The 72089-nt window shown below is 35.3% G+C and overlaps 4 protein-coding genes and 1 pseudogene across 7 annotated transcripts; 3 read left to right on the top strand and 2 right to left on the bottom strand.

Moving 5' to 3' along the window:
• Positions 1-2719: 2719 nt before the first annotated feature.
• LOC124887909 (probable disease resistance protein At1g61300) lies at positions 2720-3298 on the top strand. Its single transcript, XM_047397839.1, has one exon. It carries the CDS (start codon positions 2720-2722, stop codon positions 3296-3298), a length of 579 nt encoding a protein of 192 aa, XP_047253795.1.
• A 17390-nt stretch (positions 3299-20688) lies between these two features.
• LOC107843933 lies at positions 20689-25211 on the top strand (annotated as a pseudogene).
• A 10430-nt stretch (positions 25212-35641) lies between these two features.
• On the bottom strand, positions 35642-38422 carry LOC107845176 (ras-related protein RABA4d-like). The gene is made up of 2 exons (XM_016689426.2): positions 37936-38422; positions 35642-36411 (listed from the first exon to the last, which is right to left on the bottom strand). The coding sequence occupies exons 1-2, from the start codon at positions 38166-38168 to the stop codon at positions 35964-35966; spliced, it is 681 nt and encodes a 226-aa protein (XP_016544912.1). The 5' UTR covers positions 38169-38422; the 3' UTR covers positions 35642-35963.
• Positions 38423-50656: 12234 nt separating this feature from the next.
• Positions 50657-61122, top strand: LOC107843931 (squalene synthase 8). 4 transcript variants are annotated; one of them, XM_047397469.1, is made up of 14 exons: positions 50657-50762; positions 53002-54452; positions 54605-54647; positions 54839-54928; positions 56070-56145; positions 56501-56570; positions 57065-57208; positions 57282-57386; positions 57462-57608; positions 57783-57858; positions 57979-58067; positions 58408-58499; positions 58797-58859; positions 59069-59759. In XM_047397469.1, exons 2-14 carry the CDS (start codon positions 54249-54251, stop codon positions 59118-59120), a joined length of 1251 nt encoding a protein of 416 aa, XP_047253425.1. In that variant the 5' UTR covers positions 50657-50762; positions 53002-54248; the 3' UTR covers positions 59121-59759. The 4 variants fall into 4 exon arrangements, with proteins under 4 accessions (XP_047253425.1, XP_047253426.1, XP_016543853.1 ...); XM_016688367.2 differs by lacking the exons at positions 50657-50762; positions 59069-59759 and adding exons at positions 58578-58626; positions 60797-61122 and having other exon boundaries at positions 52809-54452; XM_016688368.2 differs by lacking the exon at positions 50657-50762 and adding an exon at positions 58578-58626 and having other exon boundaries at positions 52809-54452.
• Positions 61123-63418: 2296 nt separating this feature from the next.
• LOC107843932 (transcription factor bHLH130) lies at positions 63419-67304 on the bottom strand. The gene is made up of 6 exons (XM_016688372.2): positions 66506-67304; positions 64692-65038; positions 64433-64603; positions 64171-64236; positions 63843-63911; positions 63419-63753 (listed from the first exon to the last, which is right to left on the bottom strand). Exons 1-6 carry the CDS (start codon positions 66930-66932, stop codon positions 63697-63699), a joined length of 1137 nt encoding a protein of 378 aa, XP_016543858.1. The 5' UTR covers positions 66933-67304; the 3' UTR covers positions 63419-63696.
• Positions 67305-72089: the final 4785 nt, after the last annotated feature.

Genomic DNA, 72089 nt, shown 5'->3' with positions numbered 1-72089 from the left:
CGTTTGCAAAATCTCTACTACATGACTGAAACAAAGTACTGTCTGAAAATTGGGACAAGGCGCCCAGTAGACCCAAAAACTAATAAAGGATAAATAAAACTGCCAAACATCATCAGGCCTTCCTGAATATAGAAGGCTCACCAAGTGACTCTGCAAATCTGTCTAAAGAATCAATTGATTATCTGGACCCCTAAACTGTGCCTCTGAACCTAGGAGGGAAGAGGGTCACTACAAAAGTACAGGTACGCACAGAAATCCAAAACATCAATATAATATTCTTATAGAATATAAGTGAGAGCCATTATAAAGCAGTTTAGTATCAAATCATTTGAAAAGCACATGGGCATAATGTAATAATTTTCCAACAACAATGCAATGCATCTGAGCTAGGTGGAATACCCTACATATCACATTTACACCAACTGTCAAACTTCGGTTGCCATCGAGATTAGAGTATAAGTGAGGGGAAGACACACAAGATCACACAGCAGGGTATCTCGACCCAATAAAGTATGGTAGCGCACAAGATCACAAAGCAGGGCTCCTAACCATAGTCCCAATTTGGGATGACATAAAGTCAGGTACGCAAGATCACAAAACAGGGTACCAAATTCCCATGTCGGCAAATACTATTTCCAGCGATGAGCCCTTACACTCAAACGCCTTCTTCAGGCATCCACCTATCTCATGTAAAATCAATGCATTCAACTCCATTTAATACAATCACATATCATGTTCTGTAGGGTATCGTCATACCCGACTTGCAAGTCATCAGTATCACATCATTCTTTTCATTCAACCATTATATTCAAAATATTTCAACATAAACAACCCTCTCCTTGCAAGTCAAAATCATATCCAATCATAACAACTTTCAAACATTTCATGTCATGCTTTTCAAGATGATTTTCAAACAATTCACATCATGTGAAAATTTAAAACAAAAGCATATCAAGAGAGGGATTTTATATGATTCATGCTCTCAAGTTAACATCTTTTCGGAGTACATGCACATACATATATCATATATCAAATCACTTCAGGAATAGGCCTAAAGACCAAATCAATATCGCAAAAACGTTTAAAACGTGATTTATATTCATAATTTCAAAACCCCCATTATTAAAACATGAATTTTTAAGCCCATGAGATTTTTAGGATAACTCCACGTACCTCTATTTACGAAATTAGCAGGTGCTTCTTGAAGACTACGTTGCGGGGATTCCAATTCTTCAATCGCTTTTGAAAACCCACGGTTGAATCTTGAATTATTTGGGATTCTTGTTTGAAACCCTAGAGAGCGTTCTTGATGAATTTTGGTGGAAGTGTATGTATTTAGCTGTATTTGGGATTAAATCCCGTGTTTGGATGGGTTTGGGGCTATGGGAAATGTCTAATTTGGCCTTAGAATTTAAAATCCGAGACTGGAACGCCGTCTAAAGCTTCACCGCGACGCGCTGGAAATTGCAGTGAGCTACTGGAATTTACAATTGTCATTTTAAGGCTCCCCGCAACACGGTGGCCAGTCAAACGGGAATGCTGACACTAAAAATGCTCTAACTTCTTCACCGAGTGTCCGTTTTAGGCGAATTTGGTATCGATGGAAAGCTAATTCAAAGATATTTCATTTGATATATAGTAGGCCACTAAGTTATTCATATATATTGAGTTATGATCAATTGAAGTTGGCCCAAGCTTCAACATTCACTAAAACTTGAACGATAGGAAAGTTCTCAACCCGTCTTTGAGTTAAGGGACTTCTATGATCTCAATTCATGCTCAACTAGATTCAAACACTACATAATTGATTACACACTAAATTTGCATAGTATTCATGAATTTTTCAACCTCTATGTGAAAGAATAATGGTTTACGTTCTAGCCCGAAATGCGGGATGTTACACCGCTCTTTCACCTTTAATTTTCATATCAAATTCTACACTCCACCTCTTTCGTTTCATAGCAAATTTTCCATTGCATGTTTCATTTTTATATTAAATTCAACTTTGCCACTCTTTCACCAAATTCTCAAACACTGCTATTCTTTTGTTTCATACCAAATTCTCCATTCCCACTCTCCGATCTTTTATCTTCATACCAAATTCCTCATTGCCGCTCCTTCAGCTTTCATTTTCATACCAAATATTCCATTGCCGCTCTTTCAGCCTTCCTTTCACACCAAATTCTCTTACACTTCTTCTTTTTCACCATTCATTTCATATCACCTTTACTTCCCAATAACTAATTAAAGAAACACCTAAAAAGGCTTATTACTAAACCATAGCAGCTATGGAATTCTTAACTATTGTTGTAGAAAAATCCATCGATTGCTTGATCCATCCAGTTGCGTGAGGGTTTGGGTATTTTTTTTTACTACAAGAGAAACATCAAATCTCTAGAAAAAGAATCTCAGAGGCTAGAAAATGTCAGAAATGGGGTGCATCTACGAGCGGAGGCTGCCCAGAGAAACTTACATAAACTTGCACCAAACATCCAGGATTGGTTAACTAGTGTTGATACCACTACTGCAGATGTAAAAGGTGTAATGCAAGGCAGAGCTGAGCAGAAGAGCTACGAAAATTTCCTTGGATGTGATTGAACTTAGAACTGAAGGCAACAATTATGTTGATTTCTCCTATCCCGTACCACCTATAGAAGTTGAGGCTCTACCTAACAATGTTGAGAAGTTTGACTCCAGATAAGAGAAAGAGGAAGAGGTCATGGAAGCTTTGAGAGATGAAAGGGTCGCTATTGTTGGGATATGCGGGATGGGTGGTGTCGGTAAGACAACACTACCTGAGAAAATAAGAACAAGGGCTAAACAAGAAAAATTGTTTAATGACGTTGTCATGGTAACTGTCAGTCAACAACAAAATTTTAAGAAAATACAAGATGAGATCGCCGGAGGAGTCGGTCTGACATTAAAAGGGGACAATTTGTTGCAGCGTGGAGATCGGCTGGGTTCAAGGTTAATGTATAAGGACAGTCGCGTCCTTGTTATTTTGGATGATGTTTGGGAGGTTGTTGATCTAAAGAGTCTTGGAATTCCCACTGGTAGCGACCACAACTACCGGTGCAAAGTTACATTGACAATGCATCTCCAAGATGTTTGTCACGTTATGGAGGCTCAGAAGATCGTAGAATTTAGAGTTTTATCTGAAAAAAAAAAAGCATGGTTCCTTTTCAGGCAGAAAGCTGGTGATTCGGTTGATGATCCATCTCTTCTTCACATAGCAAAAGATGTTGCAGAAGAATGCAAGGGGTTGTTGTTACTTCCCACAATATATTCGGGTATGTAGAATCTGTATATTACAACAACAACTTCAACTCAAGTTCAAGTATAAACAAGAACACAGTGAAGTATCAAATACCCTCAACACAAAATCAAAATGACCTTTCCAAGAGGTGTATTTGTTTTTTCCAGAAAATAAAGATGAAACAGAAAATAGCCAAGTCATCCGAGTTCACGAATTTTCCTTAAGAAAATAATCCCCCTCACTGTACCCGAGGTTGTGGAATTTTTCTTCCCAGGATAAAATGGCTAACTAAACCAACAGTAGCGGTACCTCAAATGGTTGGAATATCTTCGAACTAACAGAATGTTTTAAGTGATCACACAGAATATTTTTGAGACAAGAAGAGAGTTTATTAATCTGAAAATTTTCGTACTAAATCTGTAGAAGAAACCAGGTTTATATAGCCACATCATGCCTCTTCTGGAAAAGAGGCAAAGGTTCATCTAAAAGGTGTGATGTTTCTGAAAATTCATGTCTGAAAAGAGGCAAAGGTTCATCTAAAAGGTGTGATGTTTCTGAAAATTCATGTCTGAAAAGAGGCAAAGGTTCATCTAAAAGGTGTCTGTTTCTGAAAAGGCAAACCCTTTGAACTTTCCATAGTAAACATGCATCGGATGCACTCAGTCAATTGGTAGATTTGATATCTTTGAACCGTCGAGCTTTAATATACACCTAGACAATAGACGTCACACAACCAGCCTTTTAACATTTATGGTTCTCATGGTTTTGTTCTTTTCACCCATGAACATGTCCCGGTTTTCATAAGAGCTTAGAGAATAGGCCTTTACTAACATTCTCCTTGAAGCGGTTTCCACTTCGCCCTCACATAGGTGATTTCTAAATGTTCAATCCTGTAGATTAAACTATTTGGTCAAATTTGTCAAATTTAGATAATCATTAAAAGATTTTTCACCTGAAGTCTTATCCTTGTTTATTAAACATTGTCTACATCATGAGAATGGGTTGTGTATTTGACAATGTCGAACCTATCAGACACAACTTTGTTTGATATCCTTAAACCTAGCTCTTGGGATCTCTAGTCTGCTAGGTAGAGTTACCGCCATGCTAACTTGTCCTAGGCCTTAAACCCATTCCCTTAGATGTCCTTTCTACTCCTTCTCTAGATAGGCCTTTTGTAAGTGGATCCGATATATTATCCTTTGACTTTACATAGTCTATAGTGATAATTCCACTGGATAGGAGTTCTCTAACGGTATTATGTCTTCATCTTATAAGACGAGATTTACCGTTATACATCATGCTCCCTGCCCTACCTATTGCCACTTGGCTATCACAGTGTAACATACTGGTTCCACTGGCTTGGGCCAATACGAAATATCTTCCAAGAAATTTTAGAGCCATTCTGCTTTTTCACCAGCTTTATCAAATGCGATAAATTTAAATTCCATTGTAGAGCGAGCGATACAAGTCTGTTTGGATGATTTCCAAAAAACTGCTCCTCCACTGATAGTAAATACATATCCACTTGTGGATTTTACTTCGTTCGATCCAGTGATCTAATTTGCATCACTACATCCTTCAAGTACCGCAGGATATTTATTGTAATACAAAGCATAGTTTTGAGTGTATTTAACATACCCCAAAACTCTTTTCATTGTCATCCAATGAGTTTTGTTGGGATTATGTGTATTGGCTCAATTTACTAATTGTACATGCTATGTCTGATCATGTACAGTTCATTATATACATTAAATATCCCAATACTCTTGCTACTCCAATTGTGAGTCACTTTCACCTTCATTCTTTCGAAGTGCAAAGTTCACATCCAATGGAGTCTTGGCAGTACCGAATTTCATATACTTGAACTTGTCAAGTACTTTTTTGATATAATGAGACTGTGACAATGCTAACCCTTGTGGAGTTTGATGGATTTTTATACCTAAGATCATATCTGCAACTCCAAGGTCTTTCATATCAAACTTCCTCTCGAGCAGGCAGTTGGCTTCATTTATGTCACAAATGTCTCTGCTGATGATCAACATATCATCCACATATAAATAAACAATGACTTAGTGATTTGGTGTGTCTTTAATATATATACATTTGTCACATTCATTTATCTTGAATCCGCTTGCCAACATGGTTTGGTCAAACTTTGCATGCCATTGCTTAGGTACTTATTTTAGTCCATAAAGTGACTTAACAAGTTTACACACCTTATTTTCTTTTCCTGGAATCATAAAATCCTCAGGTTGTTCCATGTATATTTCTTCCTCCAAATATCCATTTAGGAATGCGGTCTTCACATCCATTTGATGAATTTGAAGATCATACCGCCGCCAAGGCAATTGATATTCGAATTAAGGTTATCCTTGTTAATGGCGAGTATGTATCAAAGTAATCAAGGCCTTCCTTCTATTTGAAGCCTTTTACTACAAGTCTTGCCTTGTATTTGTCAATAGTACTATCCACCTTCATTTTCTTTTTGAAGATTCATTTAGAACCTAAAGGTTTATTTCCTGGAGGAAGGTCAACCAATTCTCATAAATGGTTGCTTAATATTGAATATATCTCACTATTGACTGCCTTATTCCAAAAAGATGAGTCTGACGACGACATCGCTTCTTTAAATGTTTTAGGCTCATTTCTAAGAGAAATGTTACAAAATTCAATCCAAACAAAGTTGACATTCTTTGACGTGTACTACGTCTTGGATTTTCTTCATTATGTATACTCTCACTTGGTTCATCTCGAGGTCGTTTAGATCCTCCACTAGACCGTTCATGTCTAATTTTATACGGATAAATATTTTCAAAGAATTCAGTATTGTCTGATTTAATTACCGTATTTTCATTAATATCCGGATGTTTGGATTTATGAACCAAAAATCGACATGCTTTACTACTTTTAGCATATCCTATGAACACACAGTCGACCGTTTTAGGTCCTATCTTAACCCTTTTAGGTATAGGAACTTGAACCTTCGCTAGACAACCCCACACTTTGAAATATTTCAAGTTGGGTTTCCTTCCTTTCCATTTTTCGTAAGAAATTGATTGTGTCTTACTATGGGGAACTCTGTTGAGTATACGATTGGCCGTAAGAATAGCCTCCCCCCATAAGTTTTGTGGTAAACAAGAACTTATAAGTAAGGCATTCATCATTTCCTTCAAAGTTTGGTTTTTCCTTTCTGTAATTCCATTAGATTGAGGTGAATATGGGGCCGTAGTTTGATGGATTATTCCATTCTCTACACATATTTGTGCAAAGGGAGATTCATATTCTCCGCCCCTATCACTTTTTATCATTTTGATTTTTTTGTCTAACTGATTTTCAACTTCAATTTTATATTGCCTAAACGCATCTATTGCTTCATCCTTACTATTTAGCAAGGAGACATAACAATATCTAGTGTAATCGTCAATAAAAGTTATGAAATACCTTTTTCCACCATGTGATGGTGTTGACTTCATATCACAAATGTCAATGTGTATTAAGTCTAAGGGATTGGAATTCCTTTCAACGGACTTATAAGGATGCTCTGCATACTTTGATTCCACACACGTTTGACACTTAGATTTATTGCACTCAAAGTTTAGCAAAACTTCTAAGTTAATTAATTTTCGTAACATTTTATAATTAACATGGCCTAAACGTTCATGCCATAAATCATAAGACTCAAGAAAATAAGAAGAATTTGAACTTTTATTTATTTCAATAGTCATTACATTCATCTTATAAAGGCCTTCAATCAGATAACCTTTTCCTACATACATTTCTCCTTTGCTAATTATAATTTTTCCAGAAACGGTTACACATTTGAATCCGTTCTTATCTAGGAGTGAAACAGAAATTAAGTTCCTACGTAACTCCGGAACATATAACACATTGTTCTATGTCAAGACCTTGCCGGAAGTCATCTTTAAATAAATTTTTCCTATTCCCTCCACCTTAGCAGTAGTGGAGTTAGCCATGTAGAGCATTTCTTCTGCTTGAGCTGGAGCAAATGATGAAAACAACTCCATGTTGGTACATACATGATGGGTGGCACCAGAATCCATCCACCATTAGCGAGGATTCCCCATCAAGTTGCATTCTGAGAAAATAGCACACAAATCATCGCATTCTTTGTTGGATTTAATCACATTTGCTTGATCCCTTTTCTTGCCTTTCTTCGGGGCTCGACAATCTATGGACTTGTGGCCTATTTTGCCACAATTGAAGCATTTTCCCTTGAACTTTTTCTTGGGTTGATTGCTTCCATGTTCAACTTTCTTTCTTTTCTTAGAATTATTTTGGTCATCTTCTACAATATGTGCTCCATTAATTGTAGAATTCCTCTTTGACCTTTTTTCGACAGCTTTATTGTCCTCTTCAATACGAAGTCAGACAATAAGATCTTTAATAGTCATCTCCTTGCGTTTATGCTTTAAGTAGTTTTTGAAGTCTTTCCTCAAAGGTAGTAGCTTCTTAACTATCGCTGCTACTTGGAAAGCATCATTCACAATTAGACCTACAAAATAGTTTATGTAAGTATTAAGAACATTTTTAATTTGTTCAACTAAGGTATTTTTCAAAGATATACCTTCTGCTAGGAGATCTGATGACTTGCCACATCTGTACTTGAGAGACAACATCTTTACTATCAATCATTTTGAAGTCCAGGAACCGTACAACAAGGACTTTCTTAATTCCCACATCCTACATCTTATATTTTCGTTCAAGTGCCCCCCACAGTTCCTTTGATGTCTTGGTTCCACTATAAACATTGTAGAGGTTGTCTTGGAGACCACTCAGAATATAATTCTAGCAAAGAAAGTTCAAATGTTTCCAAGCTTCTACAAAAACGAAGCGGTCTTGTCCGAGGTTCCCTCGGGCACCTCAGGAGCGTCTTCACTAATGAACCGTTGCAGACATAAAGTGGTAAGGTAAAAGAACATCTTTTGCTACCACCGCTTGAAGTCAATGCCCAAAAATTTTTTGGGCTTCTCCGCCGATGCCATTGTTGGCGGAGCATTTGTGCGACTTGATGTGGCAATATTATTTGGGCCCACAGACGTTGTCGCATCCATCATTTGACTTTCAGTTGTCATTTTCCCTATCACCACAAGACAAAAAACTTAGTATTTTTTCAGAATACTATTTATAAAGTTAAATAACTTGAAACTCTTCTTCATGTTTCTAGTTAACGATGAAGTTTTTATTACTTTGAATCATCAACCGAGTGAACCTTAACTTGTGATGAAGATTTTATGTCTTCTAATCACTAGTTAAATTCAAGCGGAGTAGAAAGCTTCAGCGTTAATCTCCAAAAACAAGTAATACAGATTCTGTAAAAGAGATTTTCCTTAAGATTATTACTTCCCACAATATATTCGGGTATGTAGAATCTGTATATTACAACAACAACTTCAACTCGAGTTCAAGTATAAACAAGAACACAATGAAGTATCAAATACCCTTAACACAAGATCAAAATGACCTTTCCAGGAGGTGTATTTGTTTTTTTCAAAAAATAAAGATGAAACAGAAAATAGCCAAGTCATCCGAATTCACGGATTTTCCTTAAGGAAATAATCCCCCTCACTGTACCCAAGGTTGTGGAATTTTTTCTCCCAGGATAAAATGGCTAAATAGACCAACAGTAGCGGTACCTCAAACGGTTGGAATATCTTTGAACTCACAGAACGTTTTGAGTGATCACATAGAATATTTTTAAGACAAGAAGAGAGTTTATAAATCTAAAAATTTTCGTACTAAACTTGTGGAAGAAACCAGGTTTATATAGCCACAACATGCCTCTTCGGAAAAGTGGCGAATTTACATGCATGCTTATAAATGGAGCGTTTTCCCTTTGATATTCGGATTAAATTTCAATCAAATAAATTTTGTCCAAAAAGATAAATCTCATCGATCATTTTCTGAAGCCAAAGCCGAGCGAGCAACGACGACGATGGCGCAAGGCATCTCTTATTTCTTGCCTCACTTACCTTGTGGAGTTAGTGTTCTCAATATAAACACCCTCAATTTCTCTTCTTCCACCAATGTGGGAGAAAGAGTAAACTTGCCAATTTGGGAGTACACTTTCCATTTTAGTGTCTCCTTCCCTCCACTCTTTTACTCTTCATTTTTCAATTCACACTTCTTTCATCTACTATGAACCCAGCAGTTGCCGCTTGCAATTATTATAGTTGCTAGAGCACTAAAGCATAAAACCAAGCCTTCATGGGAGGATACGCTTAAACAGTTACAATAATCCATACCAAGAAACATCCCAGGAGTGCTTACAAATGTGTATCAACCTCTGAAGGTAAACTATTACCACTTGGAAAGTGATGAAGCCAGGTACATCTTTTTGCTTTGTTCTTTGTTTGAGGAAGATAGTGATAGTAGGATTGAAGAATTACTCCGATACGGAATGGGGCTTGGTATCTTTTCTGAAATCAAAAATTTTGAACATGCAAGAAATAGGATGTGTCTTCTATTAGAAACACTGAAAGATGGCTTCTTGCTATCCCAAGGTTGAGATAAGCATTTGGTCAAAATGCATGATGTGGTTCATGACGTGGCTATATATATTGCATCTGAGGGTAATCATATTTTAATGGTAAGTGTTAGGGCATGAGGAGTTTTGATGATAGACATGTGAATGAAACACGTTGAAGAAGCTGGTCCATTCAAGGTGAAATAGTCTAGCTGGCACAGGAGTTTGGATGATATGATTATGTGTTCAAGACAAACTTAGATAACATTGATTACATCAGAAGCCGAGTTAGATCATACTAGAAGTCTTGACGAAGTCAAGTTGATCAAGGAGTTCCGTAAGAAGAGGATTTGAATTAAAAGAATCCTATCAAAACTAGGAGAGGTGAGGCGGCAGCAAAAAGGAAAAGAATTAACTAATAGAGTTCTACTGAAGAAAGAATTGAACATAAAAAAGGACTCTATCACAGGTTGGCTTAAATACAACAAACATGACTCAAAGCCAGCACTCACGCACGTACTAAAAAGTTAATCAACAATCAGCATACATACTTGAAGAAGAACCAAGCCTCTTACTTAGCAGGTCATAAACTGTGTAGTAGTTAGGTTCTGGTATTGTAATGAGTCATTGATTCTAGTCTCAGTAATCTATAAACTGAGTTAGGAGTTGTCGTCTTCAAGTTTGGGAACTCAAAGACTTGGGAACACTTATCTTGGGAAGATTAGTGTTTTTGTAGTAATAGGAGTTAGAAGTTTTAATTTCTAGGTTACAAGAAGTCTTGTAATTTTGTAGATTGTTGAGGCTCAAGTATTTTAGTGAAGTTGAGTTAAATCCTGTAGAGGTACAGGTCGTGATTTTTTACACCTTTCTTTAGCCGGGTGTTTTCCACGTAAAAACACTATGTTCAGTTTACTTTTGTGAACCACGTTTACTTACTTGTTCCACAGATAGGCAATTAGTAGGACGCGTACTCTAACAAGTGGTATCAGAGAGAGGTTGTCTTAAATAAGGATAGCACCCAAGAAAAGGATCAATATGATGAATTCCATACCTTTTACTGGTCACAGTAAGGGTCAGTCAACCACTAGATCTCCACTCTTTGATGGTTCTTATTTTATCTGGTAGAAAGCAAGGATGGAGATGTTCATTCAAGGTGAAGACTATGAATTATGGGACAAGATTACTGATGGTCCCACTATTCCAATGAAGACTGTTGATGGAGTACAAGTCAAGAAAGTAAGGAGTGAATTTACTCCTGATGACCTGTTGGCTTTAAAGTAAAATGTGAAGGCCAAAAACATCTTGGTGTGTGGTCTAGGACCAGCTGAATATAACAAGATATCCACCTGTACTACGGCTAAACAAATTTGGGATGCACTGGTAAATGCTCATGAAGGTACCTCCCAAGTAAAAAAATTCAGAATTTCTCTCCTGTTTACTGAATATGAGGCATTCAAAATGAAGGAAAATGAAACACTTCATGAGATGATGACAAGTCTTACCACTTTAACAAACGAGTTAACTTCGTTAGGAAAAGTCATTTCTGAGGAAGAACAAGTTGAAAAGGTACTGAGGGTGTTACCTAAATCAAAATGGAATGTTAAGGTGACTGCAATTAGGGAATAAAGAGCTTAAAGGGTTGACCCTGGATGAACTTGTAGGAAAATTAAGGACCTATGAAATGGAAATTGATGGAATCAAAGAACAAGCATCCCCTGATAATATCTTAGCTTTAAAAGCTTCTGATAGTGATGATGAATTTGAACTTGATAAGGAGCAAATTGCCTTCATAACCAAGAATTTCAGCAAGTTCTTTGGGAAGAAGAAGGGAAAAGGTACCAAGAAGAGTTCAAATAATAATCAAAATGGATGCTACAAGTGTGGAAAAACTGATCATCAGATCAGAGAATGTCCTCTATGGGAAATAGAATGGAGAAAGGAAAGGGTTGAAAAGGAACAAAAAAAAAGGGCCAAAAGAAAGGAAAAAGAAGAACATGCCATGATAGCTGCAAGGGGATCTGAATCTGATGATGATGAAGTAGATGAGATAGCATTTATGGCTTTTGGAGATTCAGACATTGAGGAAGAAAATGATCCTCTTGAGATAAGTTTACTTGAACTCAAAGAAAAATTGCATCTGTTTTCTAAAACTAGACTTATTTCCTTGATGAGTGATTCAATTGACAGTCTCCAAGAATTAACTTCTGATAGGGATGAACTGTTCAACAGCCTTGCAAGTATAAAATTTAATTTCATTGATCTGAAAGTTTGCAAATATTCTGTTGAAAAAGAAAATTGCACTCTCAAGAACCAAGTCACATTGCTAGAGTCTTCAAATAATGATCTTAAGTCTGAAGTTCTTAAATTAACACTCACTGAAAATGGTAAAAAGACCATGAGTAAAGAACAAGAAAAGGCTGAACTTGAGTTAACTACGTACAAACAAGAATGTCATAATTTGACTGAAAAAATAAATAATCTAAGTCAAGAAGTTGCCAAGTTAAAGTTGGATTTGGAAAGAGCTAGCAGATCGACAAATTCTTCAAGAATTGTTCATTTGTTGAGTGAAAGAAATCATAATAAAAAAGCAGGTTTAGTTTTTTTTTAAAAAAAAAAGCTGATAATCTACAAGATCTATGCTTTATTTGTGGCAATCTTAGACATCCTACTACTGAATATCCTATGGCTGCAACTAGCAGAATTAGAAGCCAGAATCTGGCAACAAACTTTTCTCAGACCAAAAATACAAGCACTAAAATTGGTCAGAGAAACAGGTCAAGTTAGGTGTTTCCTGCATGGACTAGAAGGAATTTAATTCATCCTTTTATCAACAAAACAGGGCCAAGCTAGTCTGGGTTCCTAAATCTAACCATTGATTTCTCTTGCAGGAATTGATGAAGGGAACCAAAAAGCACTGATACTTAGATAGTGCATGCTCAAGATATATGACTGACGATAAGAAAAAGTTCCTTTCACTCTCCAAAATAGATGGAGGAGGAGTTTCTTTTGGAAATGGAAAAAAGGGAATCATCATTGGAGTTGGGAAAATTGGCACATCAAATTCAAAAGTTGTGGAAGATGTGTATCTTGTGCAAGGATTAAAGCATAACCTGCTGAGCATCTCACAATTATGTGACAAAGGTAATAAAGTAATTTTTACTCCTGCAGGGGTTAAAGTCAAAAGGATGGATACCAAAGAAATTGTGCTTACTGTAAGGAGATACAGAAACGTGTACAAAGCAGACTTAATGGCAGTACCTGGAACTGATTTGATTTGTCTAAGTGTAATAGAAACTGATCCCCTCCTTTGGCACAGAAGACTTGGACATGCAAGTCTAAAATAACTGAACATACTTTATTCCAAAGGCATGGTATTAGGGTTACCTAAAACCAAGTTTAATGAAGAAAAGTTATGTAGTGCATCTGTAAGGGGGAAACAGGTAAGATCTTCATTTAAGTCAAAGAATCATGTTAGTACTACCAAGTGTCTTGAACTGGTCCATATGGACTTGTGTGGACCAATGAGACAACAAAACAGAGGTGGAAAAGGTATGTTTTTATAATGGTTGATGATTATTCCAGGTTCACCTGGACTTTGTTTCTAGCCTCTAAAGAAGATGCCTTTGATGTCTTTGAAATTTTCATCAAGAAAATAGAAAAGAAATTGGGCACTTCATTAGTTTTCATAAGGTCTGCCCATGGAACAGAATTTGAGAATGCAAAATTTTTGGATTTATGTTCATCACAAGGAATAGATCATAACTTCTCATCTCCTAGAACACCACAACAAAATGGAGTGGTGGAGAGGAAAAATAGAACCTTGGAAGATATGGCTAGAACAATGATGCTTGCAACAAATGTTGCCAAAAAACCTATGGGCTGAGGCAATGAGTACTACAACATATATTATGAATAGGTGCATGATCAGACCAATGTTAGACAAGACTTCCTATGAGTTACTAAAAGGCAGAAAGCCTAACATTTCTCACTTTAGAACTTTTGGCTGCAAATGTTTTATACACAATAATGGTAAGGATAATCTTGGAAAATTTGATGCCAAAAGTGATGAGGGGATCTTCTTAGGTTATTCACCACATAGTAAATCCTATAGGGTTTTGAATAACAGATTCAACTGTGTTGAAGAAAGCATGCATGTGATGTTTGATGAATTCTGTAATAGGACTAACCTGCAGGAAGGAAGCAATACTGAGGAATAGATTGCACAACATGTTCCAGTGACTCAAACAATCAAACCTGGAGGCATTTTCATAGGGGAACTGAAGCTGAAGGTACAGTAATAGGGCGAACTAAGCCATCAACTGAATCTCATCAGAACATCAGCAGTGATCCTAGCAGCTCACTTGGATTAATCCCAAAAGGATTCAAATATCAAGGCTCACACCCCATTGAAAATGTACTTACTGATCTCAATTCTGGTATCACCACAAGATCTGGACTAAGAAGTATGTGTGCATTCAAGGAATTTCTATCAGAGATAGAGCCAAAAAAGGTAACTGAGGCATTGCTTGATATTGATTGGATCATAGCTATGCAGGATGAATTGAACCAATTTGAGAGAAGCAAAGTATGGCACTTAGTTCCTCTTCCAAAAGAAAGATCAGTAATTGGGACTAAGTGGGTGTACATAAATAAAGTTGATGAGAATGGAACAGTCACAAGAAATAAGGCAAGACTGGTGGTTCAAGGATACAATCAAGAAGAAGGAATTGACTTTGATGAGACCTTTGGTCCTGTAGCCAGACTTGAAGTTATAAGACTACTTGTTGCCTTTGTTTCTTACATGGAGTTTATTTTGTATCAGATGGATATGAAGAGTGCATTTCTGAATGGCATTCTCAAGGAAGAAGTATATGTTAAGCAAACCCCAAGATTTGAAAGAAAGGAGTTTCCAAACTATGTCTACAAGCTGGACAAAGCTTTGTATGGATTGAAACAAGCTCCAAGAGCTTGGTATGAAAGACTGTCCAAATTTCTATTGGAACATGGACATACCAGAGGTAAAATTGACAATACCCTTTTCTTGAAAACTAATGGGAAGGATTTGTTAGTTGTGCAGGTGTATGTGGATGATATTATTTTTGGCTCAACAAATATGCTTATGACTCATGCATTTGCCAAACTCATGAGTTGTGAATTTAAGATGAGCATGATGGGAGAGATAAATTACTTTTTGGGCTTGCAAATAAAGCAGTCAACCTTAGGAACAATGATTCACCAACAGAAGTATATCAAAGAGCTTCTCAAGAAATTCGTCATGGAAGAGGCAAAAGAGATAAATACTCCTATTGCTACTGCCACGAAGCTAGACTTGGATGAAACAAGTTCAGATGTGGAGCAAAAGATGTATCGAGGTATGATAGGTTCATTATTGTACCTCACAGCAAGCAGGCCTGACATTGTGTTCAGTGTAAGGCTATGTGCAAGGTTTCAAGCTAAGCCAAAGGAATCACATTTAAAATCTGTAAAACGAATCTTCATATACTTAAAAGGAACCAGTGATCTTGGCTTGTGGTATCCCAAAGGTAGTAACTTTAACTTGGTAGGATACTCTGATGCTGATTATGTAGGATATCTGGTGGACAGGAAAAGCACTACAGGTATGGCACACTTCTTGGGATTATGTTTGATTACTTGGTCCGCAAAGAAGCAAAATTCAGTAGCCTTGTCTACTGCTGAGGCTAAATACGTTGTTGCTGGGTCATGCTGTGCCCAATTGTTGTGGATCAAACAACAACTCATGGATTTTGGGGTAGATGTAGGTTGTGCTCCCATTTTTTGTGATAACACTGGTGCCATAAACATAGCCAAAAATCCTGTCCAACATAAGAGAACTAAGCATATTGATATTCGCCATCACTTCCTTAGAGATAATGTTTAAAAAGGAAATATATCAATTATGTTTTGTTCAACTGAGGAACAAATTGCTGACATATTTACTAAGGCTTTGAGTAGAGACCACTTTGAAAAAAATAGGTTAGCATTAGGGATGATAAAATTGTATAAATCTCCCTCAATGATTGACTAGAATATGCTATGCCTTAGTGAGCGTTGATTAATTCAGTCTTACACATCTAGTTGTGTATCCTAATTCCAAGATTTTAAAGCAAGGTGGTATAATTATGTGTTGTTTTTTATAGATCGATTGGATCATTAAGGCACGAGTGGTCATGGACTAATCAGAACACAAGGTATGATTATTGTTTTCCATAGTAGCATTAAGAGAAATAGGTTATCTACATGGTTCACTCTGTCATGATTATAACCACCAAACCCAACCGTCCTCTTCTTCAAAAGGCTGACATACCTTTTTCATCAGTACAGAACCTCTACATCAACACGTTTCTTTGTATCACAGTCCCTTCATGTTTCAACTTCTTTCTCACTCCTCTTACATACTCACCTTCTTTTCTCTTCCATCTCTATTTCTTTCTCAACCTCTGAAAATCCAACAAGCTATGGCATCTTCCTCATCCTCTCCTTCCTCCATAAAATCTGAAACAAAACCTTCAACCCAAATTATTCTTCATCCAAACATTACTTTACCTTTCCTTAACCAACCCCAAATCCCTATCAAGTTATCTGATTTTCCATTATTTAAACCTCCACCACAACTATCCTTTCACTCCTTCTTCAAACCCTCTATTTTTTCAAAACCCTTACCATTACCTGTGCTTCCTCTTCAGATCCTTGATTGCAATGATATTCCCATTGCTGATCTTATCCCTAGACGGTCACGCTCAACTCTGAAAATAAAACCGTCTTCTGTCCCCATTGATGTTGACATTGATACCCAGGTAAAATCTTCTTCTGTCATCCATTCATTCCGAACTCCACATACTCGGGGACGAAAACAAAGAGAAGGTGCTTCTTTGGAAGAGGCACTTAGGGCAAGTAAAAAAAACAAGTAGCGTCTACTGCTTCTACTCCCCCACGTGAGCCCTCTCCTGATATTCTCCTCCGCTCCAAAAAAACACAAGAATATCATAGGAAAACCCTCAAAGTCCTTCTCCTCTCCCAAACCCTCATCATCCTCAAAATATACTGTCAAAGTCACTACTGGTCAAGGATCCACCTCCTCTAAATTTTCTCCAAAATCTACTTCTCATCCCAAGAAACAAGTTACACATCCTAGTTCTTCTGATCCATCTGACTCAGATTCAGACTATCTTCCTGATACTCCTCCTGTTTCTCCTACTTCCATTGACTCTGATGATGATATTCATGTTGATACTGCTGCAGATAAAACTTCTCAGTCAAACCATGTTCTGCACTTTCAGAAATGAAAGATGACTAGAGGAAGAGTTGTCACTGGGTTTGGGGGTCCTTCTATGGATACGTTAGTTTAAAAACTAACAGCACAGGGGTGGTCATCCTTGTTTCTTCAAGGTGATCATCAGAGAAGATTTGGTAAAAATGAGGTGTATGAGTTTTATACCAATGGAGTTGCAATTGGGGAAATAATTTCAACCACAGTTCATGGGAAAACCATCAATCTTTATCCTGCTGATCTGGGTAGAATTCTCAGTGCTCCAACTGGTGGTTGGTGTCATTATGTGAAGGGATCTTGACCACCTCTTGATAATCTTCCATCCGCTCTTGATATTTGTAGAAAATTCTATCGGAATCCTTTTCTTTTCTCTCATCGTAGGGTCATGAAAAATGAGATGTCCCCTCTCTATCAGTCCTATTTTGATGTGGTTTAAAAAATGATCTTTCCTCGACAGGAAAGGCGCACAGTTGCAAGTTTTCTTGATCTTACCTTGATGGAACTATTGGATTCTGAGATTCCAATAGACCTTCCTCTACTCATCATTAAGCATATGCGAAGGGTACTTGTTAAAGATATAAATGGTCATGCTCTTCCCTATCAGTTCTGGTTTGCATCTGTTTTCGATGATTTTTATGTACCTGTCAAGGTATGGTCCTTACAGACGACTAAGGATGTGATTAGACAACTGAATCATGCTAGGTTAACTGCTACCCTGAGACATGTTGACAACCCTATGCAAAAGTTGGAAAATGCCTTAGAGGCAAAGCAGGGTGAGCTAGAGGGTGCACAGGCTACATTGGTAGCTGCCCAAGCTATTCATAAAGATAAAAAGAGGGTTCTTGAAGCTAAAATTGCATCCCTTACAAAAATCTTGGATAAGGAACGCACTGAAAATGTTGATATCATTAGGAACTTGACCTCTCTTATTCCCTCCACCTCCTCCAATTAAAATCCTTCTTCATCCTTTAAACCCATTCACTATGATGCTCTCCTGTTTACCTTGTTTCTCTTTTTGTTATACTAGGTAGCAATAATTGTATCTGTTTTTTTTTTAAATGGACCTCTTTTGCTTCACTTGATCTACTTCTGCTTAATTCAATGCATAGTTATCTCTTGCTCTAAATCTTGCTTGTTTTAGTGATAGCCCCAGTGGCCATGAATTATTAAACAAATTTTACTTGATGGCTCAGCTTTTCGATGATGTCAAAAGAAGGAAGAACAGATTATACAATGCTTATAACTCAATTGGACTAACCTGTTTCATTCTACTGTGATTCTGTTGTTTAATTCCTTCTTAAGTTTGTCAGGATTCTATAATACTGAAGCTACTATGTTTTTCATCATCAAAAAGGGGGAATTTTTTAGGGCATGAGGAGTTTTGATGATAGACATGTGAATGAAACACGTCGAAGAAGCTGGTCCATTCAAGGTGAAATAGTCTAGCTGGCACAGGAGTTTGGATGATATGATTATGTGTTCAAGACAAACTTAGATAACATTGATTACATCAGAAGCCGAGTTAGATCAGACTAGAAGTCTTGAAGAAGTCAAGTTGATCAAGGAGTTCCGTAAGAAGAGGATTTGAATTAAAAGAATCCTATCAAAACTAGGAAAGATGAGGCGGCAGCAAAAGGGAAAAGAATTAACTAATAGAGTTCTACTGAAGAAAGAATTGAACATAAAAAAGGACTCTATCACAGGTTGGCTTAAATACAGCAAGCATGACTCAAAGCCATCACTCACGCACGTACTGAAAAAGTTAATCAACAATCAGCATACATACTTGTAGAAGAACCAAGACTCTTACTTAGCAGGTCATAAACTGTGTAGTAGTTAGGTTCTGGTATTGTAATGAGTCATTGATTCTAGTCTCAGTAATCTATAAACTGAGTTAGGAGTTGTCGTCTTCAAGTTTGGGAACTCGAAGACTTGGGAACACTTATCTTGGGAAGATTAGTGTTTTTGTATTAATAGGAGTTAGAAGTTTTAATTTCTAGGTTACAAGAAGTCTTGTAATTTTGTAGATTGTTGAGGCTCAAGTATTTTAGTGAAGTTGAGTTAAATCCTGTTGAGGTACAGGTCGTGGTTTTTTACACCTTTCTTGAGCCGGGTGTTTTTCATGTAAAAACACTGTGTTCAGTTTACTTCTGTGAACGACGTTTACTTACTTGTTCCACAAATAGGCAATTAGTAGGACGCGTACTCTAACAGTAAGTCACGATGTGAACTCGGAAGAGTTCCCAAGAAAAGACTCTTACGATCAATACTGTCATGACCCGAATTGGGGCCCTGGCCGTGACGAGTATCCCGAACCACGAAGGCCCGAAACACCCCTATCTATCTGGTAATCATGCACATAATTCATATGATAAAAGAAATGCGGAAGATACACAGTATTACGGAAACATGGTCATGAATCAAATGAAATCAATAAAAGGTACACAGTATTATGGAAACACAGTATTACTCTTCAAAAGCCGATCCTTCCAAAATACGGCATTTTGGATCATCAGACTTGGATGAGGCAACACGAGAGTTTGAGCAACCTAGCTCAACAGAAGAAACATGTTAATATGACAGACATAAAAGGTATTCGCTTATGTACTATTAACATAATGATGAATTAAGGACTGATTTTCAAGTTAAAATTTGGTAGAAATATGACTAGTCCTGAAAACTTAAGCAATAGATCATGAAATATGTTTTAAGGTCTGCAAACCAACACAGGCTCAACAAAGTCCCTACCACTTTTGAGATCGTCATACATATATTATAGCTCTAGGATAAGATTATTCATCTTTAAGAGGAGTTATGAATTGTTAGACAAGTACGTAGAAACAACATACACAGTATAGTCCCAGCTTAAAAGAGATGATTTGTAAAATACGCACCTTGTACAATAATGGAAGCCAAAACTCGAGAAGAAACATACATATGGAAGTTTGTATCGCAATATAAACCACTCGCGCGCCGCTCCCAACCCGCCCCTTCTTTCTTTCAATTTCTTTTACTTTTTTAGTCTGTTTTGAAATAAATTATCATATTTTGATTCGATATCTGAATTGGACGCTTTACTCTGTTCTATATACTTTTACTCTTTATTGCCTAAGAATATCATCTTTAAGTCTATTGAAGCAAGACTAGCAGTCGCGTGATTCGTGTTCAAACTCCATCGATTTCATTGGAGGATAAAAACTAATTTATACAAAAGAATCATTAGAGGACTAAAATTTTCAATTGCCAGAAGGGCCTGACTTTATTCAAGATTAGTTTATAGGAAGCTTATACTTTATTTTGCATAGCTTTTCATTAGTTAAGTAGAAATAGAACCGTTTAGCTTGTTGGCAATCATTATGATGTCTTTCAATTTTACTTATATATATATATATATATTTTTCTTTTATATATATATATATATATATATTTATATGTATATATATATATATATATATATATATATATATATATAAGTAATTCCGAAAAGCAACAATTGCATTCCCTTTTTACTTCTTTATAGTGTCTGCCATTGCAAGAAAAGCATATATTTTGGGAAAGTCTTCAAATATGAGTTTTGAGTAAAGCAAGATATGGAATTACTATTTTAAAATGTTAAATAATATCACTTTCACTTTAATGCTATCATTTTGACCCCACTCTTCCTCTTGTTATTCTCTCAAGCCTGAATGCACAGCTTATAAATCTCTGTGAATATATTGATTGGATAAACACAAGCAAATTCTCACTCTTTTAACTTTAATTTTCACACCAAATTCACCAACATTGTTACTCTTTCTTTTTCATAGCTCATTCACCATTTCCGCCCTCTGATCTTTCATTTTCATACCAAATTCTCCATTCCCGCTCTCTTATTTTTCATTATTATACCAAACTCTCCACTTTCGCTCTTTGATCTTTCATTTTCCTACTAAATTATACGTTGCCGTTCTTTCAGCAGTCATTTTCAGTTCATATCACCTTTACTTCCCAGCAACTAAGAGAGAATTAGAAAAAAAAACAACAGCAAAATCCAGACTTCAGTGTAGAAAAAAGTCTTGTTACTAAACTATACTAGCTACTGAACTGGTAACAAAGGAGAACTATGGAATTCTTATCTATGTTAGTGGGGAAAGTCACAGATTACTTGATGAAGCCTATGGAGCAAGGAATTGGGTATTTATTTTACTACAAAAGCAACATCAGATCTGTGGAAAACGAATCTGAGAAGCTAGAGAATATCAGAAGAGGTGTGCAGCCAGGAGTGGAGGCTGCCCGGAGAAACTTACAAGTCATTTCACCCAATGTTGAGGCTTGGTTAACTAGTGTTGATACCACTATTGCAGATGCAGAAGGTGTCATGCAAGGTAGAGCAAAGGTTGAAAGAGGTTGTTTCTATGGTTGGTGTCCGAACTTGAAGTCACGTTACACGCTGAGCAGGAGAGCTAAGAAAATTGAACAAGCTATGATTGATCTTCACACTAAAGGCAAAGATTATGCTGCTTTTTGCTATCCAGCACCACCTGCAGTTGAAATTGAAGCTATACATAGTAGCAGCGATGAGGAGATTGACTCTAGAAAATTGAAAGAGGACGAGGTCATGGAAGCTTTGAGAAATGAAAGGGTCAATATTGTTGGAATATGTGGTATGGGTGGTGTTGGTAAAACAACAATGGTCGAGAAAATCAGACGAAGGGTGAGACAAGAAAAGTTGTTTAATGATGTTGTCATGGTCACTGTCAGTCAACAATTAAACTTGAAAAAAATACAGGGTGAGATCGCCAGAGGAGTCGGTCTGACATTAGAAGGGGACGATTTGTTGCGGCGTGGAGATCGGCTGCGTTCAAGGTTAATGTCTAAGGATAGTCACGTTCTTGTAATTTTGGATGATGTTTGGGAGGTTGTTGATTTAAAGAGGCTCGGATTCCCAGATGTAACGACCACAACTATTGGTGCAAAGTTACATTGACAACGCGTCTCCGAGATGTTTGTGATGCTATGGAGGCTCAAAAGATCATAGAAGTTGGAATTTTACCTGAAAAGGAAGCATGGCTTCCTTTTCAGGCAGAAAGTCGGTAATTCGGTTGACGATCCTTCTCTTCTTCCCATAGCAAAAGATGTTGCTGAAGAATGCAGAGGGTTGCCGCTTGCAATTGTTACAGTTGCGGGAGCACTAAAGCGTAAAACCAAGCCTTCGTGGGAGGATGCCCTTAAACAGTTACAAAAATCAGCACCAAGAAACATCCCAGGAGTGCTTACAAATGTATATCAACCTCTGAAGGTAAGCTATAATCATTTGGAAAGTGATGAAGCCAGGTACATCTTTTTGCTTTGTTCCTTGTTTGAGGAAGATGATGATATTTTGATTGAAGAATTACTCCGATACTAAAAGGGGCTTGGCATCTTTTCTGAGATCAAAAATTTAGAACATGCAAGAAATAGGATGTGTCTTCTGTTAGAAACACTGATAGATAGTTTCTTGCTATCCCAAGATTCAGATAAAGATTATGTCAAAATGCATGATGTGGTCCGTGACGTGGCTATATATATTGCATCTGAGGGTAATTATATTTTTATGGTAAGTCACTATGTAGACTCGGAAGAGTTCCCAAGAAAAGACTCTTACGAGCAATACAGTCACATGTCCATTGTTGCAGATAAATTTGATGAGCTTCCTAGTCCAATATTATGCCCAAAACTAAAGCTTATAATGTTGAAGCTCTGTTCTGGAGATCCATTCAAATTACAGGATGATTTTTTTTATGGAATGGGTGAACTCAATGTCTTAAGCATGAGCGGAGGCAAATATGAGGCCACCATTCAGACATTTCCAGCATCTGTTCGAAGGTTGTCAAATCTGATGACGCTGTGCCTGAGTGATTTAACGTTGGATGACATATCCATTATTGGAGAACTTGTCACTTTAGAAATTCTCAGCATCAGGCACTCTAAGTTAAAGAATCTGCCAGTGGAGATTGGAAAATTATCCAATTTAATTATGTTAGAGTATTGGAATACTGGGTATAGAAAACATTTGAGGACTTCACCAGGGGTCTTATCAAAACTAGTTCGATTGGAGGAACTACATTTGGTGGGAATACAAGATTGTAGTTACTCCACCTTGAGGGAGCTGGAATCCACATCAAGATTGACCGCACTGACATTAGATGAATGTTCCGAAGATGTGATTTACCGTAACTTGGACCTTTCCTCCAAGTTGACACGGTACCTTCTTGGTGTGAGTGGAGTGTTCATAGAGGAGTCAAGCCTGTATAATTACAGAAAAATTATTGCTTTAGAGGTCACTGAGACAGCCCCATTGGGTGATTGGATCTGCCGCCTGTTGAGGAAGAGCGAACTTGTACATTCAAAAGGAGAGGGCTCCAAGAATGTACTGACCGAGTTGCAGCGAGATGAATTTCAGAATGTGAAAGAAATCTGCCTCAGAGGATGCGATTCATTGACACATTCACTGAATTTCTATTGCCAGAATAATATTCCGTTCCCCAAACTCAAAAGATTGGTGGTAAACAGTTGTGGTGGTCTACAGTATATGCTTTGTGTATCATTGGCTGGAGGGAATTCGACAGTAGCTTTCCCTGATGATGATGTGGAAACAGAGATCTATCACAAGACATATATCGGACCAGGAATAATCAAGTTCCCAAATTTATGTGAGTTGAGCCTTTGTTATCTAATATGCTTCACTCACTTTTGCAATGACACCATTGAGGCCATTGAGTTCCCAAAGTTAAGTTCTTACCTGCGTTCCAAAATTTCTGGCCAACAGCCAACAACTCCATCACCGATTCAAATCCTCTTTTTCATGAAAAGGTCTGCTTCTACTTCTCTGCTTTTTCTGTTTTTATTTGGTGGAGAGTTTTGTGAATTAAAATTTTACAATGACTATAAATGATAAATATGTAAAATGTAGCTATGAAAGATGAATTTTGTACCAAACGTTTGCTATTTTTGAAACTTCTCCTACTTTTTTTTGGTCGTGAATACTACCTTACTTGAGCACTAAAGATCTTTACCTACTCAATGTCTATTTTTTTCTACTATTACCAGCGTTAAAGTAATTTTTTAAAAAGAAAAAAACAAATATAAATGTGTTTGAGATGTTAAAAACTTTTTAAAATATGAAATGAAAGCATATACAAAAGAATAATTATATATTTCGCCACTGCAGGTTTTTTTTAAGAATAATTATGTATTTCTCCACTACATTTTTTTTTTAATCAATAAATTACATGTATTTTTCAACTCAAGTAGAATATATATTTGTTTTTATAGGATTAGAAATAAAAGCGTCAAATTCATAATTTAAAAGATAATACAACTATTATACACACACACGGACATATAAAAAAAAAAAAAAAAGGCAGCCCAGTGCACTAAAGCTACGGCTATGCGCGGTGTCCGGGCACACAGACATATATATATATATATATATATATATATATATATATATATTTATTGTAATTGTTTCTAAAAATATGGGAAGAGAGAACTTTGGAAACAAATGTTTCCCAGCAATTAAACAATGACCAAATAATATTGGTCAAATCTAAACGGAGTTGTCCCTTCAATATTTGCAGGTTTCCTGTCCCAACCTGGAAGAGCTATGTATCAAAGGGTCTTACAGCATAACTTCTCTATGCTCTCACCAACTTCCAACTCCCTACTTCAGCAAACTTGATAGATTGACGGTATATCATTGTTGTAAATTGAGAAACTTGATGTCTGCATCAGTGGCCAGAGGTCTTCTGAATCTCCGAATATTAATATTAGGAGACTGTGAATCAATGGAAGAAGTGATCACAGAAGAGGAACAACAAGGAGAAGAAATCATGACTAATGAGCCTTTATTTCCCCGGTTGGAAGAGCTGCAGCTTAAGCGTCTACCAAAGTTGAGGCATTTCTTCCTGACGAACCCTGCTCTTGAATTTCCATTTCTCAGAAAAGTGGATATTTATGATTGCCCTGAAATGAAGATGTTTGCCCAACAGGGGTCTGAGAGTACGCCGAGTCTCAAAAGTGTGAACTTTGGTAGGGTGAAAGTAGATGATCTGAATAAATGGATACAAGAGACGTTCAATTCTTAGGTTTGTCTTGTGTTACTTGCTGTATAACTAAGCCTAGTGCTCTCTTTCCGTCTTAACAGTAATATTTGGACACTTACTTATGTTTGTCACTTGAAGCAACTTCCTTTTACCTTCTCCAAATATTTCCAATTAGAAATTTAAAGCAATAGCGCAGTCATATCTTTTCTTTTGTAATTTCTACTCTCAGGATTCAGGAAGAAGTTATAAAGTGATGCGGTTAATCTAGTGATGGAAGAAAATAATAATCGATGAAATAGTCCAAGTGTGTGCAAGTTTTAGCTCAAACATCACCTGATATCTATGCTCATGATGGATGTAACACACAGAGTCCGGTCTACATTATAACCAACGGGTTCATATGAACACAACAGCTTTTGCCCAGAGACGCTTTAACTTTGTCGGACCTAGAATTTTGTGTTTACAAGTGTCTTATTCTAGAAAAGGAAGGTTAAATTGTTTGTACATATTAAGTAAACTTTTAACCCAAATACATGATGACAGAACCCGTAGACAGTCTTGTAGCTCCGTCCCTGATGCTGAGTAAACAACTTAATGAACTGTGTACACACAAAGCTAAACAAACTATCTTGTTATTCTCTCAAGCCTGAATGCACAGCTTATAAATGTCAGTGAATATATTGATTGGATGAAAACAAGCAAATTCTCCATTTCCACTCTTTCACCTTTCATTTTCATATCAAATTCTCCATTGCCGGTCTTTCACCTTTCATTTTCATATCAAATTCTCTATTGCCGGTCTTTCACCTTTAATGTTCACACCAAATACACCAACACTTCTACTCTTTCATTTTCATAGCACATTCTCCATTTCCGCTCTTTGATCTTTCATTTTCCTACTAAACTCTACATTGTCGTTCTTCCCGCGTTCATTTTCAGGCCAAATTCACCAACACTGCAACTTCTTGATCTTTCACTTCATATCACCTTTAATTCCCAGTAATTAAGAGAGAATTAGATAGAAAAAACAATAACAAAGTTCAGACTTCTGCGTACTATACTAGCTACTGAACTGGTAACCAAGGAGAACTATGGAATTCTTATCTAAGTGGAGAAAGTCGCAGCTTGCTTGATGAAGCCCGTGGAGAGAGGGATTGGGTATTTAGTTTACAACAACAGCAACATCAGATCTATGGTGAACGAATCTGAGAAGCTAGAGAATATCAGAAGAGGTGTGCAGCCAGGAGTGGAGGTTGCGCGGAGAAACTTACAAGCCATTTCACCCAATGTCTGAGGCTTGGTTAACTAGTGTTGATACCACTACTGCAGACGCGGAAGGTGTCATGCAAGGTACAGCTGAGGTTGAAAGAGGTTGTTTCTATGGTTGGTGTCCAAACTTGAAGTCACGTTACTCGCTGAGCAAGAGAGCTAAGAAAATGTCACAATCTGAACTAAGGTCCTGGCCGCGATGGGCATCTGAAATGTGTCAACAAGATATGACAATACAACACTTCAACTACCGTCTACGAAGACACTAAGGGGTCGTTTGGTAGAACGTATTAAAAAAAATAGTCCATGTATTAAGTGTGGTATTACTTAATACTATGTTTGGTAGAATTATGGACTTATGTATTACTAATACCATATATTAGTTATACACCCTATATAGTATTATAGGGTGTATTACTAATACATCCCATATGGTGGTATTAGATGAGTTTTAATACCATGGACTAATATGTGTAAAGACAAAAATATCCCTCAAATTCTTTTAAATATTTTTTTTATTTTCTTAATTTTATTTTTTATATTTGTACTGATAAATTTATTTAAATAAATTAGTTTACAAATTTTATTATTATTTACAAAAATGCCTCAAATTTCATTAATTTTTTTCTAAATCTTTTTCAATTTATTCAATGTGAGTTGCTTCTTTTCAATTTATCAAGATAATAATATCCCTCCAAATAATTTTAGTCATAAAAAAATTACTCCATTAACTTAAAAAATTACTTATTGATCAAAATCCGAAAATAAATTGCATGATTGCATACTAGCTTTAATTTTGTAAATAGGATATTCATAAATAAAAATACTTTTTCTACTTAGCTTTAACACTCTACCGAACACAACTTTATGTTAATAATAATTCTATTGTCTCATTCAAAAGTTACACGTACCCCCTCCAACTTAAAAACACCACAAAATGGGAACAACAAGCAAATGATAAACAAATAAAGAAAAGATAACCCAAAAAAAAAAAAAAATTGCAAGTGAATGATTAAATCTTAAAATTATTTCAAAGTAAATAATTAGTTATATTGTTCATTTTTTTATTTTAAAAAAAAAAGAATAATAAAGTTTTGAAAAGAAAATACACAAAGTTATAATATGTTGAGGGTATTTTTGTAAACAAACAAATATTCTTTTTAAAATATAACAATACGTATTGTTTTCAATACATCAAACCAAACACTGCATAAAAAATAATCCCAGTATTACTATTCCCAGTATTACCAATCTCTGCACTACTAATCTCAGCATTACTAATACAACCTATTCAGTATTATCTTATACGCTCTACCAAATGACCCCTAACTGTCTAGGCCGGGACAAAGCCCCCGACTAGACCATGTACTAAAAGACTCAACATATAAGTAAATGCCTCCCGAAAGATGGATGGCTCACCCATTTCTGTCATATCCCAAGTGTTAAACTGATGTGATAGACCATGGGACTATACGCAGAACCTGAAATATAGTGGGTCAATACACAAAGATACTGGTACGTAGAACAATCCAAAAATAAAATATCTTTTTATACAACATAGGTGAGAGTATTTCATAAAGCATGTCAGCATAAAACTATTGAAAATACATGGGCACAATTTGATGAGCTTCAAAACATTTTCTTGAAATTATGACTCGGCTTTGTGCTTTACTGTCGAGCTAGATGGTACACCCTACAATTCAGTAATTCCATGGGCTATATGGAATCCGCCCTTGACTCGATGGCCAAGCCTCCAATCCAAGTTTACCACAAGGATTGGAGTATCAATAAGGGAGTGTAACGCCCCAATTTTCTGAAACGAAATGCTACACGGTGCTCATGATCCCGAAGGACCACAAGCTAACCCATGACTGATATTTGTACGTGTAAACTGCATAATATCTCATAAAATATGCAGAAACATGAACTATAAGGCCATAAGGTTCAATACTGATACATATCTAAAAAACATGGTATAACAATACCAAAAAGAAACATAAATACTGAAGTCTGAACATCTAATCTGACATCTAGTCTGAAAGCCTCTAACTGAACTGAATAAGGAGTTGAAGGAACATGTCTCCAACTAACTCCATGAACTAAAAAACTAATCTGAAATACTGTAATAAAGTAATAATAATATTGTCCTCGAATGAAGAGGAGCACTGACTGCTAAAATCTGCAATGCCACTACTGCTTTGAAACTCGCGCCTCTATACCTATGGCGTCAAATAAAACACCATAGCACAAATGCATCAGTACGACTAAATGTACTGAGTATACGAGTGAGGTAGGCTAAATGCAAAGGGTTTTATATGCATGAACAATGCTGACTGATATAGATGTGAGAATACATACATACGTAACTGCAACTAAACTCGTGGTGATACTGACTACTGAGTATGAATACTGACATCATGAGTTTACTGATGCTGAGATACTGAATGACTGAGTTTACTAATATTGAGATACTAAATGACTGAGTTTACTGATATTTATACGTAATTCACTAATAAGTGAGGAACTGATACTGTATTACTGAATACTGGGAGACCGATACTGTATTACTGATAAAGGAATAACTGTTTCTGATAGTTCTAATTATGAAGAACTAATTTGATTGACCGTATATAACAGTCCTGAAACTGAGCTTGTGATAATATGACTACTGAGTATGAATACTGAAGACACATATTTACTGATAACATATCATGAATGATAACTGAATTCTTATAACCGATATATCTGATAACATGAGTTTGGATAACTGATAGCATGAATGACTGTATCTGACAGTCCTAAATCTGATAGAACTAGCTGAGTTCCGTATTGTATCTGAGTTGACTGTATCTGACAGTCCTAATATCCTGAAGAACTATTTGAGTTTTTTTACTGAGACTGATACTAAAATTGTGGGAAGTAGTTATCTAACCGACATGCCCCAATACGCTATAATAGCTAAGCTGGGGTCCAATCTCTGCCCTGATTGGAAGGGTACCAATACAGCGCCACTGGTAAGGACAAGCTATGAGTGACCCTTATCTGGCAGGTACTCTAATGAGAATGGTGGGAACCCTCATCTGACAGGTTAAGCCACCTCATCTACCCTCAAATGATAGGTATTGATGTCTCAACCTATGCTGGCTACATAGTTCTGGAATGCAAGGACTGCTTCCAAGAATCACACCCTCTACTGGCAGGTGAGTTCCCATCCTTGGGTTCACTCGGTGCTGAATCCTACTCCTAACTGAATGACACTGAACTGTTATACTGAACTGACTTTCTAGTTCATACTAGAATTAACTGAACTGTTACTAATTTTTCTGTTTAACTGAACTGAACATGGACTGAGTTTATTGAGTTTCGATGACTAGAGAAACACTACTGAATTCTGTTAACTAAATGCTACTGAGTTCTGTTAGCTGACTAAAGTCTACTGAACATGGCTTGACTGAGTGTATCGTGAAAACATGACATGGCTCTAGGCATACAGCTATATTTTTCGGGTACGAATACCCCCAGGACTCGATGGAAGGAAACTGACATGACTTGACATACAAAAGTACTTGACCAACATTAACAATCCATAATATAGCATCTACGGGAAATTCATAAATCATGTGGTTTTCATAACCTTTTCATATAGCTAACATCATGGTCAATTCTAATATCGTGACAAGCCAACAACATAATCATAGCACATTAATAGCATAGAAATCATCTTGATCAAGTAGACATGGCATAACTTAAGAGACATGGCAAAATCTTGGAGCATGAAGACTAGGTACTTGATCATCATTTATTCGTTAAGTCACATTATCAAACACATGGTAGGCATAGATTTAGCATGGGAGTCAACTTAAGCACATGGATATGGCATGGAATCATCACTCAGATCACAAATAGATCAAAGTGCTTAATTCTTCTTTACTTAGGCATTTTAACAAACACCTTGCATGCACTGTTTAGGAAATAGGCCTAATGATCAATTTTATACACCATAACACCATAATTCAACTTAATTCCACCAATTGAATCCACAAAATATCATGGTATCATGAACAACATGTAAAGATTCGAACTTTATTCACACAACATGGAAGTCACGTGAAATCATAAAACATGGAGTAAGGACTTGTTAATTGAGCACTCTTAAATCATGAAAACATGATTATGCCTATTCTAGGCATTTCATCAAACATCTTGCATGCACACTTTATGGCATAGGTGTTCTTAATAATTTAGTCATCTAAAACCACCCAATTTCAGGGGTTTTAACTACAAGCACACATAATTCATAAGAATCACCCTAAATTAATATCTTAAAGCATAAACAACAACCATCAACATGTACATGATCATATCTCAACAAGACAATCACAATATAGTATTTAAAGCATGGTTCTTGGACTCCTACGGATGAAAGGAATCCGTGGATGAACACTAAGCATACCTTAGTTCTTCATTTTACGAAGATCGACGGAGAGAATTTCTTGAAATTAAATCCCCAATTGCAAACCCTCTTCTTGTTCTTGATGAATTTTGAGAGAAATCAAGCATATGTTGCTAAATTATGCTGAATCTCGTGTTTGTGTATATATAGAGAGGTGGGAAAGACTAAAATACCCCTGGAGAAAGAGAGAAAGACGCAGCTGTCCTCTGTTATTTTCAGGCTGATAGACTGAAGTAAATTGATCATAACTTTTTACTTAAATGTTCAAATTGGATGAAACTAATTGCATTGGAAATAAGACTCAAAGATCTTTCTATTGATATATAGCAGCTCTCACAGTTTAGTATATGCAGGAAGCTATGATAGTTTGAAGTTGACTTAAATTTTTGACCTGAAATGCGCCCGGAATGCGGGAGCATTTAAAACCAGTGAGTTAGCCATTGAAATGCACCCAAAATGCGCCCGGAATGTGTCTAATACGTACTAGGGACTTTCCCCATCGCAACGCAACTTGAAAATCTAAAAATAGAGGACAGGAAGGTCATCAATAAATCCTCGAAGTTAGGAGGTCTAAAATGAGAGTAAGTGTTGAACTTGAACACTTAGCAAAAAAAATTTCTAAGTGTTGAAATCTCTCGTGGAGCTTTACGAGCTGAATTTGACATGCAATTTTTATGGGGTCTTACAGGGAGACACGCAAGATCACAAAGCTCGCTGTCATAATCCCCAATCAAATCAACATGTCATAGTAGTGCACAAGATCACAAAGCAGGGCTCCCAACCATAGTCCCAAATTGGGGCGACATGAATCAAGGTACACAAGATCACAAAGCAGTTCTCTTAACCATAGTCCCAAATTGGGACGACGTAAATCAAGGTACACAAGATCACAAAGCAGGGTACCATAATTCCGCGTCGGCAAATCATGGTTTCCAGCATTGAGTCTCTCAACTCGTTCTTTCTTCGGATAACCGTCTAACCCTCTTTAAGACCAATTTTGGTCACTTAAAAACATATTTCATGCTTATAAACAAGTCTTTCTCAGTCTGTTAAGGGCATATCACAAAAGGGTATCGTCATACCCAAACTTGCAAGTCACTCATATCATATCAAATCCACAATCCTTCTCATTCAAAACATGTAAATGTCCACCAAAAGATTTATCAAGTCACACGAAATTTTTTATTATCAAAAGCATATGAAACTTATGCAAACAGACTCTCTTCACAAGACTTTAATACATAGTGTCCAATTCATTCATTAATCACATGCATTTCTTTAAGTTAATACACAAGAACCTTTAGTATAAGGTATAGCCTTTAGTATAAGGAATACCCCTTTTAAAATCGTGCAAAACAATAATGCATAATGGTTAAAGAGGCATTTAAAATCCACGAATTATCATCATTCATAAACCAGCCTCAACATTAGTTATTGTTGGGTTCAAGGTATATATGTGAATGAAAAATGGAGGAAAAATGATGGAGGAAAGAAAGACACCAATTTAGAAAATGTACTCTCAAATTGGAAAGTCTACTCTTTTAAAGGAAAGTTCACTAATTCTCCCACATTGGTGGGACAAGAAAACTTGTAAGTGTTTATAATGAGAAACACTAACTCCACATAGATAGTGATGCAAGAACAAGTTTCAAAAAAATTTTGTCTCAAAAATTAAATATCATCAAGCCGAGCAACAACGACGGCGCGACACACTGTTTTGCGCTGTAGGGTGACCCACGGGCACAGACGCAGCACACGTACACGGCCTGTGGGTGCAGATGTAGAGCAGAAGCTACTAGAATATGTCAAACATCACCTGTGGCCGCAGAACAGGCGCATATCCAGCACAGACTGGGCGCAGGAATGTGACTGTTGCTGAAAAGGTGTCTTTTTGCTGAACCAATACATCCTTTCTAAAAGGATATATTAAAGGCTATAAATACCTGAAATAATCCTCAGGTATTGCAAATAATTTTTGACAACAAAACACTCTTCTTCTATATAAAAAAATCTATGTGATCATTAAGTTGTTGAGTAAGTTTGAAGAATCCAACAATTTGAGGTACCGCTATTGTTCGGATTGAAGTCCATTTTATCCTGGGAGGAAGATTCCATAACCTCGAGTACAGTGAGGGGAATTATTCCTTAAGGACACTCCGTGAAGTCGGGGGACTTTCCCTTATAATTCTGTTTCATCTTTTTTCTGAAAAATAACATACTTCTTAGATAGATTACTTATAATCTTGTGTTGAAGGTGTTAAGGAACTTCATAATTGTTTTTGTCTTAGACTTGAACTTGGGTTGAAGTTGTTATTGCATTTATGCAAATTCTTGTACTCAAAACATTGTAACTAACAGTTATACATAAACCCCGTGATCAAAAAGGGTCTCTTAAGTCATGCTCTCGAAAACAATTCATAATTCATACCATGCAAAGTCCATAAATTTCATCATGGGGAAAAGGGAATTTCACAATTCACATTCGTAAATCACCTTTTGAATTCAAATCACATATGCACGAGATTATAAATCAATTTTACGGAACAAATCCCATGACAATTACGTACTTTCACCAAATTAATTCACGATGCACGTTCTTAAAATAATTTCCCAAAACTCAATACATATACATACATACATACATACATAACTTTAAAGCTTGTTAAAATCGTAAAACTTATGCCCATGAGATTTAGGATAGCCCCATGTACCTTAAGTTCTTGATTTGTGAAGAAAGCTTGAATCTTTGGGGACTTGAATGATGAATTTGTAGAACAAACCCTATTCTTGATGTTTTCTTGAAGATTCTTGAACTTGTAAGTTTGAATTCTTGGATTTTCTTGGGGAAAAGTTTGAATTTTGTTCTTGGGTAGGAGGAGGGTTCACATAAGGGTTTGATGGTGAAAAGTGAGCAAATAATGTCCTTTTGGTATTTTAATCTGTCACTTGATGCTTGGGGACAAGGGGAAATGACTAAAACACCCTTTGGACTTGTATTTATGGATGCAGGAAAACATTACTTTGCGGCGTGGCGCTATCACGGCAACTTACTGGTTCTGACGAAAATGATCATAACTTTTCACTTGGATATCAGATTAAGGCGAAATTGATATCATTGGAAAGTTAATTCAATTACTACAATTCATTGGATCTTGAGCTGAAAATTTTCACATATATAAAAAGTTATACACGTTCAAACTTGACTCTTGTAGAATCGAATACCAAACTTTGGCCGAATCAAAGCCTCTTAGCTCAACTTTGCTCTAAGTGATTCTTATGACATTTTTCATCTCACAAGCACTTCACACACAAGATAAAGATCATGACACATACATTTAAATATAAATTGTGGGATTGGAGTTTACACACATAACAACAACGATTTAATGTCTAGTCCGAAAATGCGGAGTGTTATAGAAAATTAAACAGAGTATGATTGGTCTTCAAACGGCAAAGATAATGTTGCTTTTTTCTATCTAGCACCACCTGTAGTAGAAATACCTGCCGTTGAAATTGAAGTTTTGACTCCAGAAAATTGAAAGAGGACGAGGTTATCGCAGCTTTGAGAGATGAAAGGGTTACTATTGTTGGGATATGTGGTATGGGTGGTGTTGGTAAAACACTATTGTTGGGTTATGTGGTATGGGTGGTGTTGATAAAACAACAATGATTGAGAAAATTAGACGAAGATGAGACAAGAAAAGTTGTTTAATGATGTTGTCATGGTAACTGTCAGTCAACAATCAGAATTTAAAAAAATATAGGGTCGATTTGACGGGGACGATTTGTTGGAGATCGATTGTGTTCAAGGTTAATGTATAAGGACAGTGCGTCCTTGGATGATGTTTGGGAGGTTGTTGATCTAACACTTGAATTACCAGTGTAGCAACCACAACTACCGGTGCAAAGTTACATTCACAACGCGTCTCTGAGATGTTTGTGGCAGAAAGTGCCGCTTGCCATTGTTACAGTTGTTGCAGCACTAAACCATAAAACCAAGCCTTCGTCGGAGGATGCCTTAAACAGTTACAAAAATTAGCAAAAAAAAACATCCGTGTTTACAAACTAGTGATCCAGATATGCCTTTTGCTTTGTTTCTTGTTTAAAGAAGATAGTAATATTTGGATTGAAGAATTACTCCGATACAGAATGGTGCTTGGCATCTTTTCAAAAATCAAACATATATAAATATAAATACAAAATAATATTATAATAATTTATATCTATTTTTTATTGTTGTATATTACTTATTTTTGGTGTAATATTTTTAAAAGGCACATAACCTTTAACTTTACATAGAATATGATTTGTAATATTTTTAAAAGACACATAGGCTTTAACTTCAGATATAATATGATTATATTAATAAAAGAAAGATTCATTCTAGTTAATAAAATGTTAGCCATTTGTTTGCAATCAATTAAGTTGGATGTTGTTGCTAAAACATTAACTATTAATAAGAAGTTTGAGTTGTTTAATTCAAAGTTCTAAAATATTTATAGTAAAAAGTAGATAGTTCTTTCTTTCTGTATTTCTTGAAGATAATTTTTTAACGTGTTTCACGATCTTCATTATTATTTCAAATGAAGTCGAAATCATACAATTTACTATTAATTCTATTTGACGCCTCAAAATTTTAGGGGCTGAAAGCAAACATTTTACTGAGCCACCCTGGCTAAAGACGCACCCTCAATTGGAGCATGATAAAGCTCTGCAAGTTGTTTGCGCCCTCAAATTAGAATCATGCAAAATTCTGGCCAAACTTAAGTTTGTACAGGCAGCAGTATGTTTCTTGTCAGGAACGGGTTCACCATACTAGTGTCGTCAGTCTTGGTGTGTTTATAACTTTGTCGGACCTAGAATTTTGAGTTTACAAGTGTTGTATCCTAGAAAAGCAAGGATAAATTGTTTATACATATTACGTAAAACTTTTAACTCAAATACATGACAGAAGCCGTAGACAGGCTAGTAGCTCCATCCCTGATGCTGAGTAAACAACTTAATGAACTGTATACACACAAAGCTAAACAAACTATCTAAATCAACTTCAACCTCAACAACAATTCCCTATTCTACAGAACATATAAATAATTTCCAGTTACATTATGATTTTGGATAAATAAAAACACATCCAGAATTCAATAAAGAATTCACGATGACATGCAGCAGCCACCAGTATTGCCACCAGAACCTGAGTCCTGTCCGGGAACAATGATCCTTGTTCCCTTTAAAGATTGTGACTTCCCATAATCAGCTCCCGGAGTTGCTATGAGTGTATTCTTGCTAATGATTTTATAAATTTCTGTTAATATTGTCATGAATGCACTCTCGACATTTGTGGATTGAAGAGCGGATGTTTCCATGAAGAAAAGATTCTCCCTTTCTGCGAATTCTTGAGCATCTTCAACTGGTACAGCTCGAAGACTTCCTAAATCACTTTTGTTCGCGATGAGCATTATAACTATGTTCTTGTCTGCATGACCTCTTAGTTCCTCCAGCCATCTAGCCATATGATCAAATGATTGACGTTTCGTTAAGTCATAGACTAGCATCGCGCCAACTGCACCTCGATAATATGCACTTGTTACTGCTCTATACCTGAGAGAGATATGAAAGATTCATTGAGTCACAACAATTAGCTAATTGTCATGTTGTTCTGACTCTTCAAAAGCCGGTCCTTCCAAAGTAGAGCATTTTGGATAATCCGACTTGGATGAGGCAACACGAGAGTCTGAGCAACATAGCTCAACAGAAGGAACATGTTAATATGCCAGACATAAAAAGTATTCACTTATGTACTATTAACATAACGATGAATTAAGGACCGATTTTCAAGTTAAAATTTGGTAGAAATATGACTAGTCCTGAAAACTTAAGCAATTGATCATGAAATATGTTTTAAGTTCTGCAAACCAGCACAGGCTCAACAAAGTCCCAACCACTGTGAAAATGTCATACATATATTATAGTTCAAGGATTATTCATATTTAAGAGGAGTTATGAATTGTTAGACAAGTACGTAGCAACAACAACATACCCAGTATAGTCCCACGAGTGGGGTCTGGGAAGGGCAGTGAGGTAGCCACATACAGTGAAGGATGGTCAGTTAAACACCTTGGTCGAAAAATGATATTCTATCTGCAAAATATTATACGATATAGGTCACAAATTACTTTTCGTACATATATATTAATTCCTGAACATCCTTTGTGAAATTTCTGGTTTCGTCACTCGAGGAGGGTAAAATGTGCACAGACCTTGCCCCTACCTTTGCAAAGTAGAGAGGTTGTTTTCGATGGACCCTCAGCTCAAAAGAGATGAATTGTAAGACAGGTACTTTGTACGATGATAGCAACGAAAACTCGACAAGAAACATACATATGGAAGTCAGTATCGCGTTATAAACCACTCGTTAGGAATATCTATCACAACAACAGCACATCAATCTCAAACAAGTTGGAAGTCGGCTATGTGAATCCTCACAAACGATTTCATTCCATTTAGGTTCATCTCAAATCATATAACACAAGAAAAAGGGCAGCCCGGTTCACTAAAGCTACCGCTATGCGCGGTGTCCAGGGAAGAGCCCCACGACAAGGGTGTATTGTACACAACTTTACTTTGCACTTCTGTCAGAGGCTATTTCCAAGGCTTAGAACCTGTGACCTCTTGGCCATATGACAGCAACTTTAACTGTTACTCGACGGCTCCCCTTCCAAACCAATATAACACAAAATAAAAATAAAAATAAAACGCACTAGGAGTTCTCTATATCTTTTTATACCTTTGCCAGAACTAACCAACTCCTAGAAACATAGGACCTAAAGTGAACATAATAACTCCTAGAACGCCTCGATATAATCTCAAGCAAGTTAGGATCGGCTATCTGAATTCTCACTTACCATGTTATTCCATTTAGGCTCATCCCAACCCCAAATATTACACAAAATAAAAATAACTTCCAATAAACATATATAGAACCTAAAGTAAACGTATTAACATCCATAACACATAATCCTAACAAATTTATTGAACGAAAAATGAAAAATAAAGACGATATATATGCATAAAATTTCAAAAATTTAAAACCGAACGTAGAAAATTTGAAAAAATTAAACTAACCTTTCTTGTCCCGCGGTGTCCCAAATTTGTGCCTTAACAGTTTTATTATCAACACTCAAAGTTTTTGTTTGAAATTCAACCCCAATTGTAGCCTTTGAATCTAAAGTAAATTCATTTCTTGCAAATCTAGATAATAATTGAGATTTTCCAACTGCAGAATCTCCAATTAAAACAATCTTAAAAACATAATCAATCTTTTGATTATAATGATCTCCATATGAATTCGACGACATTATAACACGAAAAATTTCCCCTTTAACCAAAAATTTGTATCAATATCTCTTCCCAATCTCCAAATTTTAGCATATGATTGAAAATTAAAGATGTGTTAATCAAAATTTGTATCTTAAAAGATACAAATAAATCAAGATCCCAGTATATATTACAATAACCAAGATCAATAATTTCTCATGAAATTGAAATTATGTGGGAAATTATTTAGAATTTGTTTCATGCATGCATGGGATAATTGATAGAAATTAGGAAAAAATACCAACGGTTAATGTGGGTCCCTTCAACTGTTTTCTGAAAAATGGAAAAATTATATAAGGAAAAAAGTATTTCTTTTTATTATTATTATTTTTGTGGATTTTCTACTACATTGCTAACATATTTAGTAAATATTGAAAATTTATATAAATTTAGTAAAATCTTTTTTCTTTCAATCTTATATTGAAAATTTCTACTCCATTTAATTAACGGATTTAATTAAAAATAAAATGGAACGCATATTTGTATGTTTTATTTCTAGATAATACTTGTCAAGGTGTGAGAGTTTAAGTTATGGCACATATTGTCCGCTTTGGTCCAATAGACTTTACGGACGTATAGTTTGAGCTACTCGTTATCAAGTCTAAAAGCACACGCACCATTGAATCTATTGCATTTATGTTTTATAAAGTTCTTCCCTTTTACTCTTTCAATTGTGAGATTTGTCTAAGGTGTTCAAAAGTTTGTTAGACTACAAGTCTATCGATTCTTCTTGTGGGGTCCATCTCATGCCTTATAAAGTCCTAATTGGCTGCAAAATTTGACAGAAAGGTCATTGGCTAAAAATTTTTTCAAAAGTAATGCCTGCACAGTTGAAAATGAGAGTAGGGTCATTAATTGTGTTGAAATATTATCCTCAATGATGTCACTGGTGACATCAATAGAGACAATTTTTTGCCTATAAAAGGAGCTCATCAGCTTATTGGTTTAATACACCAAACAAAGAGAAAAAATAATATATAGATAGTTGTGATTAAAAAAAAATAGAGTGTGCGATATTTTAGTAAGGTAAGAGTCAAAAGAATATTATTTCTTTTGAGTGTGTGGTAGTCACTTTGAGTATTGTACTTGTGACTACGGTGTAAAATTCCTTACTATAGTAGTATCGGTTGCTCCTCTTGGTCCGTGATTTTTCCCTTATTTAAAAGGATTTTCACGTAAAATCCTTGGTGTCATTATTTTTCATAATTTTCCTATTATTTTGCCACATATACTTTTATTGCTATTCCGCCATTTGTCCAACAAAATGGCATCAGAGAGCACACGGTTTATACAAGTAGAATGGTTACTTTGAATCGCATTAACTATGACATTTGGAAAGAAAATATGAAAGATCTACTCTATGTCAAGAATTTTCACCAACCAGTATTTGACATCATAAAATCTGAAAATAAAACCGACGATGAGTGAAACCTGTTGCACAGACAAATTTATGGTTTTATTAGGCAGTGGATTGATGACAATGTGTTGAACCATATTTCTGGGGAGACACATGTTCGGTTCCTATGGGAGCATCTTGAAAGTTTGTATGCTCAAAAGACTAGAAATAATAAGATGTTCTTGATAAAATAAATGTTAGGGTTAAAATACCATGATGGATCTTCGATGACAAATCACCTGAATTACTTTCGGGGGATCATGAACCTGTTATTTGCTACGAACATTAAGTTTGACGAAGAAATTCAAGGCTTGTTTCTACTTGGTTCCCTACCAAACTCTTGAGAAACATTTAGAACTTCATTATCAAATTCTGCTTCCAATGGCGTGATCTCTATGAATTTTACCAAAAGCAACGTTCTTAATGAAGAGATGAGACGAAAGTCTCAAGGTTCCTCTTCGTTTGATGTCTTGGTGACTGGAGCTAAGGGAGAAGCAAGAATCGTAGTTCTCAAAATAGAGAACAATATAGAAGCACATCCAGAGGCAAATTTAAAGATATTGAGTGTTATCATTACGGGTTAAAAGGGCACACAAAGAAATTTTGTTGAAAGTTAAAGAAGGAGAATAGAGACAAAAAGGAAAAGAAAGAAGATAACAATAAAAATTGCATAGCCACCGTTAGCATCGAATATCTTGTTACTATTCTTGATGCAAATCTAATAAATATTCTTTGTGATGAATCAAGCTGAGTTGTGGATTTTGGTACCGCATCTCACGTGACATCAAAGAAGGATTTTTTCTCATCTTATACTCCAGGTAACTTTGAAACCTTGAGTATGGACAATGATACTATTTCTAAAGTAGTTGATATTGGTACAATTTATTTAGAAATTCGTACTGGATCGAAACTAGTTTTAAATAATATAAAGCATGCACCTAATGTTTACTTACACTTGATTTTTGTTGGTGTGTTGGACGATGAAGGATATGTTAGTACCAATGGTGGTGTAAAATGGAAATTCATTAGAGGTTCTTTGGTTGTGACTAATGGAGACAAGCGACATGGTCTATACTGGACTATGGCCTCTACTTGTGCTAACATGGTGAATTCAGTTGAAAGCGCTAGATCTTCAACATTATGACATAAGAGGCTTCGCCACATTAGCGAGAAATGACTTAATGTCCTGGCCAAGAAAAAATTATGAATAGATTTTAAAAGTGCAAAATTAAATATATGGGCACTGTTTGGCGGAAAAATAAAATAGAGTTTCTTTCAAATCTCATCCTCCTTCAAGAAAGACGGAGTTGTTTGAGTTGGTGCATTCAGATTCATGTGGTCCAATAAAGACAAGGACTTTGGGTGGTGCACTTTACTTTGTTACTTTTATTAATGATTGCTCAAGAAAGCTTTGGTTCTATGTCTTAGATACTAAAGACCAAGTGTTGGGTGTCTTTCAGCAGTTTGAGGCTTCTGTCGCAAGAGAAATGGGGAAGAAGCTAAAGTGTATTCGGAATGATAACGGTGGTGAATATTGTGGACCATTTGTGAATACTGCAAGCAATAAGGTAGCAGACACCAGAAGACTCCTCTTAAGACTCTTCAACTTAATAGTTTGGCAGAGAGGATTAACAGAACCTTGATAGAAAGAGGCAGATGTTTGCTTTCTGAAGCAAAGTTATCGAACTCCTTTTGGGGTGAGGCTTTATTAACCATTGCAAATGTTATTAACCTATCTCCTGATGTTGCTTTGCAAAGTGATATAACAAAAAAATTTGGTATGGGAAAGATGTTTTCTATGATCATTTGAGAGTATTTGGTTGCAAAACTTTTCTACATGTGTCTAAAGATGAAAGGTCAAAGTTAGATATCAAAACAAGGCAGTGCATCTTCATCAGTTATGGCCTTGATAATTTTGGTTAGAGGCTATATGATCTAGTTGAGAAGAAACTTGTAAGAAGTCATGATATTGTATTCATGGAAAATCAAACTATTGAAGATATTGATAAAGCAGAGAAGCTAGAATCTTCAAGTTCTGATGGTGTATTTAGTCTTGATCAATTTCCTCATACAAGTGTGCATGATGTTGATAGGCTAGATAATCATGCTGACGCCTAAAACCATGTTCCAAATCAGTATGTTGATGTTGATAATGACAATGATATTGTTAAAAATGCTTCAGTTCAAGAAGTTGTGGACGAGTCAAATGCTCCACTTAGAAGGTCTACAAGACAGCGTATTTCTTCTTTTCATTATTCTCCTAATGAGTATGTGTTACTCACCAACGGGGGAGAACCTGAATGTTATGAGGAGTCCATGAAATATGAAAATAAGGATCAATGGATTGAAGCCATGCAAGATGAGATGAAATCTCTGCATTAGAACCACACTTATGAGTTGATGAAATTGCCTAAGGGCATGAGAGTTTTAAAGAATAAGTGGAGGTTTAAAGTAAAATTTGAAGAACAAAACTTGAAGTCCAGATACAAAGCCTGATTGGTTGTCTCAGGATTTGGTCAAAAAAAGGCATTGACTTTGACGAAATATTTTCTCCTATCGTCAAAATGACCTCTATTCATACAGTTGTTGGTTTGGTTGCTAGTCTTGATTTAGAGATTGAGAAAATATATGTGAATATAGTTTTCTTCGTGGAGACCTCGATGCGGAGATTTATATAAAACAACCTGAGGGTTTCAAGATAAAAGGGAAAGAAAACTATATGTGCAAACTTAAGAAGAGTCTTTATGGCTTGAAGCAGGCTCCCAGATAGTGGTATAAAAAGTTTGAATCTGTCTTGGGGAAGAAAGGCTACAAGAAGACTTCTTCAGATTACTGTGTATTTGTACAAAGTTTTTCTGATAATGATTTTATCATCCTCTTGCTATATGTAGATGATATGTTGATTGTGGGAAAGAATGTTTCCAAAATTGACGAGTTGAAGAAACAGTTATGCAAGTCTTTTGCTATGAAAGGCTTGGGTAATGCTAAGCAGATTTTGGGTATTAGAACTACTCGTTTCAAAGAAAAAATAAAACTTTACTTGTCACGGGATAAGTACATTGAAGGTGTACTGGAGCACTTCAACGTGGAGAATGCTAAGGTTGTTATACACCCTTTGCTAGTCATATGAAGTTGAGCAAAAAAATGTGTCCTGTAATGAAGGAAGGGAAAAGAGCATCGTTAAAGTTTCATATTTCTCCGTAGTTGAAAGTATGTATGCAATGGTGTGTATTAGACACAATATTACTCATGCAGTTGATGTTGTCAGCAGGTTTTTTGAAAATTTGGGAAAGAAGCACAGGAACCAGTCAAATGGATATTAAGGTATCTAAGAGGTGTTGGGTTCATAGTAGATAAAAAAAGTGTGAATGGAAAAATGGAGAGTAAGATAATGGAGGGAAGGAGACACTAAAAATGGAAACTGTACTCTCAAATTGGCAAGTTTACTCTTTCTCCCACATTGGTGGAAGAAGAGAACTTGAGAGTGTTTATATTGAGAAACACAAAATTCACATGGATAGTGATGCAAGAACTAGGTGATGCCTCGCGTTGTCGTCATCGTCGTCGTTGTCGCTCGCTCGGCTCGGTTTCGGCTTCGGCTTCATATTTGGATTTGGATTAGGAAAATGATCGATCGATGAGATCTATCTTTTTGGACAAACTTTATTTGAATTCCAAAAAATGCCAAAGGGAATAACACAGTAAATATTTTTCTGTGTTCGATACTCCATTTATATGCATTTTGGTGATGTTTTTCTGATTTGATGCGTTGTTTCAGTGAACGTTGAACAGATGCATTGTTACAGTAAACAAATGCACTATTCCAGTGAACAGATGCACTGTTACAGTGAACTGGTGCACTGTTTCGCGAAATGGTGTAATGTTTTAGCAAAAATACTGCACTGTTTTGGGGAAAAACAACCATGCAATTTCAGAATAGTCACACCTCTAAGTTGAACCAATGCCACCTTTCCGAAAAGGCATGTTATGGCTATAAAAAACTGCCTTCTTCCACAGGTTTGAAAAAAAATTCATAATAAAAACTCTCTTCTTTTCTTTACAAATATTCTGTATGATCAATCAAAACGTTTTGTGTATTCGAAGAATCAGCCTATTTGAGGTACCGCTATAGTCGAATTGAAGGTCATTTTATCCTGGGAGAAAAAATTTCACAATCTCAGGTACAGTGATGGGAATTATTTCCTTAAGGAAATTTCGTGAATTCGGATGACTTGGCCTATTCAATTTCTGCTTCATCTTATTTTTCCTAAAAAATAAATACACCTCTTGGAAAGGTCATTTTGATCTTGTGTTGAGGGTATTTGATACTTCATTGTGTTCTTGTTTATACTTGAACTCTAGTTGAAGTTGTTTTTGTAATATACAGATTCTGCATACCCGACCATATTATGGGAAATAACAATCTTAAGAAAATAATATACAGAATCTATATTGCTTGTTTTTGGAGATTAAAGCTTAAGCTTTCTACTCCGCTTAAATTTAACTAGTGATTAGAAGACATAAAATCTTCATCACAAGTTAAGGTTCACTCGGTTGACGATTCAAAGTAATAAAAACTTCATCGTCAACTAGAAACAAGAAGAAGAGTTTCAAGTTATTTAACTTTATAAATAGTATTCTGAAAAATTACTAAGTTTTCCGTCTTGTGGTGACAGGAGAAATGACAACTGAAAGTCAAATGCATGATGTGGCTACGACTGTGGGGGCAAATAATATTGCTTCATCAAGCCATACAAATGCTCCGCCAACAATGGCACCGGCGGAGAAGCCCAGAAAATTTTCGGGCATTGAATTCAAGCGGTGGCAGCAAAAGATGTTCTTTTACCTCACCACTTTATATTTGCAATGGTTCACTAGCGAAGACGCTCCTGAGGTGCCTGAGGGAACCTCGGACAAAGACCATTTCGTTATTGTAGAAGCTTGGAAACATTCGGACTTCCTTTGCAGGAATTATATTATGAGTGGTCTCCAAAACGACCTCTACAATGATTATAGTGGAACCAAGACATCAAAGGAACTGTGGGGGGCACTTGAACGGAAATATAAGACGGAGGATGCGGGAATTAAGAAATTCCTTGTTGCACAGCTCCTAGACTTCAAAATGATAGATAGCAAGTCTGTTGTCTCTCAAGTACAGGAGTTGCAAATCATCATACATGATCTCCTAGAAGAAGGTATATCTTTGAAAAATACCTTAGTTGAACAAATTAAAAATATTCGTAATACTCACATAAACTATTTTGTAGGTTTAATTCTGAATGATGCTTTTCAAGTAGCAGCGATAGTTGAGAAGCTACCACCTTTGTGGAAAGACTTGAAAAACTACGTAAAGCATAAGCGCAAGGAGATGATTGTTGAAGATCTTATTGTCCGACTTCGTATTGAAGAGGATAATAAAGCTGTCGAAAGAAGGTCAAAGGGGAATTCTTCAATTAATAGAGCACATATTGTAGAAGATGACCAAAATAATTCGAAAAAAAAAAAGAAAGTTGAACATGGAAGCAATCAACCCAAGAAACAGTTCAAGGAAAAATGCTTCAATTGTGGCAAAACTGGCCAAAAGTCCACAGACTGTCGAGCCCCGAAGAAAAGCAAGAAAAAGAATCAATCAAATATGATTGAATCCAACAAAGAATGCAATGATTTATGTGCTATGTTCTCAGTATGCAACTTGGTGGGGAATCCTCCCGAATGGTGGATGGATTCTGGTGCCACCCGCCATGTATGTGCCAACAAGGAGTTGTTTTTGTCATTTGCTCTGGCTCAAGTAGAAGAAATGATCTACATGGCTAACTCCGCTACTGCTAAGGTAGGGGGAACAGACAAAATTTGTTTAAAGATGACTTCCGGCAAGGTCTTGACACTGAACAATGTGTTATATGTTCCGGAGTTACGTAGGAACTTAATTTCTGTTTCACTCCTAGATAAGAACGGATTCAAATGTGTAATCGTTTCTGAAAAAATTATAATTAGCAAAGGAGAAATGTATGTAGGGAAAGTCTATCTGACCGAAAACCTTTATAAGATGAATGTAATAACTATTGAAATAAATAAAAGTTCAAATTCTTCTTATTTGCTTGAGTCTTATGATTTGTGGCATGAACGTTTAGGCCATGTTAATTACAAAAAATTACGAAAACTGATTAACTTAGAAGTTTTGCCAGACTTTGAGTGCAAGAAATTAAAGTACCAAACGTGTGTGGAATCGAAGAATGCAAAGCATCCTTATAAGTCCGTTGAAAGGAATTTCAATCCCTTAGACTTAATACACACTGACATTTGTGATATGAAGTCAACACCATTACATGGTGTGAAAAAGTATTTCATAACTTTTATTGATGATTGCACTAGATATTGTTATGTCTACTTGCTAAATAGTAAGGATGAAGCAATAGATGCGTTTAGGCAATATAAAACTGAAGTTGAAAATCAGTTAGATAAAAATATCAAAATGATAAGAAGTGATAGGGCAGAGAATTTGAATCTCCCTTTGTGCAAATATGTGTAGAGAATGGAATAATCCATCAAACTACGGCCCCATATTCACCTCAATCCAATGGAATTGCGGAAAGGAAAAACTGAACTTTGAAGAAAATGATGAATGTCTTACTTATAAGTTCTGGTTTACCGCAAAACTTATGGGGGGAGGCTATCCTTACGGCCAATCGTATACTCAACAGAGTTCCGCATAGTAAGACACAATCAATTCCTTATGAAAAATGGAAAGGAAGGAAACCCAACTTGAAATATTTCAAAGTGTGGAGGTTTCTAGTGAAGGTTCAAGTTCCTATACCTAAAACGGTAAAGATAGGACCTAAAATGGTGGATTGTGTGTTCATAGGACATGCAAAAAGTAGTAAAGCATGTCGATTTTTGGTTCATAAATCCAAACTATCGGATATTAATGAAAATACGGTAATTAAATCAGACAATTCTGAATTCTTGAAAATATTTACCCGTATAAAACTAGACATGAACATTGAACAGTCTAGTGGAGGATCTAAACGACCTCGAGATGAACCAAGTGAGAATGTACATAATGAAGAAAATCCAAGACATAGTACACGTCAAAGAACATCAACTTCGTTTGGATCGGATTTTGTAATATTTCTCTTAGAAAATGAGCCTCAAATATTTAAAGAAGCGATGTCATCATTAGGCTCATCCTTTTGGAAAGAGGCAGTCAATAGTGAGATAAATTCACTCTTAAGAAACCATACATGGGAATTGGTTGACCTTCCTCCCGAAAATAAACCTTTAGATTCTAAATGGATCTTCAAAAGGAAAATGAAGGCGGATGGTACTATTGACAAATACAAGGCAAGACTTGTAGTAAAAAGGCTTCAAACAGAAGGAAGGCCTTGATTACTTTGATACATACTCGCCAGTAACAAGGATAACCTCGATTCGAATGTTAATTGCCTTGGCGGCAGAATATAATCTTCAAATCCATCAAATGAATATGAAGACCACATTCCTAAATGGAAACTTGGAGGAAGAAATATACATGGAACAACCTGAGGTTTTGTGGTTCCAGGAAAAGAAAATAAGGTGTGTAAACTTGTTAAGTTATTTTATGGACTAAAACAACCACCTGAGCAATGGCATGCAAAGTTTGACCAAACCATGTTGGCAAACGGATTCAAGATAAATGAATGTGATAAATATCTTTACATTAAAGACACTCCAAATCACCAAGTCATTGTTTGTTTATATGTGAATGATATGTTAATCATCAGTAGAGACATTTCTGACATAAATACAACAAAACGAATGCTCGAGAGAAAGTTTGATATGAAAGACCTTGGAGTTGCAGATGTGATCTTAGGTATAAGAATCCATCGAACTCCACAAGGGTTAGCATTGTCACAATCTCATTAAATCAAAAAAGTACTTGACAAGTTCAAGTATATGGAATTCAGTATTGCCAAGACTCCATTAGATGTGAACTTTGCACTTCAAAAGAATGAAGGTGAAAGTGACTCACAATTGGAGTACGCAAGAGTATTGGGATGTTTAATGTATATAATGAACTGTACACGATCAGACATAACCTGTACTATTAGTAAATTGAGTTGGTACACGAGCAATCCCAATAAAACTCATTGGATGGCAATGAAAAGAGTTTTGGGGTATCTTAAATACACTCAAAACTATGCTTTGCATTATAATAAATATCCTACGATAATTGAAGGATATAGTGATGCAAATTGGATCACCGGATCGAACGAAGTAAAATTCACAAGTGGATATGTATTTACTATTGGTGGAGGAGCAGTTTCTTGGAAATCATCCAAACAGACTTGTATCACTCGCTCTACAATGGAATTTGAATTTATTGCATTAGATAAAGCCGGTGAAGAAGCAGAATGGCTCCAGAATTTCTTGGAAGATATTCCGTATTGGCCCAAGATAGTGGCACCAGTATGTATATACTGTGATAGCCAAGCGGCAATAGATAGGGCAGGAAGCATGATGTACAACGGTAAATCTCGTCACATACGTCGGAGACATAATATCGTTAGGGAAATTCTCTCTAGTGGAATTATCACTATTGACTATGTAAAGTCAAAGGATAATGTGTCGGATCCACTTACAAAAGGCCTATCTAGAGAAGGAGTGGAAAGAACATCCAAGGGAATGGATTTAAAGCCTAAGACGAGTCAGCATAGCGGTAACTCTACCTAGCATACTGGAGATCCCAAGAGCTAGGTTCAAGGAGATCAAACAAAGTTATGTCTGACAGGTTCAACATTGTCAAATACCCAACCCATTCTCATGATGTAGACAATATTTAGTAAACAAGGATAAGACTTCAGGTGACAAGTCTTTTAATGATTATCTAAATTTGGAAGATTTGACCAAATTGTTTAATCTACAGGATTGAAAGTTTAGAAATCATCTATGTGAGGGCGAAGTGGAAGCGGCTTCAAGGAGAATGTTAGTAAAGGCCTATTCTCTAAGCTCTCATGAAACCAAGACGTGTTCATAGCTGAAAAGAACAAAACCAAGAGAACCATAAACGTTAAAACACTGGTTGTGTGACATGTATTGTCTAGATTTATAATAAAGTTCGACGGTTCAAAGATATCAAATCTACCAATTGACCGAGTGCATCCAATGCATGTTCACTATGGAAAGTTCAAAGGGAAACCTACTTATCCAGATGTAATCAGTCTTTGCTTGATGATCATATTCTTGTTCGTAAAACTTTTACAAAGAATAATCATTCCCATTCATGTTGGGGATTGTTGGGTTTATAGTAGATGAAAGAAGTGTGAATGGAAAAATGGAGAGTAAAAGGGTGGAGGGAATGAGACACTAAAAATGAAAAGTGTACTCCCAAATTGGCAAGTTTACTTTTTCTCCCACATTGGGGGAAGAAGAGAACTTGAGAGTGTTTATATTGAAAAAAGTAACTCTACATGGATAGTGAGGCAAGAACTAGATGATGCTGCACGCCGTCATCATCATTGCTCGCTCGGCTCGGCTTCGGCTTCGGATTTGGATCGATCGATGAGATCTATTTTTTTGGATAAACTTTATTTAAATTCTGAAAAATGTCATAGGGAATAACACAGTAAATATTTTTTTTGTGTTCGATACTCCATTTATATGCATTTTGGTGATGTTTTTCTGAATTGATGCGTTGTTTCAGTGAACGTTGAACAGATGCACTGTTACAGTAAACAGATGCACTATTACAGTGAACAGATGCACTGTTATAGTAATAGATGCACTGTTCCAGTGAACTGGTGCATTGTTTCGCGAAATAGTGTAATGTTTCAGCAAAAATACTGCACTGTTTTGGGGAAAAACAGCCATGCAATTTCAGAATAGTCACACCTCTAAGTTGAACCAATGCGACCTTTTTGAACAGGCATGTTATGGCTATAAAAACCTGCCTTCTTCCACAGGTTTGAAAAAAAAAAAATTTCAAAATAAAAACTCTCTTCTTTTCTTTACAAATATTCTGTGTGATCAATCAATGCATTCTGTGCGTTCGAAGAATCCACCTATTTGAGGTACCGCTATAGTCGGATTGAAGGCCATTTTATCTTGGGAGAAAAAATTCCACAACCTCGGGTACAGTGAGAAAAATTATTTTCTTAAGAAAATTCCGTGAATTCGGACGACTTGGCCTATTCAATTTCTGCTTCATCTTATTTTTTTCCTGAAAAATAAACACACCTCTTGAAAAAGTCATTTTGATCTTGTGTTGAGGGTATTTGATACTTCATTGTCTTCTTATTTATACTTGAACTCTAGTTGAAGTTGTTGTAATATACAGATTCTGCATACCTGACCATATTGTGGGAAATAACAAGAGGAACCTCAGAAGGTTGTTTGTGTTTTGGAGGATCTGATCCAATCTTGAAGGGCTAGATAGAAGCTAATATGGCGAGTGATCATGATAACAAAAAATCTAACACTGAATTTTTGTTTACATTTTCAGGGGGAGCTATATTATAGCAGTCGAGAAGTTGGCAAGAAAATAATATGCTTAAATGGTTCCTTGAAGAACTTGGATTGCACCAAATGGAGTACGTTGTCTTTTGTGACAGTCAAAGTGCAATAGACTTGAGCAAGAACTCTATGTACCATGCAAGAATAAAACACATTGATGTGAGGTACCATTGAATTCGTGAACAAGTGGAGAACAAATCGCTCCATGATAAGAAGATTCATACGAGTGAAAATCCCGCGGATATGATGACGAAAGTGGTACCAAAAGACTAGTTCAAACAGTGTAAAGAACTTGTCAGCATGAGATCTCTCTAAAAAGACGAGGATACCTCCTCCAGATGCATGGACAAGAGGGGGAGATTTGTGGGGTCCATCCTATGCCATATAAAATCCCAATTGGTTGTAAAATTTGACAGAAAGGTCATTGGCTAACTTTTTTTTCAAAAGTAATGCTTGCAAGGTTGAAAATGAGAGTAGGGTTATTAATTGTGTTGAAATATTATCCTGAGTGATGTCACTGGTGATATCAATAGAGACGGTCTTTTTTGCCTATAAAAGGAGTTCATCAGCTAGTTGGTTTAATACACCAAACAGAGAGAAAAATAATATGGAGAGAGCGGTGAGGTATTTCACAGATTGTGAAAAAAATAGTATGTGAAGAAAAAATTAAAGCGAGCGATATTTTAGTAAGGTGAGAGTCAAAAGAGAATTATTTCTTGAGTGTGTAGTAGTCACTTTGAGCATTATACTTGTGACTACGGTGTAAAATTTCTTACTATAGTAATATCTGTTGCTCTTCTTGATCCGTAATTTTTTCCCTATTTAAAAGAATTTCTACATAAAATTCTTGGTGTCATTATTTTTTATTATTTTCCTATTATTTGCCACAAATACTTTTGTTATTATTCTGTATTTTGCCCAACACTTCTGTGATTCATTCTCATCGATCTATCCTCTGTTATGGGTGTCACAAAAAGATTGATATCTAGTACATTCATGGTTCGGAAAAATAAAAATACCTTTATAAATCGAATATACATTTTATTGTGGGATTATACTGACTACTGAATATTAATTAAATCTTAGTTAATTAACTAATATTTATAGTATATTAAAAGTGTGAAAGAACTTAGACATGTTGTTTGAACTTTTTGTCCTTCATTAAAAATTCTTATTTTAGACAAAATCGTCTTTTCACTATTTTTTTATAATATTTAAGAATTGAAAATTAATTAAATAATTTTATAGTGAAACCTTTCCTTTTTAGAAGTCATCAGAATTAACGAAAACTAATACTTTTTTTATTAGTTTAAGAATTCTAAATCAACTAAATTTTATTTTAAGAAGATTTAAAAAATCTAAAAATAAATATAAAAATGTTAGAATAAGAAAAATTAAGAAATACCAAATAAAATTAAGAAATACCAAATTTTTGAAAGTGTTAAGTACGTAATAAAAATGTAATCAATGATTTTGTAAAGATTTAACTTTAAAAACAAGGAAAGATTTTAAATATAAAAAAAAAAAAATAATCGTACCACAAATATGGTTCAAATTGATGTGTCTCTCTTAGCCTCTGCTAACAAGGAAAAGAAGAAACGCAAAAGTGATAATCTAGCAATCACTTGAAACTTCTGGTAATAAAATATATACGTGCTTACACTAAAATATATGTTTATATTTGTAATATTATATTATATTAAGTGGATCGTATTGATTTGAAGGAGAGTGGTTTTTTTTTTATTTTTTTGTTTTTTTATTTTTTTGTGGGGAGGGGGATGAAGGTTTTTTTAAGACATATGAATAAAATACTAAAAATGAAGATTTTTTATGGTTTTTTGTGGTGTTTAGCCTACGGATTGATGGGTGGGTATCATACTAACACCCATACTAATTCGCTAAAGTTACATTAATCTCAATCCTTTTGGAGCTAACTATTCCATTTCTCAACTTTTTTTCAAAATTACTAAGAATCCCTGGTTTAATCCATACATATACATCACATTTTTTCAGATACATCATTAAATTCTATATGAATACATCACATTTTTCAGTAATATATTCGAACTTGTAAGTAAAATTAGAAATTTCTATAATCATATTTAAAAGATTTGAAATTTTAAATAGTTATAATAAATTCAGTTTTAGTATGATGTAATTTTTCCTAAACAAATAATTTTCCAGAAACATGATTGTGCGTTAGATATTAAATACTTCATCCGTTTTGTATTAATTGGGCCAAATAGACTTGGCGCATCAATTAACAAAAATATTTATTAGGGGTTTATTTTATCAAATTAGTCTTATTAATTATACTTTGAAAATATAAATTTAAATATACACAAATTGTTTAGTCAATGATAAGGGCATTATTGGAAGAACATATTAAAATCATTTTGATTTCATCAATGCAACAACTAAATTGAAATAAAAATTTTTAGAATGCGGCCAACTAAAATGAAACGGAAGTACGTTACTAATTAATTAGCTTGTCGGCAGCTATATTTATGATCTTATAATATAAATATTTATGTTCAGCTCAATAATATGATCATAGTGTAATATAACACTGTTAAACACGTTTGTCTGAATTCAAAAGAGAATAAATCAAACGAGTTAAATAGTAAATACTTAAATTTGTGACCTTTTGTATTGGTGAATAGCAATATATTTGTATACTCATGTTGCATGAAACTACTGGATATATATATATATGTATAATTTTTACTTTTTATTTTTATTTTTGAAAATAAACTGATTTCATTTATCAAAAATGATATTTACATCTCAAGACAAAATTAGAAATGCTGGTTTAGAAATTGTAGTGGTGGATATATATATATAACATTTACCATTTTGGGGTGAGGGGTGTTCATTTGGTGTCCGATACCCATATTGGAGCCCCGATTAATCTGGATCGCGTATTGCAGGGCCCATTCTGGGAGTGACGCTTCCAATGAAATTTTCTCTATACTCAGAGCTCGAACCTGAGACCTCCGATTAAGGGTGGAGTAGTCTCACCACTATACCACAATGATGTTGGTACATTTACATATTTAATATCGAGTTAAAGATAGATTTCAAATTTAAATTTCTCAATTCAATTATTAAGACTCTTAGCACATCATATTCTTTATTTTTAAAAGCATAGATTTGGATTTATTATTTGTTACAATTTTGGTTAAATTTATAATTTTATATTTAAAATATTAGATTCTGATCAACTCGATATCATAATAAACATAATACGTTTCTTTAGAAAGAAAAACACGAGAATAACGATTTGGAAACAACCCAACAAACACCACTAATTCGTATTATTTGCCGGTGGTTCAATTTGTGTGATGCATTATTGAATACTGAATTAAAAACTATATTATAAATAATTTTTAGTTATTTCTGTAATTATAAATTATTTTATTAAACTTAGAATTAAATACTTTTTTGGGGACACACTAGCTATATACTCTCTCCATCTTAAATTATCTATCGTATTTCTCTTTTAAATGTCTCTTAGAAAACTATTAAATTAAGAAGGATCTTAATAATCTTACTCTTATTTATGTCTTAATATACAATCTCTATTCATTAAAATTTACCTTATTAATATATGTATGCCAACTCATAATTGAAGAGGCTTTTAGTCTTCAAGAACAATTACTCTCTCCATTTTAATTTGATTGTCTAATTTTGACTTGATATGAAATTTATGAAAGTAAAAAAGATTTTTGAATCCTATGTCTTAAACTAAAGATATATTGTACGAGTATAATCTATCAAAATTTAATCTCATAGTTTTAAACATGTCATATGAAAAATTAGAATTAAAAAATTACCAAAAAAAAAAAAAGAAAGATCGAGGCATTCCTTTTTAAGCCAACTAAAAATGAAGGTAAAACAAACAAATTGAAAATGAAGTAAGTTTTAATTAAGGATAAAATAAAAAAGAATAATTAATTAATCCTGAATTTCTAAAATGACAAATAACTTGAAATAATGATTTCCAAAAATCACGACAAATAATTTGAGACACTAAATATATAATAGACCTCGTACGTAAGAAACTGTTCATTATCTATATATAGTACTATTCATTCTCTGTATTTTTGTCATCCTTTATAATATATACTACTATTTTTGACACTCTTGTTGTCACATTTGTAAATTTATAAGAAGAATGGGAATGATAATGGAGATTATGAGACATCCAGATGAATTATATCCATTAATGAAGCTCATTTTATCAGCTAAACTCGTCGAGATGAAGACTCCAGTGTGGCTGTCGCAGCCACATTGGGCCTTCTGTTACGCTACTCTTCGCAAAGTGTCTCGTAGCTTTGCCCTTGTCATTCAACAGCTACCTAGTGACCTCCGCGATGTTGTAAGTTAAATAAGATTTCTTTCTCGAAAGTCAAATTGCATGAACTTGAATTCGGTTTAAAGGAAAGGTATAAGTTAAGAGACAACAATAAGTTAAAATAAAATTTTATCGTACACAACCTTATCGTGCATTTCTGCAATTCAACTATGCAGGTTTGTGTTTACTATTTGGTTCTTCGAGCGCTTGACACTGTTGGTATGTTCATCTCTCAATAGTTTAAATTTCATGAATATACGATACGAAATCTATTACTGGACTTCACTTGTGAGATTACACTGTATATGTCGTTGTATTATATTGTACGAAAATTGGTTGATTGATGTAAGTATTAATGTTGTTTTCACTAATTTTTTTATTTTTTATTTTTTTTACCTTCAAATGTACAGAGGATGATACCAGCTTAGACACTGAAATTAGAGTACCTATATTGAGAAAAATTTATTGCCATTTCTATGATCCTGAATGGCATTTTTCATGTAAGTTTTCTTAATTAATCTTAGTTTTGTTCTTCACTCTGATAATCAACTTGTTAATTTAGCAACTATGTTATTGTTGCTTTGTGTAATTAAAAAGGCTCGATTTGGAAAATATTTGACAATCAAGTGTTTTTGGTTTGAGTTTTAAGTTAGGAAAAATGCTCTGTTTCCAACCTGAACTATACATGAAATTGTTGAGACACACCCGAACTTTAGGAGGGTCCTAATATCCCTGGACTAATTAAAATTGTATTTTTGTCAACCTTAGTGCCTACATGGCACATCAGTGAATCAACACACTGAAGGTCAACGTAGGCACACGTATGTGCCATGTAGGCACAAAGATTGCCAAAATTATGGTTTTAATTAGTTCAAGGGTAATAGGACCCTTCTAAAGTTCAGGTGTGTCTCAGCAATTTCGCGTATAGTTTAGGGTGAAAACAGTGCATTTTCTCTTTAAGTTATATACACCATCAGTTTAAAAGGATAGTCCGGTTCTCGAAGTTTCTGCAATGAGTCCATTTCTGCTAAAGGTTGTTTCCACAGCTCGAACCTGTAACCTCCTTGTCTCATGGAAGCAACTTTACAGGTTACGTCATGGCTCTCATATACACCATCACTGTATTACAAGAAAATCTCTAGCTAACCAACCTTCTTATGCATTCTTTCTTAACATCAGGCTTATAGCCACTAGATAGAAATAATAAGATACCTCCAACAATTTATTTGTTTCAACACGAGTACTAACTAGGGTCTCGAATCAGTAACCAATGGCTTTTAACGATAGACATTTTGCCACGAAGTTGGTGGGCTTATCGTGAATTAGGTTGGGGTGCTCTAGTGGCTTGGGGATACTATAATTCTTACATTACTGGGTCACCAAAAGATATAAGCCTCCTTAAAAAGTTGTTGCATTCTTTGGAAATTAGACAAATTACCTGCTATAACAAGTAAAAGTTGATATGATGGTGTAAAAATTTCTTGTACTGACCATATATATAACTTAAATTAATTTGGTTTTCTTAACTTCATCTTCCAGCATTAGTTATTTCCACTACATTGTTGTTTCCTAGTCCTCTTCTATATTATTTGAGCCTTTTCTTTCTTATTTTATGATATTTATGTTATGTTTATTTATTAGGTGGTACAATGGCCTTCAAGGTTCTTATGGACCAATTCCATCATGTTTCCACTGCTTTCCTGGAGCTAGATAAAAAGTGAGTTCTGAAAAAAAAAAGTTGTTTTCTTTCTGGTATTGACATATTGTTACAGATTGAAAATTGATCGTAAAATATTTGGACGATTTGTAAGAGTTAAAGGTACTAATAAACAGTCCATGTATAGTAGTAACACAATACTATATAAAAAAAGAACAGCCCAGTGCACTAAAGCTCCCGCTATGCGCGGTGTCCGGGGAAGGATCCCACCACAAAGGTGTATATTGTACGCAACCTTACCTTGCATTTCTGCAGGAGGCTATTTTCAAGGCTTGAACCCGTGACCTCCTGGTCACATGGCATCAACTTTACCAGTATTTGTATTTGTAAATGAAACGTTCTGCGTATTTTGCAGTTATCAGGAGGTGATTAAGGCTATTACGAAGAGGATGGGTGAAGGAATGGCAAAGTTTCTATGCAAGGAGGTGATCCGCCGAACTTCATTGCATATATTAACTAGAATGGACGGGTTCAAGTCTTCGTGTCTTTATTTTTCTATTCCTCTCCGTGTTTCAGATCCCTCGAAAAAAATCAGTCGATGAACAAATTACTAGTACTTCTGCTATTAAAATTTCAGTGATATAAGAACTATTGCCCTATTATGAATTATGTGTTATGAAAAGAAACAAAAGTTGACAGAATCTACATATGAGAAATGCTTGATCTTTGCTATATTGGTTTTAGTCTTGTTAGTCGTTACGCTTTTGATTGTGGATCTAGTACAGGTGGATTCAATTGAACTCATTGCTTTCGATTGAACTATGTACGCATATGCAAAAAATATTAAAATATATGCGTGATAAGATCAAACTTATTCTGAACTCGGTGACTCTAAATCCTGAACTCACTCATGCTTATATGATCACTCGTCCCCTTAATCCTCGTAAACTTCACATACTAATCGTTTGGTCTGATGCAGGTAGAAACAATCGAAGATTATAACGAATATTGTCACTATGCTGCTGGACTTTGTGGATTAGGCTTGTCAAAACTTTTTTACGCCTCTGGAAGAGAAGATTTAGCACCAGAATCCCTCTCTATTTCCATGGGTTTATTTCTTCAGGTATTCGCTCCTAAAATTTTAAATGCTCTGTATACTGGCTAGTGATACGAGTATATTTGGCGATATGTTTCAGAAAATAAGCATCATTCGAGATTATCTGGAGGACATAAATGAAGTTCCCAAGTGTCGTATGTTTTGGCCCCGACAAATTTGGAGCAAATATGCTACCAAACTTGAGGTTTGTTTTCATCATAAGAAGTACTATTACGTTGATTCGTTGCTCTTTAACAGCCATCTTCTTTACGTGCGTCAGGAATTTAAGTATGAGGAAAACTCGGTCAAGGCAGTACAATGTCTAAACGAAATGGTCACTGATGCTTTATTGCACGCAGAAGATTGCCTGATTTACATGTCTAATGTACGAGATCCAGGTCTCTTTCGGTTCTGTGCAATTCCCCAGGTATATATAAATCCTGTCCTGTGAATCCTATTCTTTTGTACCACGCATATTAGTCTGCTAACGCTTATGAAAATGTTACATGTTCCGTTCTGGAAAGTGTAAACAAAATCAATTCAAGCTTTACATATACGTACATAGAGTGATCACTGCTTTGTGACTTTCTTATACTACCAGATCATAAATATGGGGAATTTGGCGATGTACTACAACAACGTTGAAATTTTCAAAGGCGTTGTTGAAATGAGACGAGGTAAAGATACATCGACTTACCAATATACATGCCAATTGTTTCTTACCGGCTAAATTGCTAACGCTTTTTGTGAATAACAACAATTCCTCACTGTTTCGCTTACTTGTATCTTCTTTCAAGGCCTCTGTGCTAAGATTATTGATCAGACGAGGACAATGGCTGATGTCTACAGAGCTTTCTTCGACTTCTGTTGCATAATGGAATCAAAGGTATGTATACTGTATGTTCGATCTCGTTGGCTTACTCATGTTTACTTCTTTGTATTTTGACTCTCCTTAGTGAAAATCCCGACTCCACCACGGTATAGCGGTATTGGCCGAGTTTATAACCGCTCAATTTTCCTCTTTTCACGTTCACATTTGCATCGTTTGAGTTTTTCATCCAGTAGTGAAGATTCATATAGACGACTCCTACTTGTTTGACAGTGAGGCGTAGTTATATATGAAACCTTTGATGTTCAAATATTAGCTGAAAACTTCTTTATGTCGAGTTTTGATTCTTTTAATTTAATCATGCTCGATGAAACAACTTATCAATCGATTCCTTCAGGTTGATCGTGATGATCCAAATGCATCGACTACTTTGAAGAGGCTTGAATCAATCTCGAAAACCTGTATAAACTCTGGAACCTTGAAACAAAGGTCTGTTATATTTACTAGTCATTTTTTTCTGGAAATTTATTTGTCATTATCAGTTTATGACTCTTTATCTTCTACCAGGAAATTTTACATATTCAACCATCAGCCTGAATTTATTATTCCATTTTTGGTGAGTTCTTGAAAAAAAAATCTGATATTTAAGGCTGCGTACAATACACCCTTGTGGTGGAGTCCTTCTTCGGACACCGTGCATAGCGGTAGCTTAAATGCATCGGGCTGCCTTTTGTTTTTTACACATCCATGCAATGTTTTCTTATTATACTCCAATTTCTTTTGCAGATTACGTCCTTTCTCATCATGCTGGCTATTCATTTATCAACAAAAATACCTTAGAAACCTTAGGTGAGCATTCAGATGACTCTATGTATTCTTACTTGATTTATAAAAAAAAAGAGTTATTAAAAAAAAAAAAAACTAAACAAATCAATAATAATATCCTATCAGAACAATACTATTGGGCTCACATTTTGTCAAGTCAATCATATTCAGACAACATTTTGTTTTCTAAATAGTGACAAAGAAAACACTGAAAACTTTTGTGCTATGTTCAGGATTTTTGGTCTCTATTGCAAGGTAAAGTGGCGGAGCCAGGATTTTCGTTAAGGGGTTCAGAAGTAAATATGAGAACTAATCAAAAGGGGTTCAGCCTCTACTGTATATACATAAAAAATAATTTTAACTATATATAAATAGTAAAAAAATTTCGCCGAAGGGGGTTCGGAAAAACCCCCTCGACCAAGTGTAGCTCCGCCCCTCGGTAAGGCTGCATATGAAAGACCCTTGTGGTTCGGGAGCTTTAGTCAATCGGAATGCCCTTTTTTGTTTTTCTAAATTTAAGAACAACCATTCCTAGTTTCACTCGGGGGCGGATGTAGAGAATGCGTTATGAGTTCATGTGAACACGGTAGTTTTTGTTGATATCATATATTCACTAAATACATATAAATATTTGATTATGAACTCAATTATCATTTTCTTTAAAACCAATAAACTTCAAATCTTGAATCCGCCTCTAGTTTTTCTAAGTTTCAAGATATTAGGATTAGCATTCAATGGTAACTTTTGATTAAACACAGAGTTAACAACTCAAATGGTCATTGAATTTACGACTTTTTTCTCAGAAAGTTACTCAACTTTATTTCTTACTCCAAAAGTCATTTTACTTAGGGTTGATCTCTCAGAAATTCTCTCAACTATAATTTTCACTTCAAAAGTCACTTAAGTATGAATATTTTACTTATAAATCACTCGACCTATTTAATTATTTGTTTTAATTAAAATTTTATTTTAAAACCAAAATTCTAAAAAAACTAAAAAAATATTTGAACCATATTTATTACATATTCTCATGTTTTACTTTATATTTAACTCTCTGAAATTTTAAAATATCCTAAATAGTTCATATCAATTCACTTATAATGTTAATATTAATTTTTAAGATTTTTCGAATCATATTCATTTAGTTGATTAGATTTAATTAACTTTCAACGTGATACTTATTTATGAAATTGATTTTCAATCATAATGCAATTTTTTATATTACCACTTGTATAATATACATATTCAACAAATAAATACAATGAATTCTATTCCTAATAAGCTGATAAAAGGGATCGTTATAGATTTTAAACTAAAATGACATGATATAAACATTCCCAAATGTTATTAAACATTTGTACATTATAATATATACACTGCAACGGATTAAAATTACCCGCAAAAATTGTACAATCAAATGACTGTGATTTTAGGATATTAATTGATGATCTGTATGACTATATACACTTTATAGTATAGAGTAATCGTTAGACAAGAAAATAACAGTAAAATTAAAATTCTAAGAAATAAAAAAGATATTCAATTAAACCATTTAAATGAATTTTGGATATGGCCGAATCACTAAACTGATTGTTTAAATGAAAATCTTTTTTATTTCTTAAATTTTTGTTTTAAATAAAAATTACATGATTACAAATTTTAATGAAAAAAATTAATTAAACAACTTGAGTGATTTTCTGAGAAAAGAATTCATAATTGAGTGACTTTTGAAATAAAAATTAAAGTTGAGTGACTTTCCGAGAAAAGAACTCATTGAGTGACTTTTGAAGTAAGAATCAAAGTTGAGTGACTTTCTGAAAGAAAAATCATAAGTTGAGTGACCATTTGAGTTATTAAACACAAGAAACATGGGGTTAATACTGCTAATTTTTCATATTGTGGAAATACTACCCTACTTATTTTTCCTTCAATCTGTTTAATTTGCCCATTTTCGATGACAGAAAGGATGGATTATGTCGAATTCCAAGCAAGCTGAGATCGGTTACATGAAACTCTCATTATTTATGCCGAATTCCAAGCAAGCTGGAATCGGTTATTTGAAATTCTTATGGTTTTTGTCGCTTCATTTAAGCTCATTTCAATCCATCCAAGATGAACTATTTAAACTTGTTTCCATCTAACGCACATTTAATACTTTCTTAATTATTTTAGATTCATTCTCGATAAATTCTAAAATGTAACCATTCCTTCGTTGGAAATTGTACTATATGAATTGAATATGAAGAATTATTTTCGTGTATTTATATAAACTGTTGAATTGCCTCGACTCTGAGTGTTGGGCATGCATTGGGGTGAGCCCTAAAAAAAATAAAAAAAAAAAAGTAAAATCAAGAAACAAGAGAATCAAAGTATAGTGTTGAACAAGTAGGTGTAACTGTTGAGTTCTACGGCGGTGAACTCAATGGTGTCAGTTATAGTGATCCTGCTGCTGTGAAAAAAATTGTTAGACGTGCTCAATTGGATGAAATTTTCGAATTAGATCGTGCTACTTTGAAATCTGACGTTGTTTTTCGTAGCAGTCCCAAGGGGTTGGTTTTCTTTTTTCGGACACATTTGTCATGGTGCTAGAACCTTGTTCAGAGATGTTTTTTTTTTTTTTGCTGATATTGACCCAAATTTAGATGCTCAAGTTGAATTTGTGGCATTTCAAAAACTTGGAGATTCAACTACAAAAAGACAGGCAGAGCCTGATACATTGCTTTGGTATCTTTCTTTTTCCCACGACTTAAAAGTAAGACAAACACAAGCTATCTAATCCGTAATCGTATTCTCCAACAATGATATTAAAATTTTATGTCGTCCAAATTACATCCCGCTATAGTTTGTCAGAAGCTTATAGTTGGCAAACCACGATAAAAGTGATTCAAAATTACTTTTTAGGTAGGATGTTTGATCCTTCACGTGTTAGTCTTTTATTACAGCAGCTTACAGAATATGGTCAGTGGTGTGGGGCTGTCATAGGGGCCCAAAGGTGTCATGGATCTTTGCACTTTTGTTGTCACATTTCCACCCAAAAAACTGATATGGTATGACCATTCCCAATGCAACCCCAACTAACCAATTCAATGCAATGAATTATATCACAGCAACTTTTTCTAATTGGGCAACAAAAGAGGCATAGCAGTAAGCAGAGGTGTTGCTTAAACTTTTCTGGTCATTCAAATAATTGAATAGTGTTAAGAGTTGTGACCCGAGCTATGGACATTTATGTTTTTGAGTCTAGGACTTATTTGTATACACGTATTATATAAGTGTGATTTAATGAGCTGTTTCGGGTCATTCTTATACACACGAAATTGAGACTATCGTTTTCAATATTGTACTCTCTCTTCATTATAGTGAATCCCTCTGCCTCTGCCTGTGGTTTTTCCCGCAAGAGTTTTCACATAAATCTGTATGTTCTTATTTTTCTTTTGCGTGTGGTTTGTTTATTTTCTACCCGATCATAACAAATAGAATCAACGTATCGAAGGGCGCGGCCTAGTAGTCAATAAAATAAATTGAGAATTATGAAATTATGGATAATGTTACTTAGTATTTGTGTTGGTGTAAGGTATTTGTTATCCTATAAAATCAATCGATGTTCGCAAACTGGTCAAAAACATCATGATTATCAAATAAAAAAGAGTTATTGGTTGAAAACACACTTAAAATATCCTGATTTTTTGAGTTTCATACCTGACTATCAAGTGTGTAAGTATCCTGCCTGAACTATCATCAACTATATAGCAAAACACACCTCAACTATCAATTGTTCAACTTTCCTACCTGAATAATGATGATATTTCAGATAGAAAAAGTGAACAGTCATATTGAAGTGTGTTTGATAAATGATGAGGAAACTCATACATCTAATATTTCAGATTGAAACTTAAAAAATCAAAATACTTTAGGTGTACTTTTGACGGTTGACTAAAAAAATAAATTAAAAATAGGATAGGAATCAGATAAGGTTACCATAAGAGAAGAAAGAGACACAAAATGCCATACATGCAGTTAAAGGATTGAGTCATATAGGCTTTAATATTTTAGATATGTTTGACTTCCACCAATAACAAACTAAGCCATCAGCATTCTTATTGGTTGGTCTATAAATGGAAAGAAGGGATCTAACAGCTCATATATGAGATCAAGTGGCTAAAAAGAACCATTGACTTTTGTGCTAACTCACTCTTAACTTTGCACTCAGTTGCAGTCGCAGAGTCAAAACTTTCACAAATAGAAATTCAAAATATAAAGAAATAAACACATAACCTGATATGGTGATCTCAAAAACAGGTTAAGTTATCTGTGATAATCGACTAAATTACATCGATAGTGTAAAAATTCTTTGTGAAGGGGAGTCTTGGAGTAACTGGTAAAGTTGCTGCCATGTGACCAAGAGGTCTGGATTCAAGCCTTGGAAATAGCCTCTGGCAGAAATGCAAGGTAAGGCTACGTACAATACACCCTTGTCATGGGGCCCTTCCCCTAACACCGTGCATAGCGGTAGCTTTAGTGCACTGGGCTGTCCTTTAGTGTAAAAATTCTTTGTGCTATAAATGTATATAACTTAAAAGAGAAAAAGGAATGAATAATCTTATTCTTGCATGTTCTATGCAACTAATGTACACTTTTCCAACTAAATATGTTTGTTTGAACTTTGAAACATTGATAGTCTATATCATCTACCAAAACAACAGCCAAATATCTGTCTTTTTTCTTCTTTGTAGTTATTCCTTGTAACTTTTTCTTAAAGTTTCTAGCCTCTACTCTTTTGAAAAATGAACTCCATTTAAGTATACTCCTTCACTTATACTCTTCTCCATTGTACAGAAGAAGCTAATTCTGCTCTTTGTTTTCAATCTGGCTTCTGCATTGCTGAACATTTGCAGTTCGCTCGACAATCAGTGAGTACCTATAACCATAAAACATAAATCTGTGAGAAGTTTAAAAGACAAAATTGAGTAAAGCAGATTTTGGATTTACGTTGTTTCAAGATTATACCTTGTACTGTTTTTGGAGGCCTTTAATGTACTCGACAGCCAAATCTAGCATGTCTGCGGTGTTTGTTTGCTGTCGACATGAATTATACACTCAGTAAGAAAAAAAAAGACAGCCCGGTGCACTAAAGCTACCGCTATGCGTGGTGTTCGAGGAAGGGCCCCACCACAAGGGTGTATCGTACGCAGCCTTACCTTGCATTTCTGCCAGAGGCTGTTTCCAAGGCTTGAACCCGTGACCTCCTGGTCACTTGACAGCAACTTTACCAGTTACTTAGTAAGAAGAGGGGGGGGGGGGGAAAGAGGAAGTGCTGAAATTGAAGGAAATCTACCTTGTCCATGTTGGGCACAAGCTCTTGTAGCTTTCTCATTCGTTCACTTATACGCGTTCTTCTCACCTGAAATATCACCATATAATAGTCTTATCTCACGAATTCAACTAAGGTACGAAGATAATTGAACTTCAAACTTAGACTTCCTTGTAGGGAAAGTTTGAAGGTTGTTACAAGATTTTGACGATAATGAACTTAAAAGTTAGAATATTGGTCTAAACATATAGGACCATCTGTATAATAATGGTAGTTTATGTCCTACCCTTTCTGCAATGCTCCTAGGATGAGTAGCACAGCCACGTTTGGCTCGGATCTTACAAGGAATAGTGTCTTGAAAATGCAATAACTTCTCCATAGCTGCTATATCAGCTGGTGTCTTTGGTAAACTTAGATGGTGTGACAAAATCGGAGGCCGATTTCCAAGTTCTTCAATCTGGTTGTACACAAGATTTTCGATTCAAAATCTACATAATGTAACGAAATCGATGTAGAACTATACGCTACATTTGTTCTCATCATACCTGAGCATTAGCGAATTGCTTATTCTCCTCACTATCTAACTCCCTTTTGTGACCTATGAGCGTCTGCTGAAACTGTGAAGAATCAGTCCAAGATGTAAAAGGAAATCCCATATTGTAAAGTTGAGCTTCTGAGTTTGCATCTCCACGCTTCTCATCATCAACGAAGGCAGTTGCTATGCTGCTCTCGTTATCGACCTCTAAGATTCGAGACAACATTCCTAACGAAGAAGGTGTAACTGATGGGAAGCTAAAATGGCCTTTCAACCTACTCGAAGATGGACTTGAATCTCCATTGACACCATTTGCCATTCTATAACCTCCAGTGCCGCCTTTCAATGTGGCATAGCCTGCAAATTGCCATTCAACCAACTCAATCAGGACTAGAGAACGAAGGTAGTGAGAAGCGGAAAAATCAATAAGAAAATGGCTATCGTTCGATGTTTCTACCTAACAACCCTTGGTTCTGCTAAACAGATCACAATTACAAATACCTCGACGAATAACAACAAAATGGATGAAATACGAATTTGCTAATATGTTGAACACTTGCCTAATCTTGAATCTTAAAAGTTCGAGCTTCTAAGGAAACTAATAAAAGGATCATTCTGATGTAACTTATCCACTCAAACAGTACAACAAGAACATACTCCGCAGTCCCACTAAGTGGGCTTTGGGGAGGGTAGACTGTACGTAGATCTCATCCCTACCTCAAAGAGAGAAGAGGTTGTTTCCGATAGACTCTCGGCTTAAGAAAAAACAATCCAAATCAGTCCAGAAAAAGAATAAACGGATGTCAAACCATAACAAAGCATTTTGAACAGTAACTACATCAAAATAATATGATGATCGAAGTACAAAAAACAAAAGATAGTAATACCGAAAGAAAAATAAAAAGAAACAAGACTACCATCATCTACTCCAAACAGATATATCAGCAGAATCTAATAAACCAGGGCAAAACCAGAGACATCAACATAAATATACTCTTTGGCATTTATCCATCTGCTTAGTCTTTTAGCAACAACTAGAAACTCTAATTCCACACCATTAAATAGCAGCCCGGTACACTACGCTTGCGCTCTACACACTGGATCCAAGGAAGGGTCGGACCACAAAGGTCTATTGTACGCAGTCCTTCCCTGCATTTCTGCAAGAGGCTATTCCCTCTGCTCGAGCCTCTGACCTCCTGCATCAAGTCTAATTTCATACCATTAAAGGGAAAGTCAGGTGCACCAAGCTCCCTCTATGCACGTTATCCAAGGAAGGTAGGGACCACAAGAGTCTATTCTATGCACCCTTACCTTGCAAGGCTATTCCCACAGCTCGAACCTCTGACCTCCTGCATCAAGTCTAATTGCATACTATTAAAGGGAAAGCCAGGTGCACTACGCTCGCGCTCTACGCATGGGATCCAAGGAAGGACGGGACCACAAGAGTGTATTCTACGCAGTTTTACCTGGCATTTCTGCAAGAGGCTATTCCCACGGCTCGAACCCGTGGCCTCCTGCATCAAGTCTAATTGCATACTATTAAAGGGAAAGCCTGATGCACTACGCTCGCGCTCTACGCATGGGATCCACGGAAGGACGGGACCACAAGAGTGTATTCTACGCAGAGGCTATTCCCACAGCTCGAACCCATGACCTCCTGCATCAAGTCTAATTCCATACCATTGCTATGCAAAAAAGAACAGAAAGTACATATATAACAGTACTTGAACTATTAACGAATGCACACAAAAAAACAAAAGGTTGCCCTACAAATCAATAGTACTACTTTCCAAAAGAAGAACAAGAAGAGTATCAAAACAGTACCATTTAGAGAATTGAGCTGAGAGAATAAGCCAGCTGGAGAACTGTTTTGCCTCATAAGATTTGATCCCACCAATTTATTTTGTCCACCTTGATGAATGTTATTACTATTACTACTACTTCCCAATACCCTATACCCCCCACCACCACCCTCCATAGACCCCACCACATGAACACTACTAGTACTAGAATTTTGCCTTGGATATTGAGGTGGCAAATTTGCACACAGTACTTTACTATCAAGAGAATCCTGAGACACCAATAACTGGTTACCAAGATTGAATTTTGAGCCCAACCCTTTATTCTCTATAGAAATATTTGCATTATTACCAACTCCATCAATGAAATTTTCAAGAAATGAACTTGGAGCTGATCTAAACCTTAATAAACCAGAACTGGTCTGGTTTTTTGCAAACTCTGATGAGTCCATTTTTGTCACCAAAGAAAAAAAGAAAAGAAAAACTTTCTTTAAATATGTGATTTTTGTAGAATATATAGAACAAGAATCAAAATAAAATCTCCATACATTAGAAAAGTTAAAAAGAGTATTTGTATACAAAAACAGCTTGTTTGTTAAGCAGTATGGAGGTACAAAAAAACTTCAAGAACAAGCAATAAAGAATAGTTCTTTAAGAATTTTTTTAAATTTTTTGCAAAGAAGAGGCTTTTAGTTTTAAATTTCTTAGCTTCTTTGGAGTGTTTTTTTTTTTTCAGGAAAGGAAGTAGCAAATTATAGAAAAAAGTGATGGGAGAATTTTGGGACTTTTTTCTTTGGGGGCAAAGAAGTGGGGGATCTAGAAACATAATGAGCAAGAATAATTATGGTGGAGTGCATGGCGATGTCAGAAATTTTACTAAGAATGTTCAAGAATTAATATATATGAATATAAATAGTAATTTATGATATTATATATGTCACAATCTGAGTCGAGGTCTTGTAATGTATGGCTGTACAGGCATTTCGAATCACGAAGGCCCGAGAGACCCCAGACCCCTGTAACTCCCCAACTCACTAGTGATACTGTATGCTCTGGGCCCACGCTTGCACGGCTTTAAAACGCGTTATTAGAGAGTAAGGCTTTCTTACTTATATACTCAGCATCCCTTCTATGTTCTGTCGATATGGGACTCCTTTCTAAGTTGAGGTGTTACAATATAATTTATATAATTTTTTATGAATAAAGTATAATTTTTCGACTAAGAATATTCAACTAGTCATCTTTCGTTGTATGTAGCTACATCATCAATGGAGCGATAAGTATTTGTTTGAACCACCAGAGTTGGTATAGTGGTTCAGCGCTATGTCCCTTAAGCAAGAGGTCGGAGGTTTGATCCCCGCCTCTGGCGAATGGAGCAAATTCTGTGACCAGTTCCCTACCGTAAAATGCGCTGACCGATGAACGAAGAATTAGTCTCACGGCTGTCGGCTATGGGAATACCTTGAGAAACCAAAAAAAAGATAAGTATTTGTTTGAGTTAGGGAGCGTTTTATCTCAATATGAGATTTATTAGTGTCTATTTAGATTGGGATAAGACATAAAAAAAAATGTATATTTTTATATATAGTTGGTATTAATTTAGGTAGGAAACAAAAACATAAACATGTCATAATTCATATATAAAATTCACAAAAACTTGATTTAAGTATATTTTTTATTGTTAACTCAATTAAACTCTAATATAAATACATCACATCGAGTGGAGAAAAACAGAATGACCTCAAAATTTGAACGGATTTTCGTCACTCTTTTATATAAATTCCGTTAAAAATATGATTATTGAACACCGAATAAAAAATTAAAATAATGGAGTATTTAAAAAAAAAAAAATCTGAATGACCTCAAAATTTGAACCAGCTGATTCCCATTACTGTATTATAAAATATTTTTTTAATCTACTGAATTTAAAAATCTTTTTGAAAGTTTTGGTTGCATGTATATGTAGTACTTGACGTTTCATGACATCAACATAAAGCAAAAGATATTTTGATTTTATAAGATTTTATAATGTGACAAAAAGCTGTTGCAGCTTTGTTTAACTTTTTAGGTTAAATTAAATTGTGAAATACAGTAAATTAATTTGGAATATGTCAAATAAATTAACTTTTACAAAGACACAGCCATAAATTTCAGACTAAATATTTATTATGAATTTTTCAAAGCAAAAATTGCAGGAGTTTTCTGTTGTTTCTAATTTACAGCATAGCATATATATTCCCCAATCATTATGAGGTTGACCAATTCCACAACAATGAGTAGAAGAATTAACCGTGGCGGAGCAAAGATTTTCATTAATAGGTTCAAAAATAAATATGTAAACTAACCAAAGGAGGTTCAATATTTATAATATCTACGTAAAAAATAATTTTAACTATAAATAAATAGTATAATTTTTTTGCCGAAAGGAGTTCGAATGAACCACCGACCTAAATTCATTCTTAAATTAATCTCAATATTAATTGTCTCTTATTCCTCGTATCAAACGAGTATATAATAGGGGTGTGTAAAAATTGAATCGATCAATAAATAAAATCGATAAAAATGTTATTAGTTTATTATTATTGGGTTATCGAGTTATTAGGTTAACGATTTTTAATGATTTTATAAAAAAAAATTTATTGGGTTATTGGTTAAGTTATGATCTTTTCTTATTCGGTTGTTGGGTAAATCAAAAACCCAATATGAAATATATGTACATACATACATACATACATATAGATAGATAGATAGATAGATAGATAGATAGATAGATAGATAGATAGATAAATAAATACATATATAAGTTCTACAAACTAACAAACCTATTTAATTTCCTGAAGTAACATTCAATTTAAACTTGGAAATTCTAGTAAATTAAAGGACTTTGACTGCAACTAAGACTCCACTTCTTTTCATGTTAGTTGCTATTATTTTTATTTTATGAGTATTTTTTTATTGGTTAACTCAACTATCAATAATCGTTAAGGACTAAAAATTAATAAATCAATAAAAAAATATCTTATTAATTTAACATATTTAAAAAATAAAAATCAATAAATCGAATCAAATCGATAGATAAACACGCCAGTACATAGCATAAATAACAAATTATACATATTATATGATATATTGATTAGGCCACCACTTACCACTAAAGGAAATCATGTGCACTAAATTTTGGCAGAAAAGACAAATTATATTCTTTTTTATCCCCATTTAGTAAACGGAGGCCACTTTGTTTTTAGTGTTGTACAGACAATGACATGTGATTAGTAAGCTTAAAACTACTAATTAGATCAAATCAATTATTAATTAATCAGATTACACGATAATTAGTTCAAAGATTCTCAGTTCTATTAAAAAAAAAACAAATACTAATTGTAGTACTTCAATGTTTTGACAATTGTGATTGTGACTTACTTACAATATTTCCTTTCATGTATGGACTATAATTCTCCACGTTAATTGATGGAGGCAAAAATTAATTAGTACCATAAACGTATCTAAAAACTTATTTTTAGAATCTAATTTTCAATTAGTATATGTAAATGTGACGTCAGTGACGAAGGGTGTGCAAATGACGACAGATAACAAAAAAAGAACTGACAGCTTTCTAAATTTGCAAGTTTTGAAGAGCGAGAAGTGACGAGTTTTATGAGATGTAATACAAGTCCACACGATATGTATGCATCTCTAAACACGATGATGACATAATTCAAGGAACAAATCATGAGGTCAGTTGGCCAAAGCAAAAATGTCATGGACTTGAATCGTAACAAAGATAATATCAGAACCTATTTAATTAATACTTTCTTAGTACGATATATATGGAACGGGCTATTTGAGTGGTCAAACGAGCGAAACGGCACGAACGGGGTATTTTCGGGCCAAATTAGTGTGTTATAGCTCACGGTTCCGGGGGTGAGCTCGGGGTCCGGGCGTGTTTTGGGCCGAAAATCGATCGGGGCCCCCCAAGCAGGCTGAGGATCGGCCTAGTGTGGGCTGTTGGGGTAGGCAGGGCCATTTGGGTGGTCAAACGGGTGAAACGACACAAACGGGACGTTTTCGGTTAAAATTGGTGTGCCATAACCCACGGTTCCGGGGGTGGGCACGGGGTTCAGGCGTGTTTTAGGTCAAAAATTGATCAGGGCCCCCAGTGATACTAGATCAATCCACAAGGTCCAAAAACAGGTACAAAACGTCACAAACAGTCCACAAACGCAACAACAAAATCGAGAACAGCAACGACAACAAGAACAAGATGACCACGAGATGAGGAGAACAACAACAATACACGATTTTACTAGAACAAGAACACAAACACAATTACAAGAAACGTAAAGATAGGTAGTGAGACAAATGAGGATATAAATCCTAAGAACCAAAGAGTATATTAAACTCTAAGACCCTTAACACCTACACACAACAATCACCTAACTCTTACCACGACATAAGAGGGCGTGAACAACTCAAGCACCAAGGCTTCTAAGCAAAATACAATCACTAGTGAATCCACACTAGTTTCTTGTCCTGGTTTCGATTTGCCTCAAATGAGAGAAGACTTAGGTGTTTCAAGTTTCAAGTTTATACAATAATAATCAACTAAAGAAGCAAAACCCTAATACTAAACTATATATATATCAACGCATCTATAAGTTCTTACCTAATAAACGAATAAATATTTACCTAATAAACAATAGTATGTATTACTTGGCCATTTGGCTAACCATAATTGGATTTATGTTAGTTTTATAATAGAAAATGAACAGGAAACCTTATCTAAATATATCATATTTAAAAGATATTTATCATTTATAACTATGTAATATTAACTATATAATGGATTTTGGCCGAAACTTCTTGGACATGCTCTTGTTGGTTTGGAGGGGTGAACATGCGTTTTTTTAAAGACATATGAGCAAAACAATAAAAATTGAGGATTTTTTATAATTTTTTGTGTGTGCTAGTCTATAGTCTATGAATTAATGATTGGGGCGGACGTCCGAAAGGATTTTGGGCAAAACTCTGGGTGAAACTTCTCGAGCGATCTCCCGCAGCCTATTAAATGATCGAGTTATCTTGGCAGGCATGAGGAAGCCATTTTCCAAGTCAAACGGGTGAAACGGTAGGAATTGCGAGTTTTTACGACTTTTGATAGGTGTTAGCCCATGGTTCGGGGGTTGGGATCGGGCTAAAAAAAATGGGGGTGAAACTTCTCGAGCGGTCCCCCGATGACCTATTAAATGGATCGAGTTGCTTTGGCGGGAATGCGGGAGCCATTCTCCAAGTCACATGGGCGAAACGACCGGAATTACGATTTTTGCGACTTTCGATGAGTGTTTGCTCACAGTTCGGGGGAGGGGCCTCGGGTTTTGGTAAAAAATCTGCGCAAAACTTCTCAGGCGATCCCCCGATGGTGTCACACCCCTTTTTACGTACTCCAAAAAATTTAATGTTTTAAGGGTCGAAAGGGTTTTAATTATTAAAGTGACAAAAGATGAAAATTTATTTCGGAAAAGGATTATTTACATTTTTTACTCAGAGTCGCCACTTGGCATAATCTGGTGTGCCAAGTCACCATTGGGAAAATCCTTTTCAAAACCATTTGA

The sequence above is a fragment of the Capsicum annuum genome, chromosome 10, assembly GCF_002878395.1.
Source record: "Capsicum annuum cultivar UCD-10X-F1 chromosome 10, UCD10Xv1.1, whole genome shotgun sequence".
In the NCBI taxonomy this organism is placed as follows: Eukaryota; Viridiplantae; Streptophyta; class Magnoliopsida; order Solanales; family Solanaceae; genus Capsicum; species Capsicum annuum.
This window is presented reverse-complemented; position numbering and strand designations above follow the sequence as displayed.

Coding starts and splice junctions, on each gene's coding strand:
- LOC107845176 (XM_016689426.2), bottom strand. CDS start 38,168: ATGTCGTCGAATTCATATGGAGATCATTATAATCAAAAGATTGATTAT. Junction 36,412..37,935: donor GACACCGCGGGACAAGAAAG/GTTAGTTTAATT, acceptor TATCTCTCTCAG/GTATAGAGCAGTAACAAGTG.
- LOC107843932 (XM_016688372.2), bottom strand. CDS start 66,932: ATGGACTCATCAGAGTTTGCAAAAAACCAGACCAGTTCTGGTTTATTA. Junction 63,912..64,170: donor TTGTGCCCAACATGGACAAG/GTAGATTTCCTT, acceptor TCATGTCGACAG/CAAACAAACACCGCAGACAT. Junction 63,754..63,842: donor GCCTCCAAAAACAGTACAAG/GTATAATCTTGA, acceptor TTATGGTTATAG/GTACTCACTGATTGTCGAGC.
- LOC107843931 (XM_047397469.1), top strand. CDS start 54,249: ATGGGAATGATAATGGAGATTATGAGACATCCAGATGAATTATATCCA. Junction 54,648..54,838: donor TCGAGCGCTTGACACTGTTG/GTATGTTCATCT, acceptor TCAAATGTACAG/AGGATGATACCAGCTTAGAC. Junction 56,146..56,500: donor TTCCTGGAGCTAGATAAAAA/GTGAGTTCTGAA, acceptor CGTATTTTGCAG/TTATCAGGAGGTGATTAAGG.
- LOC124887909 (XM_047397839.1), top strand. CDS start 2,720: ATGGAAGCTTTGAGAGATGAAAGGGTCGCTATTGTTGGGATATGCGGG.